General features: G+C 40.5%; 2 protein-coding genes, 1 long non-coding RNA gene and 1 other non-coding gene across 5 annotated transcripts; 1 reads left to right on the top strand and 3 right to left on the bottom strand.

Moving 5' to 3' along the window:
- Nucleotides 1–39,208: 39,208 nt before the first annotated feature.
- On the bottom strand, nt 39,209–44,402 carry LOC136418929 (uncharacterized). The gene is made up of 2 exons (XM_066405136.1): nt 40,368–44,402; nt 39,209–39,631 (listed from the first exon to the last, which is right to left on the bottom strand). Exons 1-2 carry the CDS (start codon nt 44,400–44,402, stop codon nt 39,209–39,211), a joined length of 4,458 nt encoding a protein of 1,485 aa, XP_066261233.1.
- A 12,033-nt stretch (nt 44,403–56,435) lies between these two features.
- LOC136418928 (uncharacterized) lies at nt 56,436–57,575 on the top strand. The gene has a single exon (XM_066405135.1). It carries the CDS (start codon nt 56,436–56,438, stop codon nt 57,573–57,575), a length of 1,140 nt encoding a protein of 379 aa, XP_066261232.1.
- Nucleotides 57,576–58,152: 577 nt separating this feature from the next.
- On the bottom strand, nt 58,153–63,506 carry LOC136418927 (uncharacterized). Of its 2 annotated transcripts, XR_010752997.1 has the most exons (6): nt 63,369–63,506; nt 62,892–63,024; nt 61,380–61,418; nt 61,033–61,319; nt 60,935–60,973; nt 58,153–60,881 (listed from the first exon to the last, which is right to left on the bottom strand). It is a non-coding gene; the product is annotated as an uncharacterized lncRNA (long non-coding RNA). The 2 variants fall into 2 exon arrangements; XR_010752996.1 differs by having other exon boundaries at nt 58,153–60,973.
- On the bottom strand, nt 59,176–59,280 carry LOC136418930 (U6 spliceosomal RNA). Its single transcript, XR_010752998.1, has one exon. It is a non-coding gene; the product is annotated as a U6 spliceosomal RNA (small nuclear RNA).
- Nucleotides 63,507–72,089: the final 8,583 nt, after the last annotated feature.

Genomic DNA, 72,089 nt, shown 5'->3' with positions numbered 1-72,089 from the left:
CTGATACCACCGTTGGATAGAGCTTGTCTAGAGGAACATTTTGAGTGGACACACGGCCGAATCGGACCAGAAATTTCCGAGCGCGGAGCGTGCAAACTTTTAATACTTACCCGGTTTATTTGACGTGTGTGAATTTTTTTCTCAGGAATTCATCAAAATAATCCCACGACTGATCCCACCGTTGGATAGAGCTAGTCTAGAGGAACATTTTGAGTGGTCACTCGGCCGAATCGGACCAGAAATTTCCGAGCGCGGAGCGTGCAAACTTTTAATATTTACCCGGTTTTTTTGACGTATGTCTACTCCTATCTCTGGAATTCATCAAAATAGTCCGACGGCTGATCCCACCGTTGGATAGAGCTTGTCTAGAGGAACATTTTGAGTGGTCACTCGGCCGAATCGGACCAGAAATTTCCGAGCGCGGAGCGTGCAAACTTTTAATATTTACCCGGATTATTTGACCTATGTCTACTCCTATCTCTGGAAGTCATCAAAATAGTCCCACGACTGATCCCACCGTTGGATAGAGCTTGTCTAGAGGAACATACTGAGTGGACACACGGCCGAATCGGACCAGAAATTTCCGAGCGCGGAGCGTGCAAACTTTTAATATTTACCCGATTTATTTGACGTGTGTGAATTTTTTTCTCAGTAATTCATCAAAATAGTCCCACGACTGATACCACCGTTGGATAGAGCTAGTCTAGAGGAACATTTTGAGTGGTCACTCGGCCGAATCAGACCAGAAATTTCCGAGCGCGGAGCGTGCAAACTTTTAATATTTACCCGGTTTATTTGACGTTTGTTGATTTTTTTCTCAGGAATTCATCAAAATAGTCCCACGACTGATCCCTCCGTTGGATAGACCTTGTCTAGGGGAACATTTTGAGTGGTCACACGGCCGAATCAGACCAGAAATTTCCGAGCGCGGAGCGTGCAAACTATTCATAATTACCCGGTTTATTTGACGTTTATTGATTTTTTTCTCAGGAATTCATCAAAATAGTCCCACGACTGATACCACCGTTGGATAGAGCTTGTCTAGAGGAACATTTTGAGTGGTCACACGGCCGAATCAGTCCAGAAATTTGCGAGCGCGGAGCGTGCAAACTATTGATATTTACCCGGTTTATTTGACGTGTGTGAATTTTTTTCTCAGGAATTCATCAAAATGGTCCCACGACTGATCCCTCCGTTGGATAGAGCTTGTCTAGAGGAACATTTTGAGTGGTCACACGGCCGAATCAGTCCAGAAATTTCCGAGCGCGGAGCGTGCAAACTATTGATATTTACCCGGTTTATTTGACGTGTGTGAATTTTTTTCTCAGGAATTCATCAAAATGGTCCCACGACTGATCCCTCCGTTGGATAGAGCTTGTCTAGAGGAACATTTTGAGTGGTCACACGGCCGAATCAGACCAGAAATTTCCGAGCGCGGAGCGTGCAAACTATTGATATTTACCCGGTTTATTTGACGTGTGTGAATTTTTTTCTCAGGAATTCATCAAAATGGTCCCACGACTGATCCCTCCGTTGGATAGACCTTGTCTAGGGGAACATTTTGAGTGGTCACACGGCCGAATCAGACCAGAAATTTCCGAGCGCGGAGCGTGCAATCTTTTAATATTTACCCGGTTTATTTGACCTATGTCTACTCCTATCTCTGGAATTCATCAAAATAGTCCCACGACTGATACCACCGTTGGATAGACCTTGTCTAGGGGAACATTTTGAGTGGTCACACGGCCGAATCAGACCAGAAATTTCCGAGCGCGGAGCGTGCAATCTTTTAATATTTACCCAATTTATTTGACCTATGTCTACTCCTATCTCTGGAATTCATCAAAATAGTCCCACGACTGATACCACCGTTGGATAGAGCTTGTCTAGAGGAACATTTTGAGTGGTCACACCGCCGAATCAGACCAGAAATTTCCGAGCGCGGAGCGTGCAAACTTTTAATATTTACCCGGTTTATTTGACGTGTGTGAATTTTTTTCTCAGGAATTCATCAAAATAGTCCCACGACTGATCCCACCGTTGGATAGAGCTAGTCTAGAGGAACATTTTGACTGGTCACTCTGCCGAATCAGACCAGAAATTTCCCAGCGCGGAGCGTGCAATCTTTTAATATTTACCCGGTTTATTTGACGTATGTCTACTCCTATCTCTGGAATTCATCAAAATAGTCCGACGACTGATACCACCGTTGGATAGAGCTAGTCTAGAGGAACATTTTGAGTGGTCACTCGGCCGAATCAGACCAGAAATTTCCGAGCGCGGAGCGTGCAAACTTTTAATATTTACCCGGTTTATTTGACGTTTGTTGATTTTTTTCTCAGGAATTCATCAAAATAGTCCCACGACTAATCTCACCGTTGGATAGAGCTTGTCTAGAGGAACATTTTGAGTGGTCACACGGCCGAATCAGACCAGAAATTTCCGAGCGCGGAGCGTGCAATCTTTTATTATTTACCCGATTTATTTGACGTATGTCTACTCCTATCTCTGGAATTCATCAAAATAGTCCGATGACTGATACCACCGTTGGATAGAGCTTGTCTAGAGGAACATTTTGAGTGGTCACAAGGCCGAATCAGACCAGAAATTTCCGAGCGCGGAGCGTGCAATCTTTTAATATTTACCCGGTTTATTTGACGTTTATTGATTTTTTTCTCAGGAATTCATCAAAATAGTCCCACGACTAATCTCACCGTTGGATAGAGCTTGTCTAGAGGAACATTTTGAGTGGTCACACGGCCGAATCAGACCAGAAATTTCCGAGCGCGGAGCGTGCACTCTTTTAATATTTACCCGGTTTATTTGACGTATGTCTACTCCTATCTCTGGAATTCATCAAAATAGTCCGACGACTGATACCACCGTTGGTTAGAGCTTGTCTAGAGGAACATTTTGAGTGGTCACTCGGCCGAATCGGACCAGAAATTTCCGAGCGCGGAGCGTGCAATCTTTTATTATTTACCCGATTTATTTGACGTATGTCTACTCCTATCTCTGGAATTCATCAAAATGGTCCCACGACTGATCCCAAAGTTGGATAGAGCTTGTCTAGAGGAACATTTTGAGTGGTCACACGGCCGAATCAGACCAGAAATTTCCGAGCGCGGAGCGTGCAAACTATTGATATTTACCCGGTTTATTTGACGTGTGTGAATTTTTTTCTCAGGAATTCATCAAAATGGTCCCACGACTGATCCCTCCGTTGGATAGACCTTGTCTAGGGGAACATTTTGAGTGGTCACACGGCCGAATCAGACCAGAAATTTCCGAGCGCGGAGCGTGCAATCTTTTAATATTTACCCGGTATATTTGACCTATGTCTACTCCTATCTCTGGAATTCAACTAAATAGTCCGACGACTGATACCACCGTTGGATAGAGCTTGTCTAGAGGAACATTTTGAGTGGTCACTCGGACGAATCAGACCAGAAATATCCGAGCGCGGAGCGTGCAAACTTTTAATATTTACCCGGTTTATTTGACGTGTGTGAATTTTTTTCTCAGTAATTCATCAAAATAGTCCGTCGACTGATACCACCGTTGGATAGAGCTTGTCTAGAGGAACATTTTGAGTGGTCACACGGCGGAATCAGACCAGAAATTTCCGAGCGCGGAGCGTGCAAACTTTTAATATTTACCCGGTTTATTTGACATATGTCTACTCCTATCTCTGGAATTCAACTAAATAGTCCGACGACTGATACCACCGTTGGATAGAGCTTGTCTAGAGGAACATTTTGAGTGGACACACGGCCGAATCGGACCAGAAATTTCCGAGCGCGGAGCGTGCAAACTTTTAATACTTACCCGGTTTATTTGACGTGTGTGAATTTTTTTCTCAGGAATTCATCAAAATAATCCCACGACTGATCCCACCGTTGGATAGAGCTAGTCTAGAGGAACATTTTGAGTGGTCACTCGGCCGAATCGGACCAGAAATTTCCGAGCGCGGAGCGTGCAAACTTTTAATATTTACCCGGTTTATTTGACGTATGTCTACTCCTATCTCTGGAATTCATCAAAATAGTCCGACGACTGATACCACCGTTGGATAGAGCTTGTCTAGAGGAACATTTTGAGTGGACACACGGCCGAATCGGACCAGAAATTTCCGAGCGCGGAGCGTGCAAACTTTTAATACTTACCCGGTTTATTTGACGTGTGTGAATTTTTTTCTCAGGAATTCATCAAAATAATCCCACGACTGATCCCACCGTTGGATAGAGCTAGTCTAGAGGAACATTTTGAGTGGTCACTCGGCCGAATCGGACCAGAAATTTCCGAGCGCGGAGCGTGCAAACTTTTAATATTTACCCGGTTTTTTTGACGTATGTCTACTCCTATCTCTGGAATTCATCAAAATAGTCCGACGGCTGATCCCACCGTTGGATAGAGCTTGTCTAGAGGAACATTTTGAGTGGTCACTCGGCCGAATCGGACCAGAAATTTCCGAGCGCGGAGCGTGCAAACTTTTAATATTTACCCGGATTATTTGACCTATGTCTACTCCTATCTCTGGAAGTCATCAAAATAGTCCCACGACTGATCCCACCGTTGGATAGAGCTTGTCTAGAGGAACATACTGAGTGGACACACGGCCGAATCGGACCAGAAATTTCCGAGCGCGGAGCGTGCAAACTTTTAATATTTACCCGATTTATTTGACGTGTGTGAATTTTTTTCTCAGTAATTCATCAAAATAGTCCCACGACTGATACCACCGTTGGATAGAGCTAGTCTAGAGGAACATTTTGAGTGGTCACTCGGCCGAATCAGACCAGAAATTTCCGAGCGCGGAGCGTGCAAACTTTTAATATTTACCCGGTTTATTTGACGTTTGTTGATTTTTTTCTCAGGAATTCATCAAAATAGTCCCACGACTGATCCCTCCGTTGGATAGACCTTGTCTAGGGGAACATTTTGAGTGGTCACACGGCCGAATCAGACCAGAAATTTCCGAGCGCGGAGCGTGCAAACTATTCATAATTACCCGGTTTATTTGACGTTTATTGATTTTTTTCTCAGGAATTCATCAAAATAGTCCCACGACTGATACCACCGTTGGATAGAGCTTGTCTAGAGGAACATTTTGAGTGGTCACACGGCCGAATCAGTCCAGAAATTTCCGAGCGCGGAGCGTGCAAACTATTGATATTTACCCGGTTTATTTGACGTGTGTGAATTTTTTTCTCAGGAATTCATCAAAATGGTCCCACGACTGATCCCTCCGTTGGATAGAGCTTGTTTAGAGGAACATTTTCAGTGGTCACACGGCCGAATCAGTCCAGAAATTTCCGAGCGCGGAGCGTGCAATCTTTTAATATTTACCCGGTTTATTTGACCTATGTCTACTCCTATCTCTGGAATTCATCAAAATAGTCCCACGACTGATACCACCGTTGGATAGAGCTTGTCTAGAGGAACATTTTGAGTGGTCACACGGCCGAATCAGACCAGAAATTTCCGAGCGCGGAGCGTGCAATCTTTTAATATTTACCCGGTTTATTTGACGTATGTCTACTCCTATCTCTGGAATTCATCAAAATAGTCCGACGACTGATACCACCGTTGGTTAGAACTTGTCTAGAGGAACATTTTGAGTGGTCACACGGCCGAATCGGACCAGAAATTTCCGAGCGCGGAGCGTGCAATCTTTTAATATTTACCCGGTTTATTTGACGTATGTCTACTCCTATCTCTGGAATTCATCAAAATAGTCCGACGACTGATACCACCGTTGGATAGAGCTTGTCTAGAGGAACATTTTGAGTGGTCACTCGGCCGAATCGGACCAGAAATTTCCGAGCGCGGAGCGTGCAAACTTTTAATATTTACCCGGTTTATTTGACGTGTGTGAATTTTTTTCTCAGGAACTCATCAAAATGGTCCCACGACTGATGCCACCGATGGATAGAGCTTGTCTAGAGGAACATTTTGAGTGGTCACTCGGCCGAATCGGACCAGAAATTTCCGAGCGCGGAGCGTGCAAACTATTGACATTTACCCAGTTTATTTGACGTGTGTGAATTTTTTTCTCAGGAATTCATCAAAATAGTCCCACGACTGATACCACCGTTGGATAGAGCTTGTCTAGAGGAACATTTTGAGTGGTCACAAGGCCGAATCAGACCAGAAATTTCCGAGCGCGGAGCGTGCAATCTTTTAATATTTACCCGGTTTATTTGACCTATGTCTACTCCTATCTCAGGAATTCATCAAAATAGTCCCACGACTGATCCCTCCGTTGGATAGACCTTGTCTAGGGGAACATTTTAAGTGGTCACACGGCCGAATCAGACCAGAAATTTCCGAGCGCGGAGCGTGCAATCTTTTATTATTTACCCGATTTATTTGACGTATGTCTACTCCTATCTCTGGAATTCATCAAAATAGTCCGACGACTGATACCACCGTTGGATAGAGCTTGTCTAGAGGAACATTTTGAGTGGTCACAAGGCCGAATCAGACCAGAAATTTCCGAGCGCGGAGCGTGCAATCTTTTAATATTTACCCGGTTTATTTGACCTATGTCTACTCCGATCTCTGGAATTCATCAAAATAGTCCGACGACTGTTACCACCGTTGGATAGAGCTTGTCTAGAGGAACATTTTGAATGGTCACTCGGCCCAATCGGACCAGAAATTTCCGAGCGCGGAGCGTGCAAACTTTTAATATTTACCCGGTTTATTTGACGTTTGTTGATTTTTTTCTCAGGAATTCATCAAAATAGTCCGACGACTGATACCACCGTTCGATAGAGCTTGTCTAGAGGAACATTTTGAGTGGTCACTCGGCCGAATCGGACCAGAAATTTCCGAGCGCGGAGCATGCAAACTTTTAATATTTACCCGGTTTATTTGACCTATGTCTACTCCTATCTCTGGAAGTCATCAAAATAGTCCCACGACTGATACCACCGTTGGATAGAGCTTGTCTAGAGGAACATACTGAGTGGACACACGGCCGAATCGGACCAGAAATTTCCGAGCGCGGAGCGTGCAAACTTTTGATAATTACCCGGTTTATTTGAAGTTTGTTGATTTTTTTCTCAGGAATTCATCAAAGTAGTCCCACGACTAATCCCACCGTTGGATAGAGCTTGTCTAGAGGAACATTTTGAGTGGTAACACGGCCGAATCCGACCAGAAATTTCCGAGCGCGGACCGTGCAAACTTTTAATATTTACCCGGTTTATTTGACGTGTGTGAATTTTTTTCTCAGGAACTCATCAAAATGGTCCCACGACTGATGCCACCGATGGATAGAGCTTGTCTAGAGGAACATTTTGAATGGTCACTCGGCCCAATCGGACCAGAAATTTCCGAGCGCGGAGCGTGCAAACTTTTGATAATTACCCGGTTTATTTGACGTTTGTTGATTTTTTTCTCAGGAATTCATCAAAATAGTCCGACGACTGATACCACCGTTGGATAGAGCTTGTCTAGAGGAACATTTTGAGTGGTCACACGGCCGAATCAGACCAGAAATTTCCGAGCGCGGAGCGTGCAATCTTTTAATATTTACCCGGTTTATTTGACGTATGTCTACTCCTATCTCTGGAATTCATCAAAATAGTCCCACGACTAATCCCACCGTTGGTTAGAGCTTGTCTAGAGGAACATTTTGAGTGGTCACTCGGCCGAATCGGACCAGAAATTTCCGAGCGCGGAGCGTGCAAACTTTTAATATTTACCCGGTTTATTTGACGTGTGTGAATTTTTTTCTCAGTAATTCATCAAAATAGTCCCACGACTGATCCCACCGTTGGATAGAGCTTGTCTAGAGGAACATTTTGAGTGGTCACTCGGCCGAATCGGACCAGAAATTTCCGAGCGCGGAGCGTGCAAACTTTTAATATTTACCCGGTTTATTTGACGTGTGTGAATTTTTTTCTCAGTAATTCATCAAAATAGTCCCACCTCTGATCCCACCGTTGGATAGAGCTTGTCTAGAGGAACATTTTGAGTGGTCACTCCGCCGAATCGGACCAGAAATTTCCGAGCGCGGAGCGTGCAAACTTTTGATAATTACCCGGTTTATTTGACGTTTGTTGATTTTTTTCTCAGGAATTCATCAAAATACTCCGACGACTGATACCACCGTTGGATAGAGCTTGTCTAGAGGAACATTTTGAGTGGTCACATGGCCGAATCAGACCAGAAATTTCCGAGCGCGGAGCGTGCAATCTTTTAATATTTACCCGGTTTATTTGACGTATGTCTACTCCTATCTCAGGAACTCATCAAAATGGTCCCACGACTGATGCCACCGATGGATAGAGCTTGTCTAGAGGAACATTTTGAGTGGTCACTCGGCCGAATCGGACCAGAAATTTCCGAGCGCGGAGCGTGCAAACTTTTAATATTTACCCGGTTTATTTGACGTGTGTGAATTTTTTTCTCAGTAATTCATCAAAATAGTCCCACGTCTGATCCCACCGTTGGATAGAGCTTGTCTAGAGGAACATTTTGAGTGGTCACACGGCCGAATCCGACCAGAAATTTCCGAGCGCGGAGCGTGCAAACTTTTGATAATTACCCGATTTATTTGAAGTTTGTTGATTTTTTTCTCAGGAATTCATCAAAGTAGTCCCACGACTAATCCCACCGTTGGATAGAGCTTGTCTAGAGGAACATTTTGAGTGGTCACACGGCCGAATCCGACCAGAAATTTCCGAGCGCGGAGCGTGCAAACTTTTGATAATTACCCGGTTTATTTGACGTTTGTTGATTTTTTTCTCAGGAACTCATCAAAATGGTCCCACGACTGATGCCACCGATGGATAGAGCTTGTCTAGAGGAACATTTTGAATGGTCACTCGGCCCAATCGGACCAGAAATTTCCGAGCGCGGAGCGTGCAAACTTTTGATAATTACCCGGTTTATTTGACGTTTGTTGATTTTTTTCTCAGGAATTCATCAAAATAGTCCGACGACTGATACCACCGTTGGATAGAGCTTGTCTAGAGGAACATTTTGAGTGGTCACACGGCCGAATCAGACCAGAAATTTCCGAGCGCGGAGCGTGCAAACTTTTGATAATTACCCGGTTTATTTGACGTTTGTTGATTTTTTTCTCAGGAATTCATCAAAATAGTCCGACGACTGATACCACCGTTGGATAGAGCTTGTCTAGAGGAACATTTTGAGTGGTCACTCGGCCGAATCGGTCCGGAAATTTCCGAGCGCGGAGCGTGCAAACTTTTAATATTTACCCGGTTTATTTGACGTGTGTGAATTTTTTTCTCAGTAATTCATCAAAATAGTCCCACGTCTGATCCCACCGTTGGATAGAGCTTGTCTAGAGGAACATTTTGAGTGGTCACTCCGCCGAATCGGACCAGAAATTTCCGAGCGCGGAGCGTGCAAACTTTTGATAATTACCCGGTTTATTTGACGTTTGTTGATTTTTTTCTCAGGAATTCATCAAAATACTCCGACGACTGATACCACCGTTGGATAGAGCTTGTCTAGAGGAACATTTTGAGTGGTCACATGGCCGAATCAGACCAGAAATTTCCGAGCGCGGAGCGTGCAATCTTTTAATATTTACCCGGTTTATTTGACGTATGTCTACTCCTATCTCAGGAACTCATCAAAATGGTCCCACGACTGATGCCACCGATGGATAGAGCTTGTCTAGAGGAACATTTTGAGTGGTCACTCGGCCGAATCGGACCAGAAATTTCCGAGCGCGGAGCGTGCAAACTTTTAATATTTACCCGGTTTATTTGACGTGTGTGAATTTTTTTCTCAGTAATTCATCAAAATAGTCCCACGTCTGATCCCACCGTTGGATAGAGCTTGTCTAGAGGAACATTTTGAGTGGTCACACGGCCGAATCCGACCAGAAATTTCCGAGCGCGGAGCGTGCAAACTTTTGATAATTACCCGGTTTATTTGAAGTTTGTTGATTTTTTTCTCAGGAATTCATCAAAGTAGTCCCACGACTAATCCCACCGTTGGATAGAGCTTGTCTAGAGGAACATTTTGAGTGGTAACACGGCCGAATCCGACCAGAAATTTCCGAGCGCGGACCGTGCAAACTTTTAATATTTACCCGGTTTATTTGACGTGTGTGAATTTTTTTCTCAGGAACTCATCAAAATGGTCCCACGACTGATGCCACCGATGGATAGAGCTTGTCTAGAGGAACATTTTGAATGGTCACTCGGCCCAATCGGACCAGAAATTTCCGAGCGCGGAGCGTGCAAACTTTTGATAATTACCCGGTTTATTTGACGTTTGTTGATTTTTTTCTCAGGAATTCATCAAAATAGTCCGACGACTGATACCACCGTTGGATAGAGCTTGTCTAGAGGAACATTTTGAGTGGTCACACGGCCGAATCAGACCAGAAATTTCCGAGCGCGGAGCGTGCAATCTTTTAATATTTACCCGGTTTATTTGACGTATGTCTACTCCTATCTCTGGAATTCATCAAAATAGTCCCACGACTAATCCCACCGTTGGTTAGAGCTTGTCTAGAGGAACATTTTGAGTGGTCACTCGGCCGAATCGGACCAGAAATTTCCGAGCGCGGAGCGTGCAAACTTTTAATATTTACCCGGTTTATTTGACGTGTGTGAATTTTTTTCTCAGTAATTCATCAAAATAGTCCCACGACTGATCCCACCGTTGGATAGAGCTTGTCTAGAGGAACATTTTGAGTGGTCACTCGGCCGAATCGGACCAGAAATTTCCGAGCGCGGAGCGTGCAAACTTTTAATATTTACCCGGTTTATTTGACGTGTGTGAATTTTTTTCTCAGTAATTCATCAAAATAGTCCCACCTCTGATCCCACCGTTGGATAGAGCTTGTCTAGAGGAACATTTTGAGTGGTCACTCCGCCGAATCGGACCAGAAATTTCCGAGCGCGGAGCGTGCAAACTTTTGATAATTACCCGGTTTATTTGACGTTTGTTGATTTTTTTCTCAGGAATTCATCAAAATACTCCGACGACTGATACCACCGTTGGATAGAGCTTGTCTAGAGGAACATTTTGAGTGGTCACATGGCCGAATCAGACCAGAAATTTCCGAGCGCGGAGCGTGCAATCTTTTAATATTTACCCGGTTTATTTGACGTATGTCTACTCCTATCTCAGGAACTCATCAAAATGGTCCCACGACTGATGCCACCGATGGATAGAGCTTGTCTAGAGGAACATTTTGAGTGGTCACTCGGCCGAATCGGACCAGAAATTTCCGAGCGCGGAGCGTGCAAACTTTTAATATTTACCCGGTTTATTTGACGTGTGTGAATTTTTTTCTCAGTAATTCATCAAAATAGTCCCACGTCTGATCCCACCGTTGGATAGAGCTTGTCTAGAGGAACATTTTGAGTGGTCACACGGCCGAATCCGACCAGAAATTTCCGAGCGCGGAGCGTGCAAACTTTTGATAATTACCCGATTTATTTGAAGTTTGTTGATTTTTTTCTCAGGAATTCATCAAAGTAGTCCCACGACTAATCCCACCGTTGGATAGAGCTTGTCTAGAGGAACATTTTGAGTGGTCACACGGCCGAATCCGACCAGAAATTTCCGAGCGCGGAGCGTGCAAACTTTTGATAATTACCCGGTTTATTTGACGTTTGTTGATTTTTTTCTCAGGAACTCATCAAAATGGTCCCACGACTGATGCCACCGATGGATAGAGCTTGTCTAGAGGAACATTTTGAGTGGTCACTCGGCCGAATCGGTCCGGAAATTTCCGAGCGCGGAGCGTGCAAACTTTTAATATTTACCCGGTTTATTTGACGTGTGTGAATTTTTTTCTCAGGAATTCATCAAAATAGTCCCACGACTGATCCCACCGTTGGATAGAGCTAGTCTAGAGGAACATTTTGAGTGGTCACTCGGCCGAAGCAGACCAGAAATTTCCGAGCGCGGAGCGTGCAAACTTTTAATATTTACCCGGTTTATTTGACGTGTGTGAATTTTTTTCTCAGTAATTCATCAAAATAGTCCCACGTCTGATCCCACCGTTGGATAGAGCTTGTCTAGAGGAACATTTTGAGTGGTCACTCCGCCGAATCGGACCAGAAATTTCCGAGCGCGGAGCGTGCAAACTTTTGATAATTACCCGGTTTATTTGACGTTTGTTGATTTTTTTCTCAGGAATTCATCAAAATACTCCGACGACTGATACCACCGTTGGATAGAGCTTGTCTAGAGGAACATTTTGAGTGGTCACATGGCCGAATCAGACCAGAAATTTCCGAGCGCGGAGCGTGCAATCTTTTAATATTTACCCGGTTTATTTGACGTATGTCTACTCCTATCTCAGGAACTCATCAAAATGGTCCCACGACTGATGCCACCGATGGATAGAGCTTGTCTAGAGGAACATTTTGAGTGGTCACTCGGCCGAATCGGACCAGAAATTTCCGAGCGCGGAGCGTGCAAACTTTTAATATTTACCCGGTTTATTTGACGTGTGTGAATTTTTTTCTCAGTAATTCATCAAAATAGTCCCACGTCTGATCCCACCGTTGGATAGAGCTTGTCTAGAGGAACATTTTGAGTGGTCACACGGCCGAATCCGACCAGAAATTTCCGAGCGCGGAGCGTGCAAACTTTTGATAATTACCCGGTTTATTTGAAGTTTGTTGATTTTTTTCTCAGGAATTCATCAAAGTAGTCCCACGACTAATCCCACCGTTGGATAGAGCTTGTCTAGAGGAACATTTTGAGTGGTCACACGGCCGAATCCGACCAGAAATTTCCGAGCGCGGAGCGTGCAAACTTTTGATAATTACCCGGTTTATTTGACGTTTGTTGATTTTTTTCTCAGGAACTCATCAAAATGGTCCCACGACTGATGCCACCGATGGATAGAGCTTGTCTAGAGGAACATTTTGAGTGGTCACTCGGCCGAATCGGACCAGAAATTTCCGAGCGCGGAGCGTGCAAACTTTTAATATTTACCCGGTTTATTTGACGTGTGTGAATTTTTTTCTCAGTAATTCATCAAAATAGTCCCACGTCTGATCCCACCGTTGGATAGAGCTTGTCTAGAGGAACATTTTGAGTGGTCACACGGCCGAATCCGACCAGAAATTTCCGAGCGCGGAGCGTGCAAACTTTTGATAATTACCCGGTTTATTTGAAGTTTGTTGATTTTTTTCTCAGGAATTCATCAAAGTAGTCCCACGACTAATCCCACCGTTGGATAGAGCTTGTCTAGAGGAACATTTTGAGTGGTCACACGGCCGAATCCGACCAGAAATTTCCGAGCGCGGAGCGTGCAAACTTTTGATAATTACCCGGTTTATTTGACGTTTGTTGATTTTTTTCTCAGGAACTCATCAAAATGGTCCCACGACTGATGCCACCGATGGATAGAGCTTGTCTAGAGGAACATTTTGAATGGTCACTCGGCCCAATCGGACCAGAAATTTCCGAGCGCGGAGCGTGCAATCTTTTAATATTTACCTGGTTTATTTGACGTATGTCTACTCCTATCTCTGGAATTCATCAAAATAGTCCCACGACTAATCCCACCGTTGGTTAGAGCTTGTCTAGAGGAACATTTTGAGTGGTCACTCGGCCGAATCGGTCCGGAAATTTCCGAGCGCGGAGCGTGCAAACTTTTAATATTTACCCGGTTTATTTGACGTGTGTGAATTTTTTTCTCAGGAATTCATCAAAATAGTCCCACGACTGATCCCACCGTTGGATAGAGCTAGTCTAGAGGAACATTTTGAGTGGTCACTCGGCCGAAGCAGACCAGAAATTTCCGAGCGCGGAGCGTGCAAACTTTTAATATTTACCCGGTTTATTTGACGTTTGTTGATTTTTTTTTTCAGGAATTCATCAAAATAGTCCCACGACTAATCTCACCGTTGGATAGAGCTAGTCTAGAGGAACATTTTGAGTGGTCACTCGGCCGAATCAGACCAGAAATTTCCGAGCGCGGAGCGTGCAAACTTTTAATATTTACCCGGTTTATTTGACGTATGTCTACTCCTATCTCTGGAATTCATCAAAATAGTCCCACGACTAATCTCACCGTTGGATAGAGCTTGTCTAGAGGAACATTTTGAGTGGTCACTCGGCCGAATCGGACCAGAAATTTCCGAGCGCGGAGCATGCAAACTTTTAATATTTACCCGGTTTATTTGACCTATGTCTACTCCTATCTCTGGAATTCAACAAAATAGTCCGACGACTGATACCACCGTTGGATAGAGCTAGTCTAGAGGAACATTTTGAGTGGTCACTCGGCCGAATCGGACCAGAAATTTCCGAGCGCGGAGCGTGCAAACTTTTAATACTTACCCGGTTTATTTGACGTGTGTGAATTTTTTTCTCAGTAATTCATCAAAATAGTCCCACGTCTGATCCCACCGTTGGATAGAGCTTGTCTAGAGGAACATTTTGAGTGGTCACTCGGCCGAATCGGACCAGAAATTTCCGAGCGCGGAACGTGCAAACTTTTAATATTTACCCGGTTTATTTGACGTTTGTTGATTTTTTTCTCAGGAATTCATCAAAATAGTCCCACGACTGATGCCACCGATGGATAGAGCTTGTCTAGAGGAACATTTTGAGTGGTCACTCGGCCGAATCGGACCAGAAATTTCCGAGCGCGGAGCGTGCAAACTTTTAATACTTACCCGGTTTATTTGACGTGTGTGAATTTTTTTCTCAGGAACTCATCATAATGGTCCCACGACTGATGCCACCGATGGATAGAGCTTGTCTAGAGGAACATTTTGAGTGGTCACTCGGCCGAATCAGACCAGAAATTTCCGAGCGCGGAGCGTGCAAACTTTTAATATTTACCCGGTTTATTTGACGTGTGTGAATTTTTTTCTCAGGAATTCATCAAAATAGTCCCACGACTGATCCCACCGTTGGATAGAGCTAGTCTAGAGGAACATTTTGAGTGGTCACTCGGCCGAAGCAGACCAGAAATTTCCGAGCGCGGAGCGTGCAAACTTTTAATATTTACCCGGTTTATTTGACGTTTGTTGATTTTTTTTTTCAGGAATTCATCAAAATAGTCCCACGACTAATCTCACCGTTGGATAGAGCTAGTCTAGAGGAACATTTTGAGTGGTCACTCGGCCGAATCAGACCAGAAATTTCCGAGCGCGGAGCGTGCAAACTTTTAATATTTACCCGGTTTATTTGACGTATGTCTACTCCTATCTCTGGAATTCATCAAAATAGTCCCACGACTAATCTCACCGTTGGATAGAGCTTGTCTAGAGGAACATTTTGAGTGGTCACTCGGCCGAATCGGACCAGAAATTTCCGAGCGCGGAGCATGCAAACTTTTAATATTTACCCGGTTTATTTGACCTATGTCTACTCCTATCTCTGGAATTCAACAAAATAGTCCGACGACTGATACCACCGTTGGATAGAGCTAGTCTAGAGGAACATTTTGAGTGGTCACTCGGCCGAATCGGACCAGAAATTTCCGAGCGCGGAGCGTGCAAACTTTTAATACTTACCCGGTTTATTTGACGTGTGTGAATTTTTTTCTCAGTAATTCATCAAAATAGTCCCACGTCTGATCCCACCGTTGGATAGAGCTTGTCTAGAGGAACATTTTGAGTGGTCACTCGGCCGAATCGGACCAGAAATTTCCGAGCGCGGAACGTGCAAACTTTTAATATTTACCCGGTTTATTTGACGTTTGTTGATTTTTTTCTCAGGAATTCATCAAAATAGTCCCACGACTGATGCCACCGATGGATAGAGCTTGTCTAGAGGAACATTTTGAGTGGTCACTCGGCCGAATCGGACCAGAAATTTCCGAGCGCGGAGCGTGCAAACTTTTAATACTTACCCGGTTTATTTGACGTGTGTGAATTTTTTTCTCAGTAATTCATCAAAATAGTCCCACGTCTGATCCCACCGTTGGATAGAGCTTGTCTAGAGGAACATTTTGAGTGGTCACTCGGCCGAATCGGACCAGAAATTTCCGAGCGCGGAGCGTGCAAACTTTTAATATTTACCCGGTTTATTTGACGTGTGTGAATTTTTTTCTCAGGAACTCATCATAATGGTCCCACGACTGATGCCACCGATGGATAGAGCTTGTCTAGAGGAACATTTTGAGTGGTCACTCGGCCGAATCGGACCAGAAATTTCCGAGCGCGGAGCGTGCAAACTTTTAATATTTATCCGGTTTATTTGACGTGTGTGAATTTTTTTCTCAGTAATTCATCAAAATAGTCCCACGTCTGATCCCACCGTTGGATAGAGCTTGTCTAGAGGAACATTTTGAGTGGTCACACGGCCGAATCCGACCAGAAATTTCCGAGCGCGGAGCGTGCAAACTTTTAATATTTACCCGATTTATTTGACGTGTGTGAATTTTTTTCTCAGGAATTCATCAAAATAGTCCCACGACTGATGCCACCGTTGGATAGAGCTTGTCTAGAGGAACATTTTGAGGGGTAACTCGGCGGAATCAGACCAGAAATTTCCGATCGCGGAGCGTGCAAACTTTTAATATTTACCCGGTTTATTTGACGTGTGTGAATTTTTTTCTCAGGAATTCATCAAAATAATCCCACGACTGATCCCACCGTTGGATAGAGCTAGTCTAGAGGAACATACTGAGTGGACACACGGCCGAATCGGACCAGAAATTTCCGAGCGCGGAGCATGCAAACTTTTAATATTTACCCGGTTTATTTGACCTATGTCTACTCCTATCTCTGGAATTCAACAAAATAGTCCGACGACTGATACCACCGTTGGATAGAGCTTGTCTAGAGGAACATTTGGAGTGGACACACGGCCGAATCGGACCAGAAATTTCCGAGCGCGGAGCGAGCAAACTTTTAATACTTACCCGGTTTATTTGACGTGTGTGAATTTTTTTCTCAGGAACTCATCATAATGGTCCCACGACTGATGCCACCGATGGATAGAGCTTGTCTAGAGGAACATTTTGAGTGGTCACTCGGCCGAATCAGACCAGAAATTTCCGAGCGCGGAGCGTGCAAACTTTTAATATTTACCCGGTTTATTTGACGTGTGTGAATTTTTTTCTCAGGAATTCATCAAAATAGTCCCACGACTGATCCCACCGTTGGATAGAGCTAGTCTAGAGGAACATTTTGAGTGGTCACTCGGCCGAAGCAGACCAGAAATTTCCGAGCGCGGAGCGTGCAAACTTTTAATATTTACCCGGTTTATTTGACGTTTGTTGATTTTTTTTTTCAGGAATTCATCAAAATAGTCCCACGACTAATCTCACCGTTGGATAGAGCTAGTCTAGAGGAACATTTTGAGTGGTCACTCGGCCGAATCAGACCAGAAATTTCCGAGCGCGGAGCGTGCAAACTTTTAATATTTACCCGGTTTATTTGACGTATGTCTACTCCTATCTCTGGAATTCATCAAAATAGTCCCACGACTAATCTCACCGTTGGATAGAGCTTGTCTAGAGGAACATTTTGAGTGGTCACTCGGCCGAATCGGACCAGAAATTTCCGAGCGCGGAGCATGCAAACTTTTAATATTTACCCGGTTTATTTGACCTATGTCTACTCCTATCTCTGGAATTCAACAAAATAGTCCGACGACTGATACCACCGTTGGATAGAGCTAGTCTAGAGGAACATTTTGAGTGGTCACTCGGCCGAATCGGACCAGAAATTTCCGAGCGCGGAGCGTGCAAACTTTTAATACTTACCCGGTTTATTTGACGTGTGTGAATTTTTTTCTCAGTAATTCATCAAAATAGTCCCACGTCTGATCCCACCGTTGGATAGAGCTTGTCTAGAGGAACATTTTGAGTGGTCACTCGGCCGAATCGGACCAGAAATTTCCGAGCGCGGAACGTGCAAACTTTTAATATTTACCCGGTTTATTTGACGTTTGTTGATTTTTTTCTCAGGAATTCATCAAAATAGTCCCACGACTGATGCCACCGATGGATAGAGCTTGTCTAGAGGAACATTTTGAGTGGTCACTCGGCCGAATCGGACCAGAAATTTCCGAGCGCGGAGCGTGCAAACTTTTAATACTTACCCGGTTTATTTGACGTGTGTGAATTTTTTTCTCAGTAATTCATCAAAATAGTCCCACGTCTGATCCCACCGTTGGATAGAGCTTGTCTAGAGGAACATTTTGAGTGGTCACTCGGCCGAATCGGACCAGAAATTTCCGAGCGCGGAGCGTGCAAACTTTTAATATTTACCCGGTTTATTTGACGTGTGTGAATTTTTTTCTCAGGAACTCATCATAATGGTCCCACGACTGATGCCACCGATGGATAGAGCTTGTCTAGAGGAACATTTTGAGTGGTCACTCGGCCGAATCGGACCAGAAATTTCCGAGCGCGGAGCGTGCAAACTTTTAATATTTATCCGGTTTATTTGACGTGTGTGAATTTTTTTCTCAGTAATTCATCAAAATAGTCCCACGTCTGATCCCACCGTTGGATAGAGCTTGTCTAGAGGAACATTTTGAGTGGTCACACGGCCGAATCCGACCAGAAATTTCCGAGCGCGGAGCGTGCAAACTTTTAATATTTACCCGATTTATTTGACGTGTGTGAATTTTTTTCTCAGGAATTCATCAAAATAGTCCCACGACTGATGCCACCGTTGGATAGAGCTTGTCTAGAGGAACATTTTGAGGGGTAACTCGGCGGAATCAGACCAGAAATTTCCGATCGCGGAGCGTGCAAACTTTTAATATTTACCCGGTTTATTTGACGTGTGTGAATTTTTTTCTCAGGAATTCATCAAAATAATCCCACGACTGATCCCACCGTTGGATAGAGCTAGTCTAGAGGAACATACTGAGTGGACACACGGCCGAATCGGACCAGAAATTTCCGAGCGCGGAGCATGCAAACTTTTAATATTTACCCGGTTTATTTGACCTATGTCTACTCCTATCTCTGGAATTCAACAAAATAGTCCGACGACTGATACCACCGTTGGATAGAGCTTGTCTAGAGGAACATTTGGAGTGGACACACGGCCGAATCGGACCAGAAATTTCCGAGCGCGGAGCGAGCAAACTTTTAATACTTACCCGGTTTATTTGACGTGTGTGAATTTTTTTCTCAGGAATTCATCAAAATAATCCCACGACTGATCCCACCGTTGGATAGAGCTAGTCTAGAGGAACATTTTGAGTGGTCACTCGGCCGAATCGGACCAGAAATTTCCGAGCGCGGAGCGTGCAAACTTTTGATAATTACCCGGTTTATTTGACGTTTGTTGATTTTTTTCTCAGGAATTCATCAAAATAGTCCCACGACTGATGCCACCGTTGGTTAGAGCTTGTCTAGAGGAACATTTTGAGTGGTCACACGGCCGAATCGGACCAGAAATTTCCGAGCGCGGAGCGTGCAAACTTTTAATATTTACCCGGTTTATTTGAAGTGTGTGAATTTTTTTCTCAGGAACTCATCATAATGGTCCCACGACTGATGCCACCGATGGATAGAGCTTGTCTAGAGGAACATTTTGAGTGGTCACTCGGCCGAATCGGACCAGAAATTTCCGAGCGCGGAGCGTGCAAACTTTTAGTATTTATCCGGTTTATTTGACGTGTATGAATTTTTTTCTCAGTAATTCATCAAAATAGTCCCACGTCTGATCCCACCGTTGGATAGAGCTTGTCTAGAGGAACATTTTGAGTGGTCACACGGCCGAATCCGACCAGAAATTTCCGAGCGCGGAGCGTGCAAACTTTTAATATTTACCCGATTTATTTGACGTGTGTGAATTTTTTTCTCAGTAATTCATCAAAATAGTCCCACGACTGATGCCACCGTTGGATAGAGCTTGTCTAGAGGAACATTTTGAGTGGTAACTCGGCGGAATCAGACCAGAAATTTCCGATCGCGGAGCGTGCAAACTTTTAATATTTACCCGGTTTATTTGACGTGTGTGAATTTTTTTCTCAGGAATTCATCAAAATAATCCCACGACTGATCCCACCGTTGGATAGAGCTAGTCTAGAGGAACATACTGAGTGGACACACGGCCGAATCGGACCAGAAATTTCCGAGCGCGGAGCATGCACTCTTTTAATATTTACCCGGTTTATTTGACGTATGTCTACTCCTATCTCTGGAATTCATCAAAATAGTCCGACGACTGATACCACCGTTGGTTAGAGCTTGTCTAGAGGAACATTTTGAGTGGTCACTCGGCCGAATCAGACCAGAAATTTCCGAGCGCGGAGCGTGCAAACTTTTAATATTTACCCGGTTTATTTGACGTTTGTTGATTTTTTTCTCAGGAATTCATCAAAATAGTCCCACGACTAATCTCACCGTTGGATAGAGCTTGTCTAGAGGAACATTTTGAGTGGTCACACGGCCGAATCAGACCAGAAATTTCCGAGCGCGGAGCGTGCAATCTTTTAATATTTACCTGGTTTATTTGACGTATGTCTACTCCTATCTCTGGAATTCATCAAAATAGTCCCACGACTAATCCCACCGTTGGATAGAGCTTGTCTAGAGGAACATTTTGAGTGGTCACACGGCCGAATCCGACCAGAAATTTCCGAGCGCGGAGCGTGCAAACTTTTAATATTTATCCGGTTTATTTGACGTGTGTGAATTTTTTTCTCAGTAATTCATCAAAATAGTCCCACGTCTGATCCCACCGTTGGATAGAGCTTGTCTAGAGGAACATTTTGAGTGGTCACACGGCCGAATCCGACCAGAAATTTCCGAGCGCGGAGCGTGCAAACTTTTAATATTTATCCGGTTTATTTGACATGTGTGAATTTTTTTCTCAGTAATTCATCAAAATAGTCCCACGACTGATGCCACCGTTGGATAGAGCTTGTCTAGAGGAACATTTTGAGTGGTAACTCGGCGGAATCAGACCAGAAATTTCCGATCGCGGAGCTTGCAAACTTTTAATATTTACCCGGTTTATTTGACGTGTGTGAATTTTTTTCTCAGTAATTCATCAAAATAGTCCCACGACTGATGCCACCGTTGGATAGAGCTTGTCTAGAGGAACATTTTGAGTGGTAACTCGGCGTAATCAGACCAGAAATTTCCGAGCGCGGAGCGTGCAAACTTTTAATATTTACCCGATTTATTTGACATGTGTGAATTTTTTTCTCAGTAATTCATCAAAATAGTCCCACGACTGATGCCACCGTTGGATAGAGCTTGTCTAGAGGAACATTTTGAGTGGTAACTCGGCGGAATCAGACCAGAAATTTCCGATCGCGGAGCGTGCAAACTTTTAATATTTACCCGGTTTATTTGACGTGTGTGAATTTTTTTCTCAGTAATTCATCAAAATAGTCCCACGACTGATGCCACCGTTGGATAGAGCTTGTCTAGAGGAACATTTTGAGTGGTCACTCGGCCGAATCGGACCAGAAATTTCCGAGCGCGGAGCGTGCAAACTTTTAATACTTACCCGGTTTATTTGACGTGTGTGAATTTTTTTCTCAGTAATTCATCAAAATAGTCCCACGTCTGATCCCACCGTTGGATAGAGCTTGTCTAGAGGAACATTTTGAGTGGTCACTCGGCCGAATCGGACCAGAAATTTCCGAGCGCGGAGCGTGCAATCTTTTAATAATTACCCGGTTTATTTGAGGTATGTGGATTTTTCTCTCAGGAATTCATCAAAATAGTCCCACGACTGATCGCACCGTTGGATAGAGCTTGTCTAGAGGAACATTTAGAGTGGTCACACGGCCGAATCGGACCAGGAATTTCCGAGCGCGGAGCGTGCAAACTTTTAATAATTACCCGGTTTATTTGAGGTATGTGGATTTTTCTCTCCGGAATTCATCAAAATAGTCCCACGACTGATCGCACCGTTGGATAGAGCTTGTCTAGAGGAACATTTAGAGTGGTCACACGGCCGAATCGGACCAGAAATTTCCGAGCGCGGAGCGTGCAAACTTTTAATATTTACCCGGTTTATTTGACGTGTGTGAATTTTTTTCTCAGTAATTCATCAAAATAGTCCCACGTCTGATCCCACCGTTGGATAGAGCTTGTCTAGAGGAACATTTTGAGTGGTCACACGGCCGAATCCGACCAGAAATTTCCGAGCGCGGAGCGTGCAAACTTTTAATATTTACCCGGTTTATTTGACGTGTGTGAATTTTTTTCTCTGGAATTCATCAATATAGTCCGACGACTGATACCACCGTTGGTTAGAGCTTGTCTAGAGGAACATTTTGAGTGGTCACTCGGCCGAATCGGACCAGAAATTTCCGAGCGCGGAGCGTGCAAACTTTTAATATTTACCCGGTTTATTTGACGTGTGTGAATTTTTTTCTCAGGAATTCATCAAAATAGTCCCACGACTGATGCCACCGTTGGATAGAGCTTGTCTAGAGGAACATACTGAGTGGACACACGGCCGAATCGGACCAGAAATTTCCGAGCGCGGAGCGTGCAAACTTTTAATATTTACCCGATTTATTTGACATGTGTGAATTTTTTTCTCAGTAATTCATCAAAATAGTCCCACGACTGATGCCACCGTTGGATAGAGCTTGTCTAGAGGAACATTTTGAGTGGTAACTCGGCGGAATCAGACCAGAAATTTCCGATCGCGGAGCTTGCAAACTTTTAATATTTACCCGGTTTATTTGACGTGTGTGAATTTTTTTCTCAGTAATTCATCAAAATAGTCCCACGACTGATGCCACCGTTGGATAGAGCTTGTCTAGAGGAACATTTTGAGTGGTAACTCGGCGTAATCAGACCAGAAATTTCCGAGCGCGGAGCGTGCAAACTTTTAATATTTACCCGATTTATTTGACATGTGTGAATTTTTTTCTCAGTAATTCATCAAAATAGTCCCACGACTGATGCCACCGTTGGATAGAGCTTGTCTAGAGGAACATTTTGAGTGGTAACTCGGCGTAATCAGACCAGAAATTTCCTAGCGCGGAGCGTGCAAACTTTTAATATTTACCCGGTTTATTTGACTTATGTCTACTCCTATCTCTGGAATTCATCAAAATAGTCCGTCGACTGATACCACCGTTGGATAGAGCTTGTCTAGAGGAACATTTTGAGTGGTCACACGGCCGAATCGGACCAGAAATTTCCGAGCGCGGAGCGTGCAAACTTTTAATATTTACCCGGTTTATTTGACGTGTGTGAATTTTTTTCTCAGGAATTCATCAAAATAGTCCCACGAATGATCCCACCGTTGGATAGAGCTAGTCTAGAGGAACATTTTGAGTGGTCACTCGGACGAATCAGACCAGAAATTTCCGAGCGCGGAGCGTGCAAACTTTTAATATTTACCCGATTTATTTGACGTGTGTGAATTTTTTTCTCAGGAATTCATCAAAATAATCCCACGACTGATCCCACCGTTGGATAGAGCTAGTCTAGAGGAACATTTTGAGTGGTCACTCGGCCGAATCGGACCAGAAATTTCCGAGCGCGGAGCGTGCAAACTTTTAATAATTACCCGGTTTATTTGACCTATGTCTACTCCTATCTCTGGAATTCATCAAAATAGTCCGTCGACTGATACCACCGTTGGATAGAGCTTGTCTAGAGGAACATTTTGAGTGGTCACACGGCCGAATCGGACCAGAAATTTCCGAGCGCGGAGCGTGCAAACTTTTAATATTTACCCGATTTATTTGACGTGTGTGAATTTTTTTCTCAGGAATTCATCAAAATAATCCCACGACTGATCCCACCGTTGGATAGAGCTAGTCTAGAGGAACATTTTGAGTGGTCACTCGGCCGAATCGGACCAGAAATTTCCGAGCGCGGAGCGTGCAAACTTTTAATAATTACCCGGTTTATTTGACCTATGTCTACTCCTATCTCTGGAATTCAACAAAATAGTCCGACGACTGATACCACCGTTGGATAGAGCTTGTCTAGGGGAACATTTTGAGTGGACACACGGCCGAATCGGACCAGAAATTTCCGAGCGCGGAGCGTGCAAACTTTTAATACTTACCCGGTTTATTTGACGTGTGTGAATTTTTTTCTCAGGAATTCATCAAAATAATCCCACGACTGATCCCACCGTTGGATAGAGCTAGTCTAGAGGAACATTTTGAGTGGTCACTCGGCCGAATCGGACCAGAAATTTCCGAGCGCGGAGCGTGCAAACTTTTAATATTTACCCGGTTTATTTGACGGGTGTGAATTTTTTTCTCAGGAACTCATCAAAATGGTCCCACGACTGATGCCACCGATGGATAGAGCTTGTCTAGAGGAACATTTTGAATGGTCACTCGGCCCAATCGGACCAGAAATTTCCGAGCGCGGAGCGTGCAAACTTTTAATATTTACCCGGTTTATTTGACGTGTGTGAATTTTTTTCTCAGGAATTCATCAAAATAGTCCCACGAATGATCCCACCGTTGGATAGAGCTTGTCTAGAGGAACATACTGAGTGGACACACGGCCGAATCGGACCAGAAATTTCCGAGCGCGGAGCGTGCAAACTTTTAATATTTACCCGATTTATTTGACGTGTGTGAATTTTTTTCTCAGGAATTCATCAAAATAATCCCACGACTGATCCCACTGTTGGATAGAGCTAGTCTAGAGGAACATTTTGAGTGGTCACTCGGCCGAATCGGACCAGAAATTTCCGAGCGCGGAGCATGCAAACTTTTAATATTTACCCGGTTTATTTGACCTATGTCTACTCCTATCTCTGGAATTCAACAAAATAGTCCGACGACTGATACCACCGTTGGATAGAGCTTGTCTAGAGGAACATTTTGAGTGGACACACGGCCGAATCGGACCAGAAATTTCCGAGCGCGGAGCGTGCAAACTTTTAATATTTATCCGGTTTATTTGACCTATGTCTACTCCTATCTCTGGAAGTCATCAAAATAGTCCCACGACTGATCCCACCGTTGGATAGAGCTTGTCTAGAGGAACATACTGAGTGGACACACGGCCGAATCGGACCAGAAATTTCCGAGCGCGGAGCGTGCAAACTTTTAATATTTACCCGGTTTATTTGACGTGTGTGAATTTTTTTCTCAGGAACTCATCATAATGGTCCCACGACTGATGCCACCGATGGATAGAGCTTGTCTAGAGGAACATTTTGAGTGGTCACTCGGCCGAATCGGACCAGAAATTTCCGAGCGCGGAGCGTGCAAACTTTTAATATTTATCCGGTTTATTTGACGTGTATGAATTTTTTTCTCAGTAATTCATCAAAATAGTCCCACGTCTGATCCCACCGTTGGATAGAGCTTGTCTAGAGGAACATTTTGAGTGGTAACTCGGCGTAATCAGACCAGAAATTTCCGAGCGCGGAGCATGCAAACTTTTAATATTTACCCAGTTTATTTGACCTATGTCTACTCCTATCTCTGGAAGTCAACAAAATAGTCCGACGACTGATACCACCGTTGGATAGAGCTTGTCTAGAGGAACATTTTGAGTGGTCACACGGCCGAATCCGACCAGAAATGTCCGAGCGCGGAGCGTGCAAACTTTTAATATTTACCCGATTTATTTGACGTGTGTGAATTTTTTTCTCAGTAATTCATTAAAATAGTCCCACGACTGATGCGACCGTTGGATAGAGCTTGTCTAGAGGAACATTTTGAGTGGTAACTCGGCGGAATCAGACCAGAAATTTCCGATCGCGGAGCGTGCAAACTTTTAATATTTACCCGGTTTATTTGACGTGTGTGAATTTTTTTCTCAGGAATTCATCAAAATAATCCCACGACTGATCCCACCGTTGGATAGAGCTAGTCTAGAGGAACATTTTGAGTGGTCACTCGGCCGAATCGGATCAGAAATTTCCGAGCGCGGAGCATGTAAACTTTTAATATTTACCCGGTTTATTTGACGTATGTCTACTCCTATCTCTGGAATTCATCAAAATAGTCCCACGACTAATCCCACCGTTGGTTAGAGCTTGTCTAGAGGAACATTTTGAGTGGTCACTCGGCCGAATCGGACCAGAAATTTCCGAGCGCGGAGCGTGCAAACTTTTAATATTTACCCGGTTTATTTGACGTGTGTGAATTTTTTTCTCAGGAATTCATCAAAATAGTCCCACGACTGATCCCACCGTTGGATGGAGCTAGTCTAGAGGAACATTTTGAGTGGTCACTCGGCCGAAGCAGACCAGAAATTTCCGAGCGCGGAGCGTGCAAACTTTTAATATTTACCCGGTTTATTTGACGTTTGTTGATTTTTTTCTCAGGAATTCATCAAAATAGTCCCACGACTAATCTCACCGTTGGATAGAGCTTGTCTAGAGGAACATTTTGAGTGGTCACACGGCCGAATCAGACCAGAAATTTCCGAGCGCGGAGCGTGCAATCTTTTAATATTTACCTGGTTTATTTGACGTATGTCTACTCTTATCTCTGGAATTCATCAAAATAGTCCCACGACTGATCCCACCGTTGGATAGAGCTAGTCTAGAGGAACATTTTGAGTGGTCACTCGGCCGAAGCAGACCAGAAATTTCCGAGCGCGGAGCGTGCAAACTTTTAATATTTATCCGGTTTATTTGACGTGTGAGAATTTTTTTCTCAGTAATTCATCAAAATAGTCCCACGTCTGATCCCACCGTTGGATAGAGCTTGTCTAGAGGAACATTTTGAGTGGTCACACGGCCGAATCCGACCAGAAATTTCCGAGCGCGGAGCGTGCAAACTTTTAATATTTATCCGGTTTATTTGACGTGTGTGAATTTTTTTCTCAGTAATTCATCAAAATAGTCCCACGTCTGATCCCACCGTTGGATAGAGCTTGTCTAGAGGAACATTTTGAGTGGTCACACGGCCGAATCCGACCAGAAATTTCCGAGCGCGGAGCGTGCAAACTTTTAATATTTACCCGGTTTATTTGACGTGTGTGAATTTTTTTCTCTGGAATTCATCAAAATAGTCCGACGACTGATACCACCGTTGGTTAGAGCTTGTCTAGAGGAACATTTTGAGTGGTCACTCGGCCGAATCGGACCAGAAATTTCCGAGCGCGGAGCGTGCAAACTTTTAATATTTACCCGGTTTATTTGACGTGTGTGAATTTTTTTCTCAGGAATTCATCAAAATAGTCCCACGACTGATCCCACCGTTGGATAGAGCTTGTCTAGAGGAACATACTGAGTGGACACACGGCCGAATCGGACCAGAAATTTCCGAGCGCGGAGCGTGCAAACTTTTAATATTTACCCGGTTTATTTGACGTGTGTGAATTTTTTTCTCAGGAATTCATCAAAATAGTCCGACGACTGATACCACCGTTGGATAGAGCTTGTCTAGAGGAACATTTTGAGTGGACACACGGCCGAATCGGACCAGAAATTTCCGAGCGCGGAGCGTGCAAACTTTTAATACTTACCCGGTTTATTTGACGTGTGTGAATTTTTTTCTCAGGAATTCATCAAAATAATCCCACGACTGATCCCACCGTTGGATAGAGCTAGTCTAGAGGAACATTTTGAGTGGTCACTCGGCCGAATCGAACCAGAAATTTCCGAGCGCGGAGCGTGCAAACTTTTAATAATTACCCGGTTTATTAGACCTATGTCTACTCCTATCTCTGGAATTCATCAAAATAGTCCGTCGACTGATACCACCGTTGGATAGAGCTTGTCTAGGGGAACATTTTGAGTGGACACACGGCCGAATCGGACCAGAAATTTCCGAGCGCGGAGCGTGCAAACTTTTAATACTTACCCGGTTTATTTGACGTGTGTGAATTTTTTTCTCAGGAATTCATCAAAATAATCCCACGACTGATCCCACCGTTGGATAGAGCTAGTCTAGAGGAACATTTTGAGTGGTCACTCGGCCGAATCGGACCAGAAATTTCCGAGCGCGGAGCGTGCAAACTTTTGATAATTACCCGGTTTATTTGACGTTTGTTGATTTTTTTCTCAGGAATTCATCAAAATAGTCCCACGACTGATGCCACCGTTGGTTAGAGCTTGTCTAGAGGAACATTTTGAGTGGTCACTCGGCCGAATCGGACCAGAAATTTCCGAGCGCGGAACGTGCAAACTTTTAATATTTACCCGGTTTATTTGACGTTTGTTGATTTTTTTCTCAGGAATTCATCAAAATAGTCCCACGACTAATCCCACCGTTGGTTAGAGCTTGTCTAGAGGAACATTTTGAGTGGTCACTCCGCCGAATCGGACCAGAAATTTCCGAGCGCGGAGCGTGCAAACTTTTGATAATTACCCGGTTTATTTGACGTTTGTTGATTTTTTTCTCAGGAATTCATCAAAATAGTCCCACGACTAATCTCACCGTTGGATAGAGCTTGTCTAGAAGAACATTTTGAGTGGTCACACGGCGTAATCAGACCAGAAATTTCCGAGCGCGGAGCATGCAAACTTTTAATATTTACCCGGTTTATTTGACCTATGTCTACTCCTATCTCTGGAAGTCAACAAAATAGTCCGACGACTGATACCACCGTTGGATAGAGCTTGTCTAGAGGAACATTTTGAGTGGTCACTCCGCCGAATCGGACCAGAAATTTCCGAGCGCGGAGCGTGCAAACTTTTGATAATTACCCGGTTTATTTGACGTTTGTTGATTTTTTTCTCAGGAATTCATCAAAATAGTCCCACGACTAATCTCACCGTTGGATAGAGCTTGTCTAGAAGAACATTTTGAGTGGTCACATGGCCGAATCGGACCAGAAATTTCCGAGCGCGGAGCGTGCAAACTTTTAATATTTACCCGGTTTATTTGACGTGTGTGAATTTTTTTCTCAGGAACTCATCAAAATGGTCCCACGACTGATGCCACCGATGGATAGAGCTTGTCTAGAGGAACATTTTGAATGGTCACTCGGCCCAATCGGACCAGAAATTTCCGAGCGCGGAGCGTGCAAACTTTTAATATTTACCCGGTTTATTTGACGTGTGTGAATTTTTTTCTCAGGAATTCATCAAAATAGTCCCACGAATGATCCCACCGTTGGATAGAGCTTGTCTAGAGGAACATACTGAGTGGACACACGGCCGAATCGGACCAGAAATTTCCGAGCGCGGAGCGTGCAAACTTTTAATACTTACCCGGTTTATTTGACGTTTGTGAATTTTTTTCTCAGGAACTCATCATAATGGTCCCACGACTGATGCCACCGATGGATAGAGCTTGTCTAGAGGAACATTTTGAGTGGTCACACGGCCGAATCCGACCAGAAATTTCCGAGCGCGGAGCGTGCAAACTTTTAATATTTATCCGGTTTATTTGACCTATGTCTACTCCTAACTCTGGAAGTCATCAAAATAGTCCCACGACTGATCCCACCGTTGGATAGAGCTTGTCTAGAGGAACATACTGAGTGGACACACGGCCGAATCGGACCAGAAATTTCCGAGCGCGGAGCGTGCAAACTTTTAATACTTACCCGGTTTATTTGACGTTTGTGAATTTTTTTCTCAGGAACTCATCATAATGGTCCCACGACTGATGCCACCGATGGATAGAGCTTGTCTAGAGGAACATTTTGAGTGGTCACACGGCCGAATCCGACCAGAAATTTCCGAGCGCGGAGCGTGCAAACTTTTAATATTTACCCGGTTTATTTGACCTATGTCTACTCCTATCTCTGGAAGTCAACAAAATAGTCCGACGACTGATACCACCGTTGGATAGAGCTTGTCTAGAGGAACATTTGGAGTGGACACACGGCCGAATCGGACCAGAAATTTCCGAGCGCGGAGCGTGCAAACTTTTAATACTTACCCGGTTTATTTGACGTGTGTGAATTTTTTTCTCAGGAATTCATCAAAATAATCCCACGACTGATCCCACCGTTGGATAGAGCTAGTCTAGAGGAACATTTTGAGTGGTAACTCGGCGTAATCAGACCAGAAATTTCCGAGCGCGGAGCATGCAAACTTTTAATATTTACCCGGTTTATTTGACCTATGTCTACTCCTATCTCTGGAAGTCAACAAAATAGTCCGACGACTGATACCACCGTTGGATAGAGCTTGTCTAGAAGAACATTTTGAGTGGTCACACGGCCGAATCGGACCAGAAATTTCCGAGCGCGGAGCGTGCAAACTTTTAATATTTACCCGGTTTATTTGACGTGTGTGAATTTTTTTCTCAGGAACTCGTCAAAATGGTCCCACGACTGATACCACCGTTGGTTAGAGCTTGTCTAGAGGAACATTTTGAGTGGTCACTCGGCCGAATCGGACCAGAAATTTCCGAGCGCGGAGCGTGCAAACTTTTGATAATTACCCGGTTTATTTGACGTTTGTTGATTTTTTTCTCAGGAATTCATCAAAATAGTCCCACGACTAATCTCACCGTTGGATAGAGCTTGTCTAGAAGAACATTTTGAGTGGTCACACGGCCGAATCGGACCAGAAATTTCCGAGCGCGGAGCGTGCAAACTTTTAATATTTACCCGGTTTATTTGACGTGTGTGAATTTTTTTCTCAGGAACTCATCAAAATGGTCCCACGACTGATGCCACCGATGGATAGAGCTTGTCTAGAGGAACATTTTGAGTGGTCACACGGCCGAATCGGACCAGAAATTTCCGAGCGCGGAGCGTGCAAACTTTTAATATTTATCCGGTTTATTTGACGTGTATGAATTTTTTTCTCAGTAATTCATCAAAATAGTCCCACGTCTGATCCCACCGTTGGATAGAGCTTGTCTAGAGGAACATTTTGAGTGGTAACTCGGCGTAATCAGACCAGAAATTTCCGAGCGCGGAGCATGCAAACTTTTAATATTTACCCGGTTTATTTGACCTATGTCTACTCCTATCTCTGGAAGTCAACAAAATAGTCCGACGACTGATACCACCGTTGGATAGAGCTTGTCTAGAGGAACATTTGGAGTGGACACACGGCCGAATCGGACCAGAAATTTCCGAGCGCGGAGCGTGCAAACTTTTAATACTTACCCGGTTTATTTGACGTGTGTGAATTTTTTTCTCAGGAATTCATCAAAATAATCCCACGACTGATCCCACCGTTGGATAGAGCTAGTCTAGAGGAACATTTTGAGTGGTAACTCGGCGTAATCAGACCAGAAATTTCCGAGCGCGGAGCATGCAAACTTTTAATATTTACCCGGTTTATTTGACCTATGTCTACTCCTATCTCTGGAAGTCAACAAAATAGTCCGACGACTGATACCACCGTTGGATAGAGCTTGTCTAGAGGAACATTTTGAGTGGTCACTCCGCCGAATCGGACCAGAAATTTCCGAGCGCGGAGCGTGCAAACTTTTGATAATTACCCGGTTTATTTGACGTTTGTTGATTTTTTTCTCAGGAATTCATCAAAATAGTCCCACGACTAATCTCACCGTTGGATAGAGCTTGTCTAGAAGAACATTTTGAGTGGTCACACGGCCGAATCGGACCAGAAATTTCCGAGCGCGGAGCGTGCAAACTTTTAATATTTACCCGGTTTATTTGACGTGTGTGAATTTTTTTCTCAGGAACTCATCAAAATGGTCCCACGACTGATGCCCCCGATGGATAGAGCTTGTCTAGAGGAACATTTTGAATGGTCACTCGGCCCAATCGGACCAGAAATTTCCGAGCGCGGAGCGTGCAAACTTTTAATATTTACCCGGTTTATTTGACGTGTGTGAATTTTTTTCTCAGGAATTCATCAAAATAGTCCCACGAATGATCCCACCGTTGGATAGAGCTTGTCTAGAGGAACATACTGAGTGGACACACGGCCGAATCGGACCAGAAATTTCCGAGCGCGGAGCGTGCAAACTTTTAATACTTACCCGGTTTATTTGACGTTTGTGAATTTTTTTCTCAGGAACTCATCATAATGGTCCCACGACTGATGCCACCGATGGATAGAGCTTGTCTAGAGGAACATTTTGAGTGGTCACACGGCCGAATCCGACCTGAAATTTCCGAGCGCGGAGCGTGCAAACTTTTAATATTTATCCGGTTTATTTGACCTATGTCTACTCCTATCTCTGGAAGTCATCAAAATAGTCCCACGACTGATCCCACCGTTGGATAGAGCTTGTCTAGAGGAACATACTGAGTGGACACACGGCCGAATCGGACCAGAAATTTCCGAGCGCGGAGCGTGCAAACTTTTAATATTTACCCGGTTTATTTGACGTGTGTGAATTTTTTTCTCAGGAACTCATCATAATGGTCCCACGACTGATGCCACCGATGGATAGAGCTTGTCTAGAGGAACATTTTGAGTGGTCACTCGGCCGAATCGGACCAGAAATTTCCGAGCGCGGAGCGTGCAAACTTTTAATATTTATCCGGTTTATTTGACGTGTATGAATTTTTTTCTCAGTAATTCATCAAAATAGTCCCACGTCTGATCCCACCGTTGGATAGAGCTTGTCTAGAGGAACATTTTGAGTGGTAACTCGGCGTAATCAGACCAGAAATTTCCGAGCGCGGAGCATGCAAACTTTTAATATTTACCCGGTTTATTTGACCTATGTCTACTCCTATCTCTGGAAGTCAACAAAATAGTCCGACGACTGATACCACCGTTGGATAGAGCTTGTCTAGAGGAACATTTGGAGTGGACACACGGCCGAATCGGACCAGAAATTTCCGAGCGCGGAGCGTGCAAACTTTTAATACTTACCCGGTTTATTTGACGTGTGTGAATTTTTTTCTCAGGAATTCATCAAAATAATCCCACGACTGATCCCACCGTTGGATAGAGCTAGTCTAGAGGAACATTTTGAGTGGTAACTCGGCGTAATCAGACCAGAAATTTCCGAGCGCGGAGCATGCAAACTTTTAATATTTACCCGGTTTATTTGACGTGTGTGAATTTTTTTCTCAGGAACTCATCAAAATGGTCCCACGACTGATACCACCGTTGGTTAGAGCTTGTCTAGAGGAACATTTTGAGTGGTCACTCGGCCGAATCGGACCAGAAATTTCCGAGCGCGGAGCGTGCAAACTTTTAATATTTACCCGGTTTATTTGACGTGTGTGAATTTTTTTCTCAGGAACTCATCAAAATGGTCCCACGACTGATACCACCGTTGGTTAGAGCTTGTCTAGAGGAACATTTTGAGTGGTCACTCGGCCGAATCGGACCAGAAATTTCCGAGCGCGGAGCGTGCAAACTTTTGATAATTACCCGGTTTATTTGACGTTTGTTGATTTTTTTCTCAGGAATTCATCAAAATAGTCCCACGACTAATCTCACCGTTGGATAGAGCTTGTCTAGAAGAACATTTTGAGTGGTCACACGGCCGAATCGGACCAGAAATTTCCGAGCGCGGAGCGTGCAAACTTTTAATATTTACCCGGTTTATTTGACGTGTGTGAATTTTTTTCTCAGGAACTCATCAAAATGGTCCCACGACTGATGCCACCGATGGATAGAGCTTGTCTAGAGGAACATTTTGAATGGTCACTCGGCCCAATCGGACCAGAAATTTCCGAGCGCGGAGCGTGCAAACTTTTAATATTTACCCGGTTTATTTGACGTGTGTGAATTTTTTTCTCAGGAATTCATCAAAATAGTCCCACGAATGATCCCACCGTTGGATAGAGCTTGTCTAGAGGAACATACTGAGTGGACACACGGCCGAATCGGACCAGAAATTTCCGAGCGCGGAGCGTGCAAACTTTTAATATTTACCCGATTTATTTGACGTGTGTGAATTTTTTTCTCAGGAATTCATCAAAATAATCCCACGACTGATCCCACCGTTGGATAGAGCTAGTCTAGAGGAACATTTTGAGTGGTCACTCGGCCGAATCGGACCAGAAATTTCCGAGCGCGGAGCGTGCAAACTTTTAATACTTACCCGGTTTATTTGACGTGTGTGAATTTTTTTCTCAGGAATTCATCAAAATAATCCCACGACTGATCCCACCGTTGGATAGAGCTAGTCTAGAGGAACATTTTGAGTGGTCACTCGGCCGAATCGGACCAGAAATTTCCGAGCGCGGAGCGTGCAAACTTTTAATACTTACCCGGTTTATTTGACGTTTGTGAATTTTTTTCTCAGGAACTCATCATAATGGTCCCACGACTGATGCCACCGATGGATAGAGCTTGTCTAGAGGAACATTTTGAGTGGTCACACGGCCGAATCCGACCAGAAATTTCCGAGCGCGGAGCGTGCAAACTTTTAATATTTACCCGGTTTATTTGACCTATGTCTACTCCTATCTCTGGAAGTCATCAAAATAGTCCCACGACTGATCCCTCCGTTGGATAGAGCTTGTCTAGAGGAACATACTGAGTGGACACACGGCCGAATCGGACCAGAAATTTCCGAGCGCGGAGCGTGCAAACTTTTAATATTTACCCGGTTTATTTGACGTGTGTGAATTTTTTTCACAGGAACTCATCATAATGGTCCCACGACTGATGCCACCGATGGATAGAGCTTGTCTAGAGGAACATTTTGAGTGGTCACTCGGCCGAATCGGACCAGAAATTTCCGAGCGCGGAGCGTGCAAACTTTTAATATTTATCCGGTTTATTTGACGTGTATGAATTTTTTTCTCAGTAATTCATCAAAATAGTCCCACGTCTGATCCCACCGTTGGATAGAGCTTGTCTAGAGGAACATTTTGAGTGGTCACACGGCCGAATCCGACCAGAAATGTCCGAGCGCGGAGCGTGCAAACTTTTAATATTTACCCGATTTATTTGACGTGTGTGAATTTTTTTCTCAGTAATTCATTAAAATAGTCCCACGACTGATGCCACCGTTGGATAGAGCTTGTCTAGAGGAACATTTTGAGTGGTAACTCGGCGGAATCAGACCAGAAATTTCCGATCGCGGAGCGTGCAAACTTTTAATATTTACCCGGTTTATTTGACGTGTGTGAATTTTTTTCTCAGGAATTCATCAAAATAATCCCACGACTGATCCCACCGTTGGATAGAGCTAGTCTAGAGGAACATTTTGAGTGGTCACTCGGCCGAATCGGACCAGAAATTTCCGAGCGCGGAGCATGCAAACTTTTAATATTTACCCGGTTTATTTGACGTATGTCTACTCCTATCTCTGGAATTCATCAAAATAGTCCCACGACTAATCCCACCGTTGGTTAGAGCTTGTCTAGAGGAACATACTGAGTGGACACACGGCCGAATCGGACCAGAAATTTCCGAGCGCGGAGCGTGCAAACTTTTAATATTTACCCGATTTATTTGACATGTGTGAATTTTTTTCTCAGTAATTCATCAAAATAGTCCCACGACTGATGCCACCGTTGGATAGAGCTTGTCTAGAGGAACATTTTGAGTGGTAACTCGGCGGAATCAGACCAGAAATTTCCGAGCGCGGAGCGTGCAAACTTTTAATATTTATCCGGTTTATTTGACGTGTGTGAATTTTTTTCTCAGTAATTCATCAAAATAGTCCCACGACTGATCCCACCGTTGGATAGAGCTTGTCTAGAGGAACATACTGAGTGGACACACGGCCGAATCCGACCAGAAATTTCCGAGCGCGGAGCGTGCAAACTTTTAATATTTACCCGGTTTATTTGACGTGTGTGAATTTTTTTCTCTGGAATTCATCAAAATAGTCCGACGACTGATACCACCGTTGGTTAGAGCTTGTCTAGAGGAACATTTTGAGTGGTCACTCGGCCGAATCGGACCAGAAATTTCCGAGCGCGGAGCGTGCAAACTTTTAATATTTACCCGGTTTATTTGACGTGTGTGAATTTTTTTCTCAGGAATTCATCAAAATAGTCCCACGACTGATCCCACCGTTGGATGGAGCTAGTCTAGAGGAACATTTTGAGTGGTCACTCGGCCGAATCGGACCATAAATTTCCGAGCGCGGAGCATGCAAACTTTTAATATTTACCCGGTTTATTTGACCTATGTCTACTCCTATCTCTGGAAGTCAACAAAATAGTCCGACGACTGATACCACCGTTGGATAGAGCTTGTCTAGAGGAACATTTTGAGTGGACACACGGCCGAATCGGACCAGAAATTTCCGAGCGCGGAGCGTGCAAACTTTTAATACTTACCCGGTTTATTTGACGTGTGTGAATTTTTTTCTCAGGAATTCATCAAAATAATCCCACGACTGATCACACCGTTGGATAGAGCTAGTCTAGAGGAACATTTTGAGTGGTCACTCGGCCGAATCGGACCAGAAATTTCCGAGCGCGGAGCGTGCAAACTTTTAATACTTACCCGGTTTATTTGACGTTTGTGAATTTTTTTCTCAGGAACTCATCATAATGGTCCCACGACTGATGCCACCGATGGATAGAGCTTGTCTAGAGGAACATTTTGAGTGGTCACACGGCCGAATCCGACCAGAAATTTCCGAGCGCGGAGCGTGCAAACTTTTAATATTTATCCGGTTTATTTGACCTATGTCTACTCCTATCTCTGGAAGTCATCAAAATAGTCCCACGACTGATCCCACCGTTGGATAGAGCTTGTCTAGAGGAACATACTGAGTGGACACACGGCCGAATCGGACCAGAAATTTCCGAGCGCGGAGCGTGCAAACTTTTAATATTTACCCGGTTTATTTGACGTGTGTGAATTTTTTTCTCAGGAACTCATCATAATGGTCCCACGACTGATGCCACCGATGGATAGAGCTTGTCTAGAGGAACATTTTGAGTGGTCACTCGGCCGAATCGGACCAGAAATTTCCGAGCGCGGAGCGTGCAAACTTTTAATATTTATCCGGTTTATTTGACGTGTATGAATTTTTTTCTCAGTAATTCATCAAAATAGTCCCACGTCTGATCCCACCGTTGGATAGAGCTTGTCTAGAGGAACATTTTGAGTGGTAACTCGGCGTAATCAGACCAGAAATTTCCGAGCGCGGAGCATGCAAACTTTTAATATTTACCCGGTTTATTTGACCTATGTCTACTCCTATCTCTGGAAGTCAACAAAATAGTCCGACGACTGATACCACCGTTGGATAGAGCTTGTCTAGAGGAACATTTGGAGTGGACACACGGCCGAATCGGACCAGAAATTTCCGAGCGCGGAGCGTGCAAACTTTTAATACTTACCCGGTTTATTTGACGTGTGTGAATTTTTTTCTCAGGAATTCATCAAAATAATCCCACGACTGATCCCACCGTTGGATAGAGCTAGTCTAGAGGAACATTTTGAGTGGTAACTCGGCGTAATCAGACCAGAAATTTCCGAGCGCGGAGCATGCAAACTTTTAATATTTACCCGGTTTATTTGACCTATGTCTACTCCTATCTCTGGAAGTCAACAAAATAGTCCGACGACTGATACCACCGTTGGATAGAGCTTGTCTAGAGGAACATTTTGAGTGGTCACTCCGCCGAATCGGACCAGAAATTTCCGAGCGCGGAGCGTGCAAACTTTTGATAATTACCCGGTTTATTTGACGTTTGTTGATTTTTTTCTCAGGAATTCATCAAAATAGTCCCACGACTAATCTCACCGTTGGATAGAGCTTGTCTAGAAGAACATTTTGAGTGGTCACACGGCCGAATCGGACCAGAAATTTCCGAGCGCGGAGCGTGCAAACTTTTAATATTTACCCGGTTTATTTGACGTGTGTGAATTTTTTTCTCAGGAACGCATCAAAATGGTCCCACGACTGATGCCACCGATGGATAGAGCTTGTCTAGAGGAACATTTTGAATGGTCACTCGGCCCAATCGGACCAGAAATTTCCGAGCGCGGAGCGTGCAAACTTTTAATATTTACCCGGTTTATTTGACGTGTGTGAATTTTTTTCTCAGGAATTCATCAAAATAGTCCCACGAATGATCCCACCGTTGGATAGAGCTTGTCTAGAGGAACATACTGAGTGGACACACGGCCGAATCGGACCAGAAATTTCCGAGCGCGGAGCGTGCAAACTTTTAATACTTACCCGGTTTATTTGACGTTTGTGAATTTTTTTCTCAGGAACTCATCATAATGGTCCCACGACTGATGCCACCGATGGATAGAGCTTGTCTAGAGGAACATTTTGAGTGGTCACACGGCCGAATCCGACCAGAAATTTCCGAGCGCGGAGCGTGCAAACTTTTAATATTTACCCGGTTTATTTGACCTATGTCTACTCCTATCTCTGGAAGTCAACAAAATAGTCCGACGACTGATACCACCGTTGGATAGAGCTTGTCTAGAGGAACATTTGGAGTGGACACACGGCCGAATCGGACCAGAAATTTCCGAGCGCGGAGCGTGCAAACTTTTAATACTTACCCGGTTTATTTGACGTGTGTGAATTTTTTTCTCAGGAATTCATCAAAATAATCCCACGACTGATCCCACCGTTGGATAGAGCTAGTCTAGAGGAACATTTTGAGTGGTAACTCGGCGTAATCAGACCAGAAATTTCCGAGCGCGGAGCATGCAAACTTTTAATATTTACCCGGTTTATTTGACCTATGTCTACTTGTTGATCCGGCTCGTAGGACCAAAAATGTTGATCCGGCTCGAAGGACCAAACTGTTTATTCGTGGATCGTGGTACCAAGATGTTGATTAGACATGGCCTAATTCTTGATACGTCTAGTAAGCAATGGACTGGATGCTTGCGAAGGACCACCCTGAGTTCGCGGTCTCAGAGACACCGTGTTCGTGCAAATGAAAACAAAACCCTTTTCTAACGGTAACAAAGGTTTATTATTCACTAACAACTTCGAGTAATGTAGCAAAGAAATAACAACTTTTCGTGACAAGTTAATTAGTGTAGTAATTAACCGTGTATAGGAACCGTGTGTAAAGTAATCGCGTACGAGTAACGTGCAAAGTACGGAGTTAAGGGTCGACGGAGACGCACAAGAAGAGAGAGATTTTTCTTCTTGCAAAATCTTAAATACTAAAGTTAATGGTAACCGTACATAGGCGTACCAGAAACTAAGAGGTCATCATCGGCGCTTCTTCTAGATTTGTCCTTGTGACTTGCCTAACTTTAACAATATAATTGGGTTTTATTGGAGGGCGTTTATGACCAGCATCGAGAACGTGTCTAAATTCTAGTACGCACAAAAGGTCGGCGAGGAGTTTTATTACACAGTTAGTCTAAGATCAAACAAAATGCGAATCAACATCTGGTCATACGGACAAAGTGGCAAGAGAAACGAGTAATGTCCATAGGCGTAGCACACGGATTTCTTACATACTAGTCACACATTTAATACTAGGCTTATGAAGAATACAACTTATCGAACTAATACATTAAATTAATTATCGGGAATTCTGTCCCCTACACAAGCCCTAACATGCCGGCCCCGTTAAAAGGTCGTTACCTTTTAAATTATTTACAAAGAGTTATTTGTTATTCATGGGCAATGGGCATATTTTCGACAATGATCTTCGCGATATAGTTCCACTGGGTAAGCGCACTGACACTACACGTATCACATGATCCTTTCCTTCGTGGAGTTCGACAACTCGAGCTAAAATCCAGCGCAGTGGGGCAGTATTGTGTTCCACCAGTAAAACTAATGCTCCAATATCTATGGTTTTATCTACAGTGTTCTTCCATTTACATCGAGTTTGCAAATTTGTCAAATAGTCTCTGGACCAACTATTCCAAAAATGCTGCTGGAGTTGTTGAAGTCGTTCGTAATGAGATAAGCGAGAGATAACGGCGTTCTGGTAGTCGGGTTGTGGTAAACTTGCCAACGAGTCACCAATAAGGAAATGCGCGGGAGTTAAGGGTGCATAGTCGTTTATGTCGTTTGAGATTGGCTAAAAATGTAGTTGTGGCGTTAATGTGTGATTCATTATTTATTAAGTTATAGAGTTCGATAAAATAATTATTGGCCCCTACAAAGTTAGAACCATTGTCTGAATGTATGTTTGTTGGTTTTCCTCGTCTGGAACAGAACCTTTCCAAAGCATTCAAAAAGCTATCGGTCGAAAGATCTTTAACCAGTTCGATATGTACTGCACGCGTGGCAAAACAAACAAAAATGCATATGTAAGTTTTTACGGATTTGGCTCTACGCAGCGTACCCTCCTTTATGAGTATAGGCCCTGCATAATCGATTCCGCAATTTGAAAAAGGTCGTGAAGGCGTTACCCTTGCGGTCGGAAGGGAACCCATTAAAAATTTCGAAGGTTTCGGTTTTACTCTAAAACATCTTATACATCTACTAAGGTTACGTTTAACTGCATTTTTTCCGTTTATTATCCAAAATCTGAGGCGAATTATCGAAAGCAAGTTTTGAACTCCCGCGTGGAGATGTTTCATATGCTCATTCTGTATTATCAAGTCAGTGAATTTATGTTTATACGGTAATATAATAGGGTGTTGTTGTTCAAAATTAAATTGTGAATTTATTAAACGTCCCCCGACTCGAAGTATTCCTTCTGAATCGAGAAATGGGTTTAGATTCAAAATTTTACTTTCGCTTGGGAGTTTTTTACTTTTGGATAAGTCGGAAATTTCCTTTTCGAAGCTATCCCGTTGAACCAATTTTACTAATAAAAGCAGTGACTCGTTTAATTCTTCAACTGTCAAGGCTGTTGACTTATTCATCACTTTGCGGCATCGATTTTTAAGTCTGCATATGTAACCTACTACTCTGTGCAGTTTGAAGAAGGTAGAAAATCTATCAAAAATGTTAAGTCCGTAGTTGTTGCTATTTACACTCGTTGTTTTATATACTGTGGTATGATTATTTTTTAATTCGGGCAAGACATCGACGGGAACCTCATGGCTATCTAAGTTCGCTTCCGTCCTTGATGTGTTTTTCTTTAAAAATTCGGGACCGTGAAACCAAAGATCACATCCCAGCAATTCCCTTGGGCTCAATCCTCTCGATATTACATCTGCAGGGTTGGCCTTGCTTGGCACGTGAGCCCACTCCGTTATCTTGGTCAATTCATTAATTTTTGCCACTCGATTGGCAACAAAGGTCTTAAGGTGAGCAGGATCAATTTTCAACCATGCCAAAACAATACTAGAATCCGTGAAGTATCGTACGTCTGATATTTGTATGTCTAAAATTTGTCTTACCGTATTCATTAGTTTGGCTAAAAGGTGGGCCGCTAGAAGCTCAAGTCGAGGCAAGGTCAATTTTTTAGCTGGAGCTACCCTTGATTTTCCTGTCAACAGTCGTAATTCGCGACTACCTGACTCATCCTCCGAGGCCACGTAAATACAGGCTCCGTAAGCCTTTTCGGAGCTATCAGAAAATCCGTACAATCTTATATGGGCCGTCTTTGTTGGAATTACAAGCCTATCGATCTTGTATTCATTGAGGCACTCCAGTTCATTCGAGAATTCCTCCCAAATCTGTCTTAGGTCATTCGGGACCGCTTGATCCCAACCGATATGTAATTTCCATAGAGCTTGAATGATTAACTTGGCCCTAGTTAATGCGGGACCGATCAACCCAAGCGGGTCAAAGATCTGCGAAATTTTTGAAAGAATAGTCCTTTTGGTAACACGGGATGGCTCGTATTTAATATTTACTGAATATTTTAGAGTATCTTGTTTAGGATCCCAGCTGATTCCAAGAGTTTTTATATGTTTATCTTCATGAGGTAGAATTAAATTGTCGTGATTTTCGTTACTGTTTGCTTGTAGGATACTGTTTAGAACTATGTTACTGTTGGACGACCATTTTCTCAATTTAAAATTAGCTTGACTTAAAATATCGTCTAGTTCCCTATAAATTTGCAATGCATCTGTTTCCGAATCAATGCTAACCAACAGGTCATCCATGTAGAACGAACGTTTAATTATTTCTGCTGTTCGTGGATACCTGTCTTTGTTGCGCTCGGCCAATTCTATCAAGCAACGTGTGGCTTGAAAGGGTGCACTCGATGTGCCATACGTTACCGTGTTGAGTTTATACACATTAATCGGATCATTAAGATTTGCTCGCCATAGTATCTTTTGGAAGTTACGTTCTTCCTCATGAATTTTTATACATCGGTACATCATTTTGATGTCCGCGCTCAAAACAATTTTGCGAAGTCTTAGACGTATCAAAATTGAGTACAAGTCATCTTGTACTACTGGTCCTACCAAAAGCGTGTCATTCAGGGAAATTCCTAAACTTGTTTTGCAGCTTGCATCAAAAACGACGCGACACTTCGTGGTAATAGAATTCTTTAGTACCGCACTGTGGGGTAAAAAATAAGAATTGTTTGGAATAGAGATGTCCTTTTCAATGGGTCCTTGAAGCGTCATGTGGCCTAAGTTCTCATATTCCGTCATAAATTCTACGTACTGCTTCTTGAGGTCCTTGTCCTTTTCTAACCTTTTCTCTACATTTGTTAACCGTTTTAGGGCATTCGATTTGGAGTCACCCAGACTAAAATCTGTTTGATTATTGAACGGATACCTTACGACAAAACTGTTGTCCATGTCGCGGGTTGTAGTTTGATTAAAATATTCCTCACAATAATTTTCTTCCTTTGATAGGAATTTAACATTTTCAAACTCTTCAATCTGCCAGAATTTCGTCAACGAATCATTTAATGTTTTATTTGAAATACTAGTCGCAAGGTTGCACACTACTTTCCGACTTTGAGATTCTCTGCATATTAAATTGCCCGATATTACCCAGCCTAAAGAGGTTTCTTGTAACATTGGCAATCCCTTTCCTAATTTAAGTTTACCCGAACCTAATAGATTATAAAATATATCTACCCCTAATAAAACATCAATTTGTTTTGGTTCATTAAATTTTTCATCAGCTAGATTGATATTTGTTGGAATTTGAAGTACCGAACTGGGAAATCTAAATGAGGGTAGATTTTCGGTAAGAATGGGTAAAACCAAAAATGCTATGTTAGATTCATATTGGTTGAACCTGGATTTTATTTTCGTGTGCACTCGCTGATTAATCTTTGTGACAATTTGACTGATACCTGATAATGAAAGGTCAATTGTTTGGGGACTTAAGTTTAACTTTCTGCAGAAGTTTTCTGTCATTAAATTTGACTGGCTTCCGCAATCGAGTAAGGCATTGCATTTATGCCAATTTCCTTTTCTGTCTGAGATGAGAATGGTAGCCGTAGATAGTAGTACTTGATTTTTATCAATACCTAACGATGATAATGCCAAAGGATTGTTTTCCGTATCGTACGTGACCGCGTTACTTTGGCCGATTGTTAAAACTGTAGATTGTTTGGATTCTCCATACCTTCTCAATACATCGTGAGCCGAAGGATTAGATGGAGAACTGATCGATGATTCATGTTCAGTTAATGATGAGGAAGGTTCATTAGTGCTGCTGTTGCTAGAATTTTGAACATGTTCACTTCCTGAACGTTTCTCTATATGTAACGTGCTATTATGTTTTTGGTTGCATTTTTTGCATCCTCTTGATCTACATTCCTGTTTCAGATGCCCTGGACGTAAACAGTTGCTACACAATTTATGTCTTCGAATTTCGTTATATTTGTCCGACACTGATAATTGGATAAAACGAGGACATTGATGAATGAAATGATTTTCAGTACAGATGTAACACTTATTGATTTTTTCGGTCAAAGAATACGAATAATTCTTAAACTGATGTGATTCGTTTCTTTTCTCGTGGCCTTTGTTTTGCATTCTATCCCTATCATGTTTATTTGAATGTACGGTTGAGAAGCCGCGAACCGCTTCCAACGAACGACATTTTTCGGTTAAAAATTCCATTAATTGATCAACAGTCGGCAATTCAGTATTACATTGTTTCCGCTCCCACTCCTGATTAGTACTATCATCCAGTTTGTTTAATATTATCGGTATCAACAAAACATCCCATTGATCCACGGGTAATTTTAATTTTCCTAATGATGATTTATGTTGCTGAACTGCATCTATTAATTTTCTAATATTTACAGATGATCCTTTATTCGCGTTTGGTAAATTAAGAACTAAGCCTTTAGCGTGAATGTTAATAACTGCCTTTTTATTCTCATATCTTTTTTGTAACAGATTTAAAGCGATTGTATAATTATCGGGAGTTATGTCGAGAGAGTCTATGAGATTTAGCGCATCGCCTTTACAACATAATTTTAGATATAACAATTTTTCTGTTTCACTCAAGTCGGTTCTGCTATGGACTAAGGAATCAAATATGTTTTTGAAACTGAACCAAGTTTCATAATTGCCATAAAATGAACGTAAGCCTAAATCCGGTAATTTTCCTAGACCTCTTGGTGAATTTTGTTTTCCTAAATGAGTATTAGTACTATTTTGATTTTTGCTAATTGAATTTATTAACTGCTTTAATTCTGAAATTAAATTAAAGTAGGCTGATTCGATTTCAATCCGTTGTTCTTCTTCGTTTAAGCTTAAAAATTCTAGACGAGATTGTACTTTATCGAACTGATTATAGTCCTCCTCCACGTTCTTGAGGCGGATTTCTAATTGAACTGTTTCTTGAATATCTCTGTTTTCACGAAGGTACTGTTCAAAACGGGATAAACGTTTAGTTAAAATTCTGCGAGCGTGCAAAAGTTCTCTAAATTCATCGTTCTCGCTAAGAGACTCTGCTGAGCCTAGTTCCATTTCGGATCGTTTTGAAATTTTTTCTTTTTGAGCTCTAGTGGTCATTTTTAATTACTATTGATAACGTGGCGTTAAAATAAATCAATTTACGTGATTCAAACAGAGGTACGACTAGAGAAATTAACTAGTTTCGACTTCTTTAATGTGCATAAATCGAGCATAAACCAAAGTAAATAAGTCGCATCAATCTCATACAACTAACGACCATTTAAGGTATCAAATGGAAATCGGGATTATGAGGTTATGCAAATTCAAAGAGGAAAAATCGTGACAAAAAGGAACTGACTCACCGGGATTGTTTCTTGCTCTCCTTGGGATCCACCGTTCTACTCCTTATTCCGCTTTCGATGTCCTATGTTCCACAGGTTCTGATCCAGTCCTGTGATATCCGGTTCGAAGTGACCAAAAATGTTTAATCCGGCTCGAAGGACCAAAAATGTTGATCCGGCTCGTAGGACCAAAAATGTTGATCCGGCTCGAAGGACCAAACTGTTTATTCGTGGATCGTGGTACCAAGATGTTGATTAGACATGGCCTAATTCTTGATACGTCTAGTAAGCAATGGACTGGATGCTTGCGAAGGACCACCCTGAGTTCGCGGTCTCAGAGACACCGTGTTCGTGCAAATGAAAACAAAACCCTTTTCTAACGGTAACAAAGGTTTATTATTCACTAACAACTTCGAGTAATGTAGCAAAGAAATAACAACTTTTCGTGACAAGTTAATTAGTGTAGTAATTAACCGTGTATAGGAACCGTGTGTAAAGTAATCGCGTACGAGTAACGTGCAAAGTACGGAGTTAAGGGTCGACGGAGACGCACAAGAAGAGAGAGATTTTTCTTCTTGCAAAATCTTAAATACTAAAGTTAATGGTAACCGTACATAGGCGTACCAGAAACTAAGAGGTCATCATCGGCGCTTCTTCTAGATTTGTCCTTGTGACTTGCCTAACTTTAACAATATAATTGGGTTTTATTGGAGGGCGTTTATGACCAGCATCGAGAACGTGTCTAAATTCTAGTACGCACAAAAGGTCGGCGAGGAGTTTTATTACACAGTTAGTCTAAGATCAAACAAAATGCGAATCAACATCTGGTCATACGGACAAAGTGGCAAGAGAAACGAGTAATGTCCATAGGCGTAGCACACGGATTTCTTACATACTAGTCACACATTTAATACTAGGCTTATGAAGAATACAACTTATCGAACTAATACATTAAATTAATTATCGGGAATTCTGTCCCCTACACAAGCCCTAACACTACTCCTATCTCTGGAAGTCAACAAAATAGTCCGACGACTGATACCACCGTTGGATAGAGCTTGTCTAGAAGAACATTTTGAGTGGTCACACGGCCGAATCGGACCAGAAATTTCCGAGCGCGGAGCGTGCAAACTTTTAATATTTACCCGGTTTATTTGACGTGTGTGAATTTTTTTCTCAGGAACTCATCAAAATGGTCCCACGACTGATGCCACCGATGGATAGAGCTTGTCTAGAGGAACATTTTGAATGGTCACTCGGCCCAATCGGACCAGAAATTTCCGAGCGCGGAGCGTGCAAACTTTTAATATTTACCCGGTTTATTTGACGTGTGTGAATTTTTTTCTCAGGAATTCATCAAAATAGTCCCACGAATGATCCCACCGTTGGATAGAGCTTGTCTAGAGGAACATACTGAGTGGACACACGGCCGAATCGGACCAGAAATTTCCGAGCGCGGAGCGTGCAAACTTTTAATATTTACCCGATTTATTTGACGTGTGTGAATTTTTTTCTCAGGAATTCATCAAAATAATCCCACGACTGATCCCACCGTTGGATAGAGCTAGTCTAGAGGAACATTTTGAGTGGTCACTCGGCCGAATCGGACCAGAAATTTCCGAGCGCGGAGCGTGCAAACTTTTGATAATTACCCGGTTTATTTGACGTTTGTTGATTTTTTTCTCAGGAATTCATCAAAATAGTCCCACGACTAATCTCACCGTTGGATAGAGCTTGTCTAGAAGAACATTTTGAGTGGTCACACGGCCGAATCGGACCAGAAATTTCCGAGCGCGGAGCGTGCAAACTTTTAATATTTACCCGGTTTATTTGACGTGTGTGAATTTTTTTCTCAGGAACTCATCAAAATGGTCCCACGACTGATGCCACCGATGGATAGAGCTTGTCTAGAGGAACATTTTGAATGGTCACTCGGCCCAATCGGACCAGAAATTTCCGAGCGCGGAGCGTGCAAACTTTTAATATTTACCCGGTTTATTTGACGTGTGTGAATTTTTTTCTCAGGAATTCATCAAAATAGTCCCACGAATGATCCCACCGTTGGATAGAGCTTGTCTAGAGGAACATACTGAGTGGACACACGGCCGAATCGGACCAGAAATTTCCGAGCGCGGAGCGTGCAAACTTTTAATATTTACCCGATTTATTTGACGTGTGTGAATTTTTTTCTCAGGAATTCATCAAAATAATCCCACGACTGATCCCACCGTTGGATAGAGCTAGTCTAGAGGAACATTTTGAGTGGTCACTCGGCCGAATCGGACCAGAAATTTCCGAGCGCGGAGCGTGCAAACTTTTAATACTTACCCGGTTTATTTGACGTGTGTGAATTTTTTTCTCAGGAATTCATCAAAATAATCCCACGACTGATCCCACCGTTGGATAGAGCTAGTCTAGAGGAACATTTTGAGTGGTCACTCGGCCGAATCGGACCAGAAATTTCCGAGCGCGGAGCGTGCAAACTTTTAATACTTACCCGGTTTATTTGACGTTTGTGAATTTTTTTCTCAGGAACTCATCATAATGGTCCCACGACTGATGCCACCGATGGATAGAGCTTGTCTAGAGGAACATTTTGAGTGGTCACACGGCCGAATCCGACCAGAAATTTCCGAGCGCGGAGCGTGCAAACTTTTAATATTTACCCGGTTTATTTGACCTATGTCTACTCCTATCTCTGGAAGTCATCAAAATAGTCCCACGACTGATCCCTCCGTTGGATAGAGCTTGTCTAGAGGAACATACTGAGTGGACACACGGCCGAATCGGACCAGAAATTTCCGAGCGCGGAGCGTGCAAACTTTTAATATTTACCCGGTTTATTTGACGTGTGTGAATTTTTTTCACAGGAACTCATCATAATGGTCCCACGACTGATGCCACCGATGGATAGAGCTTGTCTAGAGGAACATTTTGAGTGGTCACTCGGCCGAATCGGACCAGAAATTTCCGAGCGCGGAGCGTGCAAACTTTTAATATTTATCCGGTTTATTTGACGTGTATGAATTTTTTTCTCAGTAATTCATCAAAATAGTCCCACGTCTGATCCCACCGTTGGATAGAGCTTGTCTAGAGGAACATTTTGAGTGGTCACACGGCCGAATCCGACCAGAAATGTCCGAGCGCGGAGCGTGCAAACTTTTAATATTTACCCGATTTATTTGACGTGTGTGAATTTTTTTCTCAGTAATTCATTAAAATAGTCCCACGACTGATGCCACCGTTGGATAGAGCTTGTCTAGAGGAACATTTTGAGTGGTAACTCGGCGGAATCAGACCAGAAATTTCCGATCGCGGAGCGTGCAAACTTTTAATATTTACCCGGTTTATTTGACGTGTGTGAATTTTTTTCTCAGGAATTCATCAAAATAATCCCACGACTGATCCCACCGTTGGATAGAGCTAGTCTAGAGGAACATTTTGAGTGGTCACTCGGCCGAATCGGACCAGAAATTTCCGAGCGCGGAGCATGCAAACTTTTAATATTTACCCGGTTTATTTGACGTATGTCTACTCCTATCTCTGGAATTCATCAAAATAGTCCCACGACTAATCCCACCGTTGGTTAGAGCTTGTCTAGAGGAACATTTTGAGTGGTCACTCGGCCGAATCGGACCAGAAATTTCCGAGCGCGGAGCGTGCAAACTTTTAATATTTACCCGGTTTATTTGACGTGTGTGAATTTTTTTCTCAGGAATTCATCAAAATAGTCCCACGACTGATCCCACCGTTGGATGGAGCTAGTCTAGAGGAACATTTTGAGTGGTCACTCGGCCGAAGCAGACCAGAAATTTCCGAGCGCGGAGCGTGCAAACTTTTAATATTTACCCGGTTTATTTGACGTTTGTTGATTTTTTTCTCAGGAATTCATCATAATAGTCCCACGACTGATCCAACCGTTGGATAGAGCTTGTCTAGAGGAACATTTTGAGTGGTCACAAGGCCGAATCAGACCAGAAATTTCCGAGCGAGGAGCGTGCAAACTATTGATAATTACCCGGTTTATTTGACGTGTGTGAATTTTTTTCTCAGGATCTCATCAATATGGTCCCACGACTGATGCCACCGATGGATAGAGCTTGTCTAGAGGAACATTTTGAGTAGTCACACGGCCGAATCAGACCAGAAATTTCCGAGCGCGGAGCGTGCAAACTATTGATAATTACCCGGTTTATTTGACGTGTATGAATTTTTTTCTCAGGAATTCATCAAAATAGTCCCACGACTGATCCCACCGTTGGATAGAGCTAGTCTAGAGGAACATTTTGAGTGGTCACACGGCCGAATCAGACCAGAATTTTTCGATTGCTTATTACAATCTGTTATAGTCCATGCATTGCAACATATATATAAATATTGTGACATCACACCAAACTAGTATAAATAAGCGATTGTTGTAAGACGCGGCACTTGTATAGGTTGTTTATTCGTGCTGTACGTTAACTTGTTAAATTCTGTTCTAATAAAATTAATAATATTAAAATAAATTTTTGTTTTTTTTATTGACTGAATCTAAGTTGATATTTAACTGACGCATTCGTTCGGATTTTTGAGACGCTCAAATGTGCATATTTTGAGTCGGTTTCTATCAAGAATTTACGCAAAAGAATCTAAATCCAAGGAAGCCGCCAACCAGTGATCGAAGGTACCTACTGGTGGCGCACCATATTGATCTACTAGACGGGAGCAGCGCAACTTCACAAGCCCCTGGACATAGTGCCGAAGGTATATCGACAGATCCGGGCCTTACATTAGACACCAACGAGAAAGGACAAGAATTGCCTGCCCTGCGGACATTCTCGAAGCGGAAATTATTCCTTTCTTTAGAAGAATGATCATGAGAATACTGCTTCTTATAGTACTGTAAGTTTCATTTTTTTTTCTTTCTCCGTTATTTTTGCTGGTTTTTATTGAATAATATACTTTAGATTTAAGCTACATTTAGAATATTAGATTAGTGTTTATTAATTGTCTTAAAACATGTTGGGACCGTTACTGGGCGGAAGTCTCGCACGACTCTGACTCTCTCTCTCTCTCTCGCCACCACCACCTAGACGGTACGTGAATCTTCCCGCATTGTCCGGAAAATTCTAGACGGGTCAGGCCCTTGTAGAAAACACGGCGACGGACGCTAGGGAGTAACACGTGGGGGGACAACGTGCTTCAAGCTAGAACGTTACCATGCAGTGAAGTGTTCTTTAGCTGTTAGTCGTTATCTGTATAATATCTTGGGTATTAAATAAACTAGCTCCCCAAACCTAACAAAACACAACTTCACAATTGAACCGATTAACGAAGCCGATTTAATCGAATCATTCAATAACATATCGATTAAGTCTATTAACGATAACATGCCTTCTGTAATTAATTATCAACTTTTAAGATATCAATCAGATAATATTTCTCTTTTTGATGGAAATCCAAGACTACTAAACAGATTTATAACTGCTATAGAAAATTTATTAAAGGCATTTTACAATCGAACAGACCCCAATAATACCATTAATGTCTGTTTATTTTATACCATACTTAGCAAGCTCACAGGTAGAGCTGCAGATTTAATATCTTCACTTATCGATCTAAACTCTTGGATTCTCATCAAAGAAGTTTTGATAAATAGTTTTTCGGATCAGCGATCAATAGATTGCCTTATCCAAGATTTAATCAATTTAAAGCCGTTAAAAATGAAAGCCCTTTGCAATTTGGTATGAGAATACAGAATTCTCGCAGTTTACTTTTTTCAATGTCAAATGCAATCTCTGAAAGTAGTGAGACTAAGCTTATTAAAATAAAACATTACGACGAGTTCGCTTTAAAAACATTTATTAATAAGTTATCATATAATCTACAATTGGTAGTTAGACTAAAATCCTCTAATAATATAGAACAGGCTATGTCATTTGTTAGGGAAGAAGAGAATTTCATACAATTTAAAAGTGTACAGAATTTCGGGCAAAACACAGGAAATTTCAACAGACAATTTAAACCCAACATCAGATCTACAGATAGATCTAACTTTTCCCATAATTTTAACCAAACCCCTATCAATTCATTCAATACTCAACGGCCTCAGAATGATTACCCCCTAGACTTTTTTCGAACTTCACACAACATAATAATTTCTCGGGACCAATATTCCCCAACTTCACTCAACAAAACTCTTCAAGGACATCATATTCTAATTTCAACCATACAAATTTTTCCAGACCCCCTTTCAATAACTTCAAGAATCATACTTATCAATCAAAACCAAATTTCCCTTTCAATAACCAATTCGGTAACTCTCGAAGAACACCTTTCACACCTAGACCACCGTTTGGTCAAAGATCTCACAGATCCAATACTAATCAAAACCCCGTAGAATCTATGGACACTAGTTCTGAGAATACCGTCATTCACAATCCGAAAAGAAATTTCATTAGCCAAGAACCATACAATCAGGAAATTCTCCCCCAATCACCCGAGGAACTTACTTCCAATAACGATTATCCCTTTTACGACGTTTATAGAAACACCCACGTAGATAGTAACTCATGTCTCGACCTCAATTATCACAAATATTATAAAAGTGAAGAAAGAAATTCAAATTTTCCATCAACCAGCCGAAATACGGACACAACATAATACTACTTAACTTGAAATGACATTCAACTCCCTTACATTTTTATCCCTGAACTCCAAGCCAAATTTCTATTAGACACTGGTAGTACTAGAAGTTTCATTAAACCCGAAATTGCCTACGAATATTTCCCTCATTCTATCTCAGACGAACCTTTCCAAGTTCAAACAGCCCATGCCACATCATTTCATAATGAAGTCGCATCATAACCTGTCTTTCCCACATTTCAAACTCCTGGCTCACACAAATTTTTCCTGTTCAACTTCTCCGATAAATTTGACGGACTCATAGGACTAGACCTTATCAAACAACTAAACGCTAATTTAGACTTTAAAGCTAATACACTGAAATTACCCAATGTCGAAATACCCATTTGCCGTGATACAAAAAACCCTCAACTTCAAAGACCCCATTGTTCCAGTATGAACCATATCATCTCCCCGAGAAGTATACAAAAGATACAAATTCCCGTTAACTTTACCGAAGGATATAGAATTGTCCCTTATCAAAGATTAGGACATCTCGAAATACCAGAATGCCTCGTTAAAATTCAAGATAATACAGCCACAACTCTATTTTAAACCCAAGAAAAAACCCGATAAAACTCCAAATTTTAGAAGCCTTAGAGATTAAACCCGTAAACTTGAATGAACTAAATTTCCTAGATCATCCCGCACCGCATGTAGCAATGGATAGTAACTTTGATAATTTACTAAAATGTAATCTTGAAAACATTAAGTTCGATCATTACAATCCTGAAGAGAAAAGCCAAATTCGAAAATTGTGTTATGAATTCAGAGATATTTTCCATTGTGAAAGTATACCCTTGTCATTTACAAATGCAATAAAGCACCAGATTAAATTAAAAGATGAGACCCCCATTTTCACGAAAACATATCGATATCTCGAAGTTCACCGTTTAGAAGTTAAAAATCAGATATCAAAATTATTACAACAAAACATTATAAGAGATTCAAATTCCCCCTGGTCGTCTCCCATCTGGATAGTTCCAAAGAAATTAGATAAATCAAATAAACAAAAATAGCGTATGGTCATCGATTATAGGAAGCTAAACGAACAAACAATGGACGATAAATTTCCCTTGCCAAACATTAATGAAATTTTAGATAAATTGGGTAAAGCACACTATTTTACAACCCTTGACCTCGCTAATGGGTTTGACCAAAGTCAAATGAATGAGAATTATATTGCTAAGACAGCTTTCAGTACAGATACAGGACACTACGAATTTTTGAGAATGCCGTTTGGACTAAAAAACGCCCCGGCTATATTTCAATGTGTAATGAACAATATATTAGGTCGTGTAGTATGAAATGAGTAGATTCTCGAAATGCCACATTCAACTGCAAATAACTTCACTCTAAATCTATATTTAAAATTGACTTTTTTATGTGGAAAAGGCACATTCTTCCTCTTTCGATCAGAGTTTAAAGTGTTAAAAATTATTGAAAACTTTTATTTTTATAAAAATTTTTGTGCAGCCATGCAAAATAGTGAAATTCGTGTGTTAATGAAATATGAGTTCCACCGTGGAACCACAACAGCTCAAACGGCTCGCAATATTAATGATGTGTTTGGTACTGAAGTCACTTCACAGCAAACAGTATCTCGTTGGTTCATGAAATTTCGTTCTGGCAATTTTGACCTAACAAATGAACCACGTGGACGACCTGAAACTCAAGTGGATAACGATTATCTGAAAGCCGTGGTGGAAGCGAATCCACGTCAAAGTGCAAGCGAATTATCGTTAATATTCAGTGTAACCAAAAAAACAATATTGACTCATTTGGCTGAAATTGGTAAGGTGAAAAAGCTGGACAAGTGGGTACCGCATGAGTTGAGCGACATACAGAAAGAACGACGTCTCGAAGCTTGTTCTTTGTTGTGCCGGTATAATAACGATCCATTTTTGAATCGGATTGTTACTTGTGATGAGAAATGGATCCTATATGACAATACCAGACGTTCATCGCAGTGGTTGGATCAAGATGAACCACCAAAACATTGTGCGAAAAAAAATCTTCATCAAAACAAGCTTATGGTGTCCGTTTGGTGGTCCAACGCAGGTGTCATCCATCACAGCTTCATGAAACCTGGTGAATCGATTACGGCTGATGTCTACTGCCGACAACTGACCGAAATGATGAGGCAACTGACGGTTAAGCAGCCAAGATTAGTCAATCGAAGCGCACCGCTATTGTTGCACGACAACGCTCGGCCACACACCGCACAAGTCACCTTGGCCAAGCTACAGGACTTGGAATTGGAAACTCTTCGTCATCCACCGTATTCACCCGACTTAGCACCCACTGATTACCACTTCTTTCAAAATTTGGATAACTTCTTGGTAGGGAAAACATTAAACTCCGACGAGGCTGTCAAAGCTGCCTTCCAAGAGTTTATCGACTCCCGGCCTGCAGGCTTTTACAGCAGGGGAATCAATGAACTTCCCGTTAAATGGCAGAAGTGTATTGATAATGGTGGTGCATATTTCGATTGACAATAAAAACATTTCATATGAAAAAAAAATGACTAAAGTTTCAATTCAATTTTACTCATTTCATACTACACGACCTAATATTACGTGGCTTACAAAACGAAACATGCTTTGTGTATCTTGATGATATCATTATCTTCAGCACTAGCTTACAAGAACATATAGAAAAATTAAAGCAAGTTTTTACTCGATTACGGGATTCTAAATTAAAAATACAACTAAACAAATCAGAGTTCCTAAGGAAAGAAGTCCAATACTTAGGACACATCGTAAGTGAAGAAATAATAAAACCTAACCCCGACAAAATTAATGCAGTTAAGAATTTCCCTATTCCCCGGACAACAAAAGAAATAAAATCTTTTCTGGGTTTAGTTGGTTACTATAGACGGTTCATTAAAGATTTTGCGAAGATAACGAAACCGATGACCAAGTGCTTAAAAAGGGATGCAAAAATTATACACACACTCGAATTCATAAATGCTTTTGACCATTGTAAGCAATTACTGATAAACTTCTCCATTCTGCAATACTCAGACTTCACTAAACCATTCCTATTAACAACAGGCGCGAGTAATTTTGCAATCGGCGCAGTGTTGTCGCAAGAACCCATACCTAACGATAAACCTATAGCCTACGCCTCGAGAACCCTAAACGACACGGAAACTAAATATTCAACAATAGAAAAAGAACTGTTAGCGATGGTTTGGGCATGCATATATTTAAGACCTTATTTATTCGGACGCAAATTTTACATATACACTGATCATAGACCCCTTGTATAGCTCTTTAATCTAAAAGAACCAAACTCCAAATTAATAAGATGGCGGTTACGATTAGAAGAATTTGATTACCAAATAATTTACAAAAAGGGACGCCAGAATACGAACGCAGATGCATGATCTAGAATAAAATTAAACGTATACGACAACGAATCAGTGGTCAATAATCCCGGCGATACCGATGCGAATATTAAGGAATACTTAGAAAACCAAACAGAAATTTCAGCTCAAGGTAACGACGACGATACGAATGAACCGGGCCCTAGTCAACGAAAAATAAACGTTATATCTGATATCCGACTTCATCCTGTAAATCTTCCCAACACGTGCAATTCTGATGAAACCGCACATAGTCAACAAGCCGATCGCGAGAACCCTGGACTAAGCATTCGTGACGAAATGATAAACAAAAAAATACTACAATTCCTGATAAAGAAATCTCTACACCTGCAGATTAAATGTAACAAAGAACGTTTCGATAAAACCACGATAAGTCACGTAGAGCTACCCAATAACTTGGAAATTATAAAGCAGTTTATCCAAGAATACATGACTAACGAGAAACCTTGTTATGTCTATTTTATCGACAAAGATTTAATACCTTCATTCACAGAGGTATGTTTGAAAAATTTCCAAAACTTAAAAATTAGAATATGTACCAAATTACTTAACAATATTTCCGAAATTGAAGAAAAAACTATGCTCATTAAGCACCAACATGAGAGCAAACAAAATCACCGAGGAATAGAAGAAACTCGCGAGCGAAACTTAAGAGACTTTACTATTGGCCCAATATAAAAGGGGACGTAACACGATACATTAACGATTGTGTTATTTGCCAAACTGCCAAATACAGCCGACTTAAATCATATATTCCACTCGCTAAAACAGAAACACCCAGCAAACCATTTCAAATGATACACATGGACACTTTCATATTCGAAGCCCAAAATTTCCTGACGATATTTGATAAATTCTCTAAATTCGGTCAAGCATACCCTTATGACAGAAATGCAAAATCAGTTTGCGATAAACTCATAAATTTTTTCTCATTTTTTGGATGTTCCGAGGAAATCACGTGCGACAATGGCAAAGAATTAAATAATGAACTATTAAAGGAATTATTAAAGGCCCAAAAGATAAACATACATTTCAGTACCCCTAAACATTACGAATCAAATTCGCCTGTTGAACGTTTCCATTCCACTTTGATCGAACACCTTAGGATTTTGAAACAAAAAGATAACGTAAAACCAATTAATGAGTTAATCTCATACGCCATAATCGCGTATAATAGCACGGTTCACAGCGTTACGAAATTTACACCCCACGAAATTGTCTTAGGTCATACTAATTCCCGAGATCCTCTTGATTTAATCACAACAACGTTTCATTCTGATTACGTTTCGTCGCATAAGAATAAAGTCGACGCCATGTACGAAACGATTGGAGAAAAAACCGATCAAAACAAAGAAAAAATCTTAGCAAGAAGAAATGTTAAAGGCAACGAAGCATTCGACTTTAAATTAAACCAAAAAGTTTACAAAAACTTAAATCTCAGAAATAAAAACCACCCTAGATTTAGCGGTCCATATGTAATTATCGAGAAATTGAATCATAACAAAGTAAAAATCAAAAGTGTCAAAAGTCCATTCAAAATCGAAATTGTTCGTGTTAAAGAATTGAAGAAACCCCTTATTACAGATGACCCTTCATACACGAAAAATCCCGATACCATGACTTAAATGACAACCTGGCATACTACCTTACAAATTAGGCAATGCCCAGAAAACAATCAACCACTGGAATTTTATTCAAACGTATGATATGACTAAATTGTTGCAGGAATTTTCGGATATTAACATTAAATATGATTTACTTCATGAGACCATAAATAATTTTACAGACTACAAATCCGAATTTTATAACTCTTTTGTGATAACAAATAACTTGAAACAAAAAATTAATGAACAGATAAACCAAATTTTCCCAACAAAAATGCGTACTAAGCGAGCCTTACTAAACGCATTGGGCACTATAATCAAAACCGTGACAGGAAACTTAGACCAAGAAGACGCAAAACGCATTGACCAAAACATTAACATACTCAAAGAAAACCAGAACAACTTAAAATTAGTCCTCGATAAACAAACAACGCTCTTGACTAACGCAATAAATAATTTTCAAGAAACGATAAAAAATGTATCACACGATCAAATTGTTTTGGATTCAAAAATTAAAGAAATTATAGAAGTCGTAAATGAAGTCAATATTAAACAAGCAAACCTTTTTGAGTTCTTTAGGATTCATAAGATCATCACACAGATTACAACATTTTATCAGAACATCTACGATATACTTTCAGACATAGAAGAGGCAATCACGTTCGCCAAATTAAATACTTTTCATAACAAGATAATTAATTCAGGCATGCTTTTAAACAAATTAAAACTCATTCAAAATCAGGTGCAACAAGGAAAATTACCATTCGAACCAGACACCGACAATTTATTGAATATCGAAAACACTCTAAAAATAAAGAGTTACGTAAAAAATAATGTGATAGTCTTCATAATCGAAATCCCTTTAGTGGAAACCCAAGCTTATAATTTATATCGATTATTTTCGTTACCTGTCAAATATAACAATTCCTATAAAATAATTGTACCAAGTTTTGAGTATCTCATAATAAAAGACAAAACATTTGGATACGTCAATCAGCCTTGCCAATACGTATCTTTCAATGAATATTTATGTTCTCATGTACGCCCCGAAAACTTTAATGATTATGTACCATGCGAAGTTGAATTGCTAAGATATGAAAATAATATTACGAATTGTAACCCAGTGTATTTAGATATAAAAAATTTACAAATCCAAAATGTAGACGAAAGTAAATGGATTGTAATAACAACTCAAAAAATCATAGGAGTAGAGATTTGTAAGGAATCACAAGGTAATGTCTGATTAAACGAAACTTACTTAATAGAATTAGAACCCAAATGTAATTTTATGTTAAGAGATATCATTTTAAGAGATTACGGAAACACGAAAACTGATTTCCAAGATGTACCCTTACAGAATGTTACCCCTAATTATAAATATCAAGTATCTTATAAGGAAATAGAAATGCCCAATCTAAACTATATTAATTCCCGGACAGGTTACGAATTCAAACTTCTTAGAAAAACGCATTTTTTTTGTCTACATCTGTTAACTCGCTTGGTAAGTACTCCCGATACTCCAGATGAAGGAAATTTTGAACAAGAAATTATAACTGAATCAATTTTTGCCAATTCGAACGATTCCCACAATCCGGTCACTCTACGACTTCAAACTTCTTAGAAAAACGCATTTTTTTGTCTACATCTGTTAACTCGCTTGGTAAGTACTCCCAATCCTCCAGATGAAGGAAAATTTGAACAAAAAACTGTAACTGAATCAATTTTTGCTAATTCGGACGATTCCCACAATCCGGTCACTCTACGACTTCAAACTTATGAGATAGAAAATCAAAGAAATCAAAGTACACCTTGAGAGGAATACATAAAGAAACATTTCCGTTCAAGTCCATCATAATGCTTTTTCCTTCTTTTTCCACTGGATACCAACACGCATTTTGAAGCTTAGCGCTTTCATTTAAATTATATGATAAATAACTCTTAAGGGTTGATGTTATGCCAATATCTCGCACTGAGTCAATAGTCACTCAATTTAGAACATATTTCAACTCTTTGAATAAAAACGTAGCGGCATTATTTATCAAGAATATGTTTGCAAGTGGCGTACTTTCCTCTTTCGTAACGTTTAGTTTAAGGCAAAGTTAACTTTTGCAGGGCAAGGGATATTTTCCGGTTTGCTGCAAGGATATTCTAATTTCATCGTTCGGTCCCAATTTAGTAGGATTGAATGGATCAAAAGAGAGCACTTCCCAGCTCAAAATTGAGTCATCAATAAGAACATTTTCTTGGACGTTTATATGTTCCACTTTTTAATGTAAATCCTAGGGAAACAAGAAACTGTTTATTCAAAGATGTTAACCCTCTTATGTATCTTTTCGTACTATCAGGGTTTTGCTGCGAGGTATTAAACCTTCTGACAAAATCTTGGTTTGGTATTCTATTATATAGAATTACCATCGTGAATCCAAGCGTTTAAGATGAAGTCTTAACGTGACGGATTCTTCTCGAAATTTAAACTAATCACCCTCTTGATCAACTAGTTTCACCGTTATTTTATTTACAACATTAACAATTACGAAAAAATAAATTACATTCTGAGGGGTTTCAATTATTTTAAAATTGGGTGGTACACTAGAAAAAAACTAGATGTATTACATGAACTGGCGTACCATTTAGAAAAGACCCTTCATCTATACTGTAATCGATATTTATAGCATTCACCTTAAGAACCTTCTAGCAGGTGAAAAGCTTTTGGCCTATGTTGTTCTATAGGACTCGATTCGTTTTTCCGACAACACGTAACATAAGTGAATACTTACTAAAGAATTTTTAATTAAATTCTTACTGGCATATGGAAGTTTCATTTCTGCTTGAGTCAGATTTTCAACAAGGTTAGATAAACAAAACGTTTCATCCTTGCGCAGGGGTCGTGTTAATCTTTTTCTGTATTGTTCCAATTTTATATAAATATGTACCGCCGAAGCGAATACGAGTAAATCACGTATTTTTTAATTACTTTAGTATTGCATAAAATTATTGAGATTAGTGTAGAAATGCTATTTGGGAAGTAATTTATCTAGGAAATTTTTTTAACAAATTTCAATTCATCCTCATTTTAATATATTCCATAGAAGGTCTACTTTGAAATAGAATGCATTAAAACACTGTAAAATTAAAAACCTGTGAGCCGAATAAACGTACCAGACCCCTTACCATAATAAACGGTTTCAGTGCTTAATAGATAGCTGTACACACAAATGAGATAAACTGGTTTATGGTGCTTTTAGGAATTCTATATAGTAAATACATAAGCGAAGAAAAATTATCTCCTGTAGCAAGGTATCTTACAGTAATTTCTAGTTTTACTGTAACAGGCAAAGCTTGCAAATTTGGCAAAGCATTTTGTCAAATTTGTGGTGTCACCAATTCTAACAGACTTTCAAACATATCTTTTGACATTCTCAGGTGATTTCTGTAAGCTGAGGGGCCTTCGCATGATAATCCCTTAAGCAAAATATTTCATGCTCCTAAATTTTGCATTCAATTTATCCACGGTTTTACCCAAACCCTCCTTTTTCGGTTTTTTTTGTAACAACGCGCGTAATTCTTCATTTATCCTGTGGCATAAAATATTCACACCAAAATTAACAATTTCAGATGTTTCCATAATGAACACTACATCATACAACTGCCACAGTTCTAATAAAAATCTTGCATAAATGGTTGTGTAGTGTAAACAGTAACAATTTTGTTGACAAATTACAGGGACTTGCAATCAAGAACTTGCGCAAACAGAAGCTTGCATCATGTAAACACGGCTTAACTAGCAAACACGCCAGCAAGTGATTGTTTACACATGCAAAATACGGAATATTTTCGTATCGATGTGAGTCGTCACTGGGGTAAGTGAATTTCAGAAGCCTGCAGACTTTTCGGTCCATGCATGCAAAGTTTTAACTTGCGCGCCAGTTACGCAATCTAAATTTACTGGCACGAAAAATAATACTGGCTCCACTATTAAATGCATAGTATATACCCTCCATTAAACAATTATTGTAATTAGATGTTTAGAGCTTTTTTTAACAAAAATAATATTTTATCTTAAATAATAACACCACAAACTATCTAAAAATGTTCAAAAGTTGTAAAAAAAAAATTGGTCCCAAATGGATTAAAGAATGAAATTCAAAGCAAATAAGCCATAAATTTGAAAAGCGATCCTTGGCGAATAACCCCAAAATAAAACATTGATTTTTCAATGTGCGTGCAACACCTTAATCGGAAATGGGGGCAACCTTTAGTTCGGAGGCACTAATTAATTCACTTTTATGTTTTTCAATTTTTAAACTATCTATTGGCAACGGATAACTCTCCCAAAGAAAGCCCAATACCCGCCATTTTCCGGCTGTAGAAGTAGTCCGGGATAGAAGTACTTTCCCCAATGGGAAAACTGGGATGTGTAGACCGGCACACCCTAGTGTACAGTCTTGGGGCCTCTTCTTAAAAACTTTTGATACTAAAGCCTCATACTTGAAGTTTGTTCTGGTGTTACTCCCCAAAATGCCTGTATCATTTTTCTCTTCGGCGGATTCTAGAGTCAAAATGTTTAACTTTATTTGCGACAAGAAAACTTTCTAGTTTTACGTGCTTATTCCTTTGAAATATTTTCCAATTTGTGGCTTTCTAAAAAATAACAATGATAATTAAATTAATTCAAAACAATCAAAATCGCATTAACTTACAGGGTCGGTTTCCAAAGTTTGCATTTTGGCCTCATATTGCTCTTTCAACAACTGATAGTCTTTTTGAAGGATGTTGAGTTGATTTTCTAAGTGTTTTCTGAGTCAATTCTGAGTCTTTTTTTGGAGTTCCAATTCTTTTTTAAGGCTGATGAGTTGTGACGCGTGTTTGAATTTAAAGATCTTCCAGCCTTTTTTAGCAGTTGATTTGGATATTTTAAATTTGCAAGGGTTAAGTGAAAGTCGTCAACTAGTATTGGATCCATACTTATACTTTCTGAAGCACCTTCCTGAAAATACATGACATTATTTGTATATAGTTACAATTCATGAAGGATTAAATGATTTACCATTATCGCAGAAGTATCTTCGGTGACTGAATTGCTAATCTGCAAAAAACATTGGGTGTAATATTGGTTGCATATCAGTCAAACCAATAAGCTTCAATAATTATGGAATTCATAGATTTTACACCTAAAAATGATTTTGTATCTATCGGTTTTTATATTCTAAAAATGTATCTCTTCTCTTTTTGAATGACCCGCCTAGAAAATTTAGATGTGCGAAATAATTTTTATTATAACATATTGTAATGGATCTTGGAACTGCAAACTCAAAAACAACTTACAAAGTAATTTATTTCACTGTTAAATAATACACCTCAATCAGGTTTAAAAAAACGATGAGCTCAGTTAATGTAAAATACAATAGGCTACACATACTTATGGACTTGCACTCATAAATCATCCTGTACCATTTCGTAGGAATCTAATGACTATATTTCAACATGAGTTAAAATGTCTGGTTGGCTTTGAACTGTCCAAAATTATGTGTTTCAAATGGGTCAACCGTCAGAGATCTGTTTTGTTCTAAGTGCCTTTTGTTTCGAACAGCCCATATATTGCAATTGAACAGGCTCGTGTTGACCTATATTGGCACATGGTCTTTTCCTCTTAAGTTAGGTAGTGGAAGACTCTTCGAAGGATTCCACTAAGCAACCACCCTTCCAATAATGATTACGATTTCTTCCTCTCTCACGAAACGATGAACAAACTCTATCCCCCATAAATTCCGGGGTTTTGTATTTTAGAGAAGTAATAAAAGTGTTGTAATTTTCCTTCGTGTAATTATTTCACACCGACATACTACAATGCACTTAGATATGTAAACGTTTCCCCATCCTATGGTGAATAATTTTCCTTCGCCAAATTGTGCGGAATTTACTACTTTTGTTGGAAGTTCTTAGAAACTTTACTCATTCCAGCAACTATTTCCATATTTGTGGAATGGCTCTTCAAAGGTAAACTTCGAAACGACTGTAGGTATAATTATTAAATTATCCATTTAAGTTCCTTCGAGATTACATTTACCAGCCCTTCGTTACAAATATTTGGTACCTTGCAAATTGGAAATTACAGGAACAAATTTAGAATGTTTAATAATTCGTATTATAAAACCTTAATTCCCTTTCATAAGTGTTATTGCCACAATAATAGAAGTTATTATAATACGGGGTGTTTCAGAACTTACAACCACTTATCGGACAGACTTCAACCCTGCACTACACTATTACCTAAGAAGCCCATTTATCAAATAAACTTCTAATAAAAATCCCGTAGGTAACCAAACACGACGTACTAAATGTTAAATGTTTATTTTCTGTATGCTAGGGCAATTGTTTCTCCTAACGTGAACCATTTTGTAATGGCAATTCCATTAATTTTAAATAAATTATTCTTTCCCCTTCATATATTTTTTTCAAATGCACCAGTTATCCATAATCCATAAGTGAATGATCCCTTGACTTGGAATCTAGCATGGTACAAACTATTTCCTACCAAATAATAAAAAAAATTACATACCCTTCTGTATAACCCTGAGGAGTCCTTTCATTGATGGGCAACCTGGACTTTCCAATAAGATATGTGATAAAATCCTTTTCTCTTCTTTCCACCTTGAAACTACGACTTTCCTTCGTTCTGCTGTGGTTCTCATCTTAAAAAGATGGGCAACTATACTACCTATCTCTCCACCGAGAATATTCGCTATCTTTGATAATACACAAGGATTGTGAGATCTCACCGATCAATGTTGAAACTCAAACCCCACAAGTTCAAATTGCTGGTCTTGAGTTAATTGAGCTTCGACAACTGATTTGATGTAGTAGTTTATAAAAACTGTGCTTTGCGATCAAAGATACAAAAGATAAGTTTTCTTTGCATTAGAAGAAACAGACATTTGTTACAAATTGTTTGCATCCTCTATCTGTATTAGAATGAGTATTGGATGTGGAAAATTATTGGGAAAATTTTTGGCAACCGGTTTCTTTTCTATCATACCTCCTAGTCCCTAGATCTTCTATCAGTGGTCTGACATCCCTTCCTTCTTACTTTTCGATTTTTTAAAGACATAATATTTTTTTATGTAACACTTAAAATTTTAACTTTTATACCCAAACAATAAAAACAAATAAATTAAAAAATCTTGATGTATGTCACTATTGTCGTAATGCACAACAAGCCCGTTTCTGCAAAATGGCGCCACAAGTACACAAGAAAGAAATCTACAAAAACTTAGGAGAAATCGGTAAACCTGTTTGAGAAAGAAATCTGGAGTCTCTAAAAAGAAGAAATCTGTAATCTATACAAGAAAGAAATCTACAATGGCTAAATAGAAACTTGTAAACACTTCCGAGAAAATACAACCCTGGTTTACAGATGGTACCACGTGACGCAACAGAAAATCAATAATTGAAGTAGAGAGAAGATTGCGTTTATTTTGAAGATGTTTTTTGTGAATTAATATTGAATTTTTAACAGGAATTTCTTTTTGAAATAGAAAATGTATTTACTTAGTATAAATATGTTATATGATTTAATGAAATAACGAAAACATCTGTACAATTGAAGAGTGTAACTTCTATTTAGTCTAAATGCCAATTTTATTAATTTTGTTTATTTTTTGCATTAAAATCTATCGTTTTTGACATCCAGCAATTGAACCTAATTTTTCTGTTAAAGTTTTTTTGGCACATAGACTAATGAGAAGTTACGCTCTTCCATTGTAAGGATACTTCCTTTATTTCATTAAATCATATAACTTATTTATACTAAGTACATAAATATCTTTCCTATTTCCAAAAAAAATTCCTGTTAAAAAATCGATACTAATTCCTGAAAAACATCTTCGAAACAAATGCAATATTCTACTCTGCTTCCATTTTACCTTAAAACAGAGAAGCGCACAGTGGGTCTTATGCTTTTACTGCTCGTATACGGGGTGTTCCTTAACGATGTGCGGATATTTTGAGGTGGGATTCTATCTGACAAAAAATAATGATCATTTGTTATATAAACTATGTTCCAAAAATGCTCCGTTACGAGAATACAGGCTTGTAAAGTTTCGGAAAAAAACACATATTTTTATTGCAATTAATGCCTCTTTATAAACCGTCTTTACTTACCAAATTTGATTGAAATATCTCAAGCGGTTTTCGAAATATTCATTAATTTCCATTTTTTTTCTAAAACTTCGCAACCCTGTATTTTCGTAAGGGAGCGTTTTTGGAACATAACATTTTCGAAAAGGTTCGAGTTGTGATGTCAATCTTCGACGACGTTCAAAAATGATCTTGGGCATTGTCTAGAAGAGCCTAATGTGTTCTTCTTTTTACTTTTTTTGATATTATTAGTTAATATTAAATATATTTTTACATCGTTAGTGAACAAAAACTAATACCAAACCTATACCAAACTCCTGTTTCCTAATTGTTTATTTTCATTATTACTATGCACAAAAGAAGATGGTAAGTGTCTGAATATTTTAGGGAGTCACTGTTGTATGTATACTTATGTTAAATATAAAATCGCCATTAATTTTAATATTTTCTCTAGATGTTTTAAAGACTTAACAACTTGGAGGCCTGAATAATATAGGTAATCTAATAAATTAATTTTTTTTTTCAACAATCGCCATCAGTAACGTGACGAGATCCTATAGTGAATAATTTTCCTTCACCAAATTGTCCGCAATTTACAACTTTTATTGGAAGAACGTTTTTCTTGATTCAAGCAACTATTTCCATAGAACCTTAAACTGTGGAACGACTTACGAAGTAATTTGTTTCACTGTTAAATATTCACTGCCCTCAAACGGACTTAAACAAATGAAGAGCTCTCGTCAATCCGACAATTTGACCAAGAGAATTCAAGAATATTCTGAAGATTTTAAATACAAAAACTGAGGGATAACATCCATGGGGGTACTACAATTAGAGGCTATTATTGGTTACTTCATTGACCATCTCTTTAAAGGGCCACATTTGATTGACCGGCGAAATTAATTTCCCATAGGCATGTTACAGTCCTACCAATTTGAGCCACACTTTCTCACAAGGTGGTAAATAGAGAGTTCTTACAAGGAGAGATGCCCAAGTTTTGTCACATGGAGCCACATGTTTTCGAGAATAATAGATACAGAAATGGGGCCATGCCCCCTCTAAGGCTAAAAACCGATTATGTACTTGGGCTTAGCATGTTGGTAAATTACACTTCTAAATAATGTGAGAACACACTTCTACCTCTGAATGAGTGAATATAATACAGGATGTTTGGTTGATGTGGGACTTAATTTTAAGGGGTGATAATAGAGTATATTTGTAACTTTTTTGATTAATAATTCATTATCCGAAAATTTGTAGTCTTCGAGTTATTCACAATTCAGTGATATTTTGATGAGACCAGGCATAGCCGTACAAACGTAGATTTTTTGAGAGTTTTCTCCCAATCTTTGAAATAAAGTTATTTGTATTCGTTTGTCAAGACCCTAACGCAAAATTAGCACCAACAGTTTTGAAAATACTTGTAGAAATAAAAATTCTACAGCAGTTCAAACTTTTAAAACCGCTAATAGTGCTAAACGACTTTCGACTTTGATTGCAAATTTAGGAAAACTTTTCCCCCATAACTGCAAAGTAAACTAGCGAAAAAACTTCTTTATTTAGTCCTTTATAATTTGAGATACAATATTTTTACAATAAACTGTTTTATGGAAAAACAATATGGAAAACATGGATTTTTTTACGTAGATTTAGTTGCTTTGCTGACGTCATGATTTGGATTGTATGAATTGCGCTTTTATGACTTTTGTCAAAATAAATTATAATTTTTATTTTGCAACATATTTTTTTCACTCAAATTTCAAGCAATGTCGTTTACTAATGTTGAATATGAAAATATTGTTGTTGCGTATGTGTTAGGGCTTGTGTAGAAGATAGAATATCCGATAATTGATTTAATCTAATAGTTCGATAAGTTGTATTCTTCATAAGTTTAGTATTAAATCTGGGACTAGTTGTAAGGAACCCGTGTGCTACGCCTATGAACATTACTCGTTTTTCTTGCCACTTTGCCCGTATGACCAGATGTTGGTACGCATTTCGTTTGAACTTAGACTAATTATGTAACAAAACTTCTCGCCGACCTTTTGTGCGTACTAAAATTTAGACACGTTCTCGATTCTGGTCTTAACCGCCCTCAAATAAAACCCAATTATATTGTTAAAGTTAGGCAGGTTACAAGGAAGAAGTGCCGATGATGACCTCCTGGTTTCTGGTACGCCTATGTACGCTTACCATTAACTTTAGTATTTAAGATTTTGCAAGAAGAAAAATCCGCCTCTTCTTGTGCATCTTCGTCGACTCTTAACTCCATACTTTGCACATTACTCGTACGCGATTACTTTACTCACGGTTCCTATACACGATTAATTAGTATACTAGTTTACTTGTCACGAAAAGTTGTTACTCCTTTGCTAAATTACTCGAAATTGTTGGTGAACAATAAACCTTAGTTACCGTTAAAAAGGGTTTTTGTTTTCTTCATTTGCACGAACACGGTTTCTCTGAGACTGCGAACTCAGGGTGGTCCTTCGCAAGCATTCAGTCCATTGCTAACTAAACGTATCAAGAATTAGGCCACGTCTAATCAACATCTTGGTACCACGAATCACGAAGAAACATTGGTCAATAGTAATTGTCCAAGGCCTGAATGTCTGAATACGACGGAATCATTGTTTCTACTATAATTTCCAATATCAATACTTGCGAACAAATCATCTGAATCTGCACATGCCATAAGATTTATCGAAAAATATTCTTTATAGTTGAAGTATCCAGGATCAGATCCGGATTTTGTAGGTTTCTTAATGCGGATGTATTTACCATCTATTGCACCAATTCACTTTTCAGAACTTTTCAACCAGTCAGTGAAAGACTTGCCATATAATGTAACAGCCTTCGTCAATAATTTGGCCTATTGTTATTTCACCCCTCATAAAAACGTACGACCTGAATCAAAATGATGAACGAGTGGCCAAAAACCTATGGCAAAAGAAATAATAGCTATTGATTCATAAAACTATTGTGACATCAGTTCTTTTGAAAATTGCTTTCGAAATTTATAGGTGATTTTTGCAAGGACAAATAGAAAGGAATACGTTCATCATACGTTCGCAGCCTTAGTGGTAAAGGTAAAAGTGGATCTAGTGCCGGATCAAAAAAACTGTATTACTTGGCACAATACTTGAAATTTCTCAATGCGTTCAGAAAAAACTACTCTCAGGAGAGAAATCTGGATATATGAAAAAGCTGATAATGGATTTTCGTCACTTCCAACGTGAACGACAGAAGACTAAGTTAGTAAAGAAGAAGTAGGGCTGTTGAACTGACAGACGTAACAGTATATCAGGGTACCTGTATGACTTTCACAGACGAAAATGGAAAAGGATTTTTTTTCTCTAAAGGACACCGATATAACGACGTACGATGGACAGGAGACCGTAACATTACAATTTGCAAATCTAGTAGAAAAACGGAACTTTGTGGTAGTATTGGAAACATTTTTACAGTTTAAATGAGAAAATACATATATATGTGTGTAAGTATATGGTATTTATGTTTTGTTCACTTTGTAGCAATAATTCCAATAGTCCGGCCGATTTCGGAAGGTCAAAATTATCATAATTAACTTTTTGTACCTAAATAAAAACATGAACTAAAATCAATTGTTGTTAATCTGTTTGTTTAGTCTGTGTTTGAGGCATAAATATTCAAAATTAAAAACAGGGCAAAATTGCATATACTAGGTATACAAGTATGAAATTCGGATTTGAAAAATCGATAGCGTATCAGTACAACAAATAGAATAAAGATTGTTTTTTCATTATTTTCTTTTTTAGCCATCAACAAGTGGCAACCACCCCTATATGATAAATTGAAAAAGTATTTGCATATTAGTGTTGTACTGCGTTCAGTATGTCAAACTTTGTGCCAAATAAAGAGGATTCGCGGACAGCATTAATTTTTTGTTTTCATTTGAAGAAAACTGCTGCTGAAGCATACCGAGTACTTCGAGGAGCTTATGGGGAACATGCTCTGTGAGATTATGGGGTATAGAAATAAAAGAATCTAAGACAGATCGTTTCTGTTAGAACTCTAATTTCTTTATTACAGTCAGAAGGCACGTGTTAACGGTCAAAAGATCTGTAACGAACTAACTCCTAAAGACTCACACTTTTACCACCCATCAGTATTAAAAGGGTCAAACACTGCAACCATTCTCTTGATTTATTGTCCTGGTCATCTGGTCTTTACATGGGTGAAAATACTAACTTCAAGAAACAAAAGACCCAAAAACCCATACTTTCTTCTTTCTTCTGTTTTAAGAAAAGGAGTCATAAATTGAACAAACTTTACTCTTACAGACAATAAATTTGAGAACATAAAGACTATTGAATTTTGGACGTGAACACTTGTATCAGAAATCCAACATGCTCTATCGCAAGATACGTGTGAACGATGGTTTCGGCGTTTCAGAAGTGGCGATTTTAATGTTGCAGACCAGGAACGCGGAAATCCGCCAAAAAAGTACAAAGATGCAGAATTGCAGGCAGTGTTGAACGAAGACGATGCACAAACACAAAAACAACTTGCAGAGCAATTACGCGTTAGTGAACAAGTTGTTCCCATTCATCTACGAGAGATGGGAACGATTCAGAAGGTCGGTAAGTGAGTTGAACGAGAAGCAAATGGAGAGGCGCAAAAACACATGTGAAATTTTCCTCGAAAGATACAAAAGAAGTCGTTTTTGCATCGTATCGTCACTGGTGACGAAAAGTGGATTTACTTTGAAAATCCCAAGCACAAGAAGTCATGGGTAGATCCACGTACACCGTCCCCATTAACCGCAAGACCAAATCGCTTTAGCTGGAAAATGATGCTTTGTGTGGTAGGAGGGGATATTATGAGATATTAAAAACTGGTGAAACGGTTAATACCAAACGCTATCGACAACAATTGCTCGATTTGAACCGTTCGCTGCTCCAAAACCACCAGAATATCACAAAAGGCAACATAAAATTATTTTTCTTCAAGACAATGCTCCTTCACATACGGCAAAACCGATTCGCGACACGCTGAAAGCACTCAACTGGGAGGTTTTAGCCCATGCGGCTTACTCTCCAGACTTGGCTCCTTCCGATTATCACTTGTTTGCATCTATGGGTCACGTACTTGCGGAACAGCGCTTTGGTTCATACGACGATGTGAAAAAATGGCTAGATGAATGGTTCATGGTAAAAAAGGAAGCTTTTTTACTGGCGTGGTATTCACAAATTGCCCGACAGATGGGAAAAATGTAACACTAGCGACAGAGCGTACTTTGACTAATGTACCTTTTATCGTTCTTCCAAAGGCCGTGTATGGTTAAGGGGTCAATTCGGCCCCCACGGGCGATCGATCTGAAATTTTTACCAATTGTCCCTACCACTCAAAGGACTTACCACATAAAATTTCAACTTCCTAAGTCTCACCATTCAAGGGTAGGACGGGGTTGAGGGTAAAAACTTTAAAACGCCATATCTCGAGAACTATTCATCGTACAGCGTGGGGCAAAATGGTGCGTCCTTCAGTAGCCACCTTCTTATTTTCATATACTTGTAGATTTATCGGTTGATGTCAAAGGGCTGAAATCTCAAAAAAAAACTTAGGTGATTTTAGAGGAGTTCGCACTTTGGTACATTAACCATTTTTGCACACTGTGTAGAGCTATTGCTGTGATTGCGCGAATGGAAAGCGTACTGTCGGTTGTTGTTCTCATGTGGCTGCAATTATTTATTATTTATCACATGCTCGTTACTTAGCCCGAATTATCAACCCGGCCGAGATTTTAACCAACATGTTTAAGAACACTGGTTTCGTAGGTGTCCAAGAAGACAGTGATACGGATGAAGACGCTGACGTCACCACCCTACCTGATTAATAACCAGTCTTCTCAAAAACACTGAATTTCTTCCCTTCTTTCTGGGTACATAATTATACTTACTTGCCCATCACTTTAGAGGGCAGCTCTAGGGGCTCTATGCCGTATATATTGTATAACGAAGTCATTTGGTGTTGATGCTGTTTTCTGCCGCGTTAGTTATATGAATTATATGGATTTAGACTTATAAGTTATTGATATTTATATATCTATATTTTCAATCGTTGTATCCCAAATACTGATTTTGATACAAATCTGATTCAACGTGGGTAGATACTTCGAGAGGCCCTCTACACAGTGTGCAAAAATGGTTAGTGTACCAAAGTGCGAACTCCTCTAAAATCACCTAAGTTTTTTTTTGAGATTTCAGCCCTTTGGCATCAAGCGATAAATCTATAAGTATACGAAAATAAGAAGGAGGTTACTGAAGGACGCACCATTTTGCCCCACGCTGTACGATGAATAGTTTCCGAGATATGGCGTTTTAAAGTTTTCACCCTCAACCCCGTCCTACCCTTAAATGGTGAGACTTAGGAAGTTGAAATTTTATGTGGTAAGTCCTTTGAGTGGTAGGGACAATTGGTAAAAATTTCAGATCGATCGCCCGTGGGGGCCGAATTGACCCCTTAACCATACACGGCCTTTAATATGTCTTTTTCGAACAAAAAATCCGCATTTCGTATTTGTACATCTGGTAATCCTAATTCATTAACAGATACAAATAGTTTTTTACATCAATTTTACAGACAAGGTGTTTTACCCAGTCAAAAAAATCTATCATTTTTCTTTTAAAATCGTTATCTACATAAGTTTGTATAGTAACAAAGCAAAATGTTTAAAAAAACAGTGTTATGAAGAGGCCTTTCTAGCAGTCAACTTTTTGAATAAATTTAGACTCGGTTTTGGACTCAGAAATTTAAACATTAATTTGTTTTGACATTTTTCGCTTGTTTCAACTAAAACTTGCTAATGTCGTAGATTACCTAAGGCTGTAGTGGCTAGGAACTTCAGCTAGGGCCTAATGATACTATTCCTAGATTACTTATACGACTTGGAAACGCTTGGGAAAGTTATGAATTACTACAGAAATTTTGTGCCAATCTGGTCTTCCAGCGGCTGAAGTTGTGTGGAATTCACCTCGAACCAACAGAGGCTACAGTCTCTAGCAAGCAGGAGTACCTTACCCACTAAAACCTCGGGTATAGATTCCTCCTTGACCGACTTGGAACCGTCCTGAACTAATGAAGAACTAGATTCTCTTTAAATTGAATTATTAGAAGATGATGGTGAATATGGTTACGTTTTTGAAGTAGATATCAAATATCCTAAAAGTTTCCGTGAAACACGAAATGAGTTACCCTTTTTAACTGAAAATATTTGTCTACCTGATTCTAAGCATAAAAAGTGAATCTGTTATTTGAATCATGGAGAAAAATATGTCATTCATTATCGAAATCTTAAACAGGCTCTGGAGAATAGCCCCCAGCTGTAGAGTAATTAGTGTTAAGAGTGTAATAGATTCTACGTCATCATTTAACTGCATTTAACTTCCTCAACATGGATTCTGAACGCGATTACGACTCCTATTCGACATACATACAGGGTTATTCACGCTATACGGCGCGGAATATTATGGCTAAAATACGAGGCTTTCAAAAGGTTTCACTTTTGGGCTATACGGGGATCTATTATGGCTATTTTAAAAAATTATTTTCATATTATACAGGGTGTCCCAAAAGCCCT

The sequence above is a fragment of the Euwallacea similis genome, unplaced genomic scaffold (genome assembly GCF_039881205.1).
Source record: "Euwallacea similis isolate ESF13 unplaced genomic scaffold, ESF131.1 scaffold_47, whole genome shotgun sequence".
Lineage (NCBI taxonomy): Eukaryota > Metazoa > Arthropoda > Insecta > Coleoptera > Curculionidae > Euwallacea > Euwallacea similis.
Note: the sequence above shows the minus strand (reverse complement) of the source record. Positions and strands in the feature narration are given on the sequence as shown.

Bases quoted from the DNA above. Each gene is read 5' to 3' on its own strand.
- LOC136418929 (XM_066405136.1), bottom strand. From the start codon at position 44,402: ATGGAACTAGGCTCAGCAGAGTCTCTTAGCGAGAACGATGAATTTAGA. The intron at 39,632-40,367 runs GTAAAATTGGTT...CTACATTTTTAG, and splicing joins ACGAGTCACTGCTTTTATTA to CCAATCTCAAACGACATAAA.
- LOC136418928 (XM_066405135.1), top strand. From the start codon at position 56,436: ATGACTAAATTGTTGCAGGAATTTTCGGATATTAACATTAAATATGAT.